We start from the raw sequence: 72,089 nt of genomic DNA on the forward strand, positions 1-72,089 counted from the left end.
AGTGCGTTAGAATGGCATACCATTATTTTTAAAAGGAAGTTTCCACGAAATTCTTGACATGGTCATCACGGATTTATAGAGTATACTATAATACTATACATTATATATTATACACAAGTGCATTGCATCTTTGCTCGTCCTATAACTATTTATTTTGTTTACATTTAATGAATCAAATTCAAAGCTTAAAAAATATTCAATCATTTATACCGTCAATCCTGCAGTATGACCCCGAAAATTGGAGAAGAAAAACTACTTAAATTGTATTCTTATATAATTATCTAAAATAATATAATCACATTTTTTTTTTCTATTAAATTAAGTAGTTTTTAGGGTTTTTATTAAAATGTTTTACTTTTGTTTGTTGATGAAAAGGTGCTTATAAAAGTTGGCTGAAAAACGAGTGCATATACGTAGAGCGTTATAAAAAAATATATTGATTTTAGAACAATCAAACCAATAAATTAATTAGGTACTTGAAAACTTTATTTTGAGTTTTAGTAATTATTCTATACACAAAATAAATCGAATTATGACGAGTTAAAATCTAACGTATGTATACGATACCCATGGTCCATGACAACAATTGTGCAGCCTAATCCTTTTAAGATACGGACGTGGCCTTTTCGGACGAGATATCTACCCCGAAGCTCAAGATATTTAGGAATTAAAACTGAGGGATTTCCGAGAGGGTTATGGCTGAAACGGAGGAAAAGGCTGTCCTCATCACTACACTGCGGTTTATCGTCGGCGATAAGATTCACGGCGAAGAACGGACGACATGTAATAAGGGTGGAAAAGGCGGTTTGATAAACATCTCCGGACCTTCTGCTTTTTTTTTACCACTCACACTGACACGGCTTCGGTTTGATTTCTATATACATGTATACGATTCTTTATACCTACAAACGCGTTGTATTCTTCGATTCCGGACGTGGCAATAAAATAACATTCAATGGGGGCGACGACAATGGAACAATCGGAGTGTGGGTTAGGTTTTGAGGAGTATGCTGCTAGGGGGAAGTGAAGGTAGTCGCACAGAGTCTCGAGAGATGGAAATCGATTTGATCAAACGAAAAACGTGCAAGCTACGACCACAAACGTTTTGTCGTCCGTAAAAGTTCCTCGTCGGTGCAAAACTCCTAGCACCCCCCCCCTCCCATCTTCGCACTCTCTCGTAACCGAAATACGAGAGCGGAACACATATTTTCTAGGCCGGTCGGAATACAGCGTTTTTGTGTTATCCCTCGGCTGTCCCCGCGGAAATACGTCATTATTTTGACTTTAAATTACAATACTCTCGTGCCGTAACTTTATTTATTCTTTTGTGGGACTTTCGCCGGGTGGGTGGGGGAGTGGAGGAGTAAGAGGAGGCATCGTACCTTGGTGACATCCCAGACTTGATTAGCCTGAGCGTTATAACTACTAAGGGGAGTCGGGGAGAGATGTAATCGAAAAGTTTTCCGAAAAAATCGCGAGTACTGCGCAGCGGCGTACCTACGAGACGCCAACGAGTTTTTTCTTTTTAGTAATCGAGTTTCTGCTTCATTAAACTCTATTAGTTTCCCGCCCTTTAGGTACGTTTCGTCTCTCTGAGTACACTGCAGTTTCAGCGGTCCAGAAGTTAAAAAAAAACACCACTGAGTGGTTACACTACCACCATAAATAGCCTGATATATATTTTCTCTCCACGTCGTCCGTGTGCATTTAATTGAAGTACATTTTAAATCAATAGTATAATATAATACACTATTCAAAAGCGATAAATAATAATAATAGTAATAATAAAAAACGATCGGATCGCTCGAATAATATATTATGTATAATAATACACCGTGCCATTGAGTGTATAAAAAATGTGAGCAAATAGAAACAACCCACTAACTCAGCCGGCAAAAGCTCGATTACGAACGTGTTGTATTTCATTAATATACATAATATATTATTATTATTATTATTATTATGTTCTTTGTTCTAGAACATTTGACATATTTTCTCGAGACTTTAAACGTGATATACATCTTATTGTTCATGGGATGGAAATGTAATGTAATAAAATTGTGCAATAATAATAATGGTATATTGATGAATGGCTGAAATTATGATCAATAAAATTGCATTTGCAGCCCTCCCTCCACCTCCCGGTAAGCATACAATATTATATTATGTTGTTTTAATGGAATGGTATTATTATTAGTAGTTTTATAAAAATGTACATCATAATAATCCATCAAACTAATGAAAATAATAATAACTACTCTAGTACCTATTGGTTGGGAACAAAACATTTCAAATGTTTTCATGAAACAAAAGCCCTGTTGGAAGTAAGCAAACTAAGTCAGATATAATAAAAAACCTACCTCGCAATAGTGCTGTTAATATTTAAACAATGTCAATTAATTAATAATTATTTTTAGTAGTATTAAAATAGTAGACAAATTAATTAATAAAATAAAACCGAGCAACGAAAGCTTTATAAACAAAAAAATAACTAGATGATAGAACTATCGATGATAGCATCATAAACAAATATCGAAATATGCATTAATATATTTAGAAACAAGTTAATATTTTAATTAGACAACAATACAAATAAATACTAACAACAATATTTTTAAATAAATAATATTTAAAATTAATAACAGTTTAAATAAGCGTGGGTGAACACGTGCCGAGTGCATTCCTAGATTTATATGTATATACCAAAAATATTTTTTTTTCTCTTCAGCTATACTTTTTCTTAAACTTCTACAATAATCTATAAAAGTAGTATATTTTATATGCAAGCAAAATAATAATTATTTTTATCAACGATAAACCGCGTAGAATACGGATTATAGTAAAATTTAAAGTTTTCAACACAAAAATAATATAAACACAAACAATAAACATTTATTTTCAGAATGGATGTATTAAATAATAATATTTTATTTGAGGATAACACATTGAGGTCATCCGACGAAATGAAAAGCAATAAAAAATTAATCAAAATGATAGCTATACAGAGAACAGCGAAATTGTATGTATCTAGATAATAATATATTTACATACTGATGGGTCAATATATTATTTTTATCTTAGATGACAAGTATAGGTACCCTTATGATTGGCCTAAAATGAGATTTTAAGATAAAAAAATGTTTAATCGGATAGTACTTCTATCTGCTTGTCGTCCAAAATACCACTCGACGCGGTTTATTATGATGTTTCGTGGCGTATAAAATATCAACGGGTACAATAACAATAATAATTTAATATTTTTATGAAAATCATATTATGCCACGTACGTCGGTACAAATATGAAATAACTCAATATACACGCGCACACTCGAAACGACCAAAAGGAATTCGTCGGGTCGAATGAAACGGTTCTATTTGTATATTATGATTCTACATGTTGTACAGAGAATGGAAAACGATTTTCGACAACAGCGTTCGAGAATTCCACCGCGAATTCTCCGAGTGCGTTTCGCCGATATTCCGAACGGCTGATTACACACGTAATACATGTATTATACGCAACTCCATGACTTGTATTGCGGACAAGCGGTATGTCGACCAGATGATCGTTTTCGGAAATACTTTCACATATATATCATACACGCCATATTACATGTACGCATTATTATAGCAGTGTGTGTTATGTCGTATGTCTTGTAGTAGTCGTAGTCGTCGTCGTCGCCGTCGTCGTCGGATCCATTTTATTGGAAAACCACAGCGGAGAAAAAAATTAATTTTCTTTCACTTTTTAAGCTGTATCCGTGTACTGCTAAAAAGTAATACATCCCGCAGCTCCGAGTCAAATACGAGTATGTCACATATAAATCTAAATATATTTTATGTATTTTTTCGGTGTGGTATTAACGTAGTATTTTTCCTTAAACCGTGCTGATATTCTACAACTGATTTTTATCATTTTTAAATATGTCTCAAGACAATATTTTTTAATTCTCGATGTTTTGTGTACACCTCAAGGAGTGTTCTGAGGAAATAAAAACTTCTGTTGTTTTTCGAATGAGAACCTTCGATAGGCAGCTACTGAAAATTATTTATTTTCCTGCATATTTAAAGATTTTACAATCAAAATTTGAACGAGTAGTTTTTGAGTTTTTAACTCGAGTTTGGAATATATGAGGGCTGCCATTGTGTTTTGAAAATTTTAATAATTCATATTAATCCATCAATATATTTAATCATTTTTAAAAATCGTGGACCCAATATCATAAATAATGGACCCAAAATTACATCTACATACTACATTATATTTTTTCAAAACCATTATTAAGGACTAGTATATTTTAAATTTCAGTCAAGTGGAGTACCTATAAGTACTGCTACAGTCTCACCACGTAACAAAAGTATGGACTGCATAATCCAATTAAAAATGTAGAAAAAAAAGATAAGTAGAGTGGAGTAGACTAGGTATAATTATAGTCAGAACTCAGAAGTAGAATATTAACGGAATAATCCACTCATCCAAACTGTACATTTTAAGAACTAATTAATTCTTTTAAAATTAATACTATAATATTGCAATCATGGTTCAACCATAAACTCCTCAGTGTACACACACACACACACACACACACACACACACACACACACACATATATATATATATATGTGTGTATCATTAATATTTTATATAAGACATCAGCAATGTACAGCAATGCAATAAAAGTGTCACGGCGTCTATAAAACAAACGTACACCTCGGGTCGGCCACATACACATACACACGTGAGCCAGGCGTTTTACAGTAAACGCAGTATACGACATTTTCGATTGCGTTTATTAAGGAAAATATAAAATTTTTCCATTTAGTATTTACGATGCAATACTATATAATAATATATATTATTATTATATCACGAGCGTATTACAGTAGTGTGTTACACAATGGACTCTGATACGGAGACGACAGGGTCGTATTTGTCGTTTATTGCCGTCGGGACAAAATGTTCAAACGCTTATAATATTATTATTATTGTGAATAATATACATCATATACTGACAACTGCAGAATTGAACACTAAGATATTAAATTATATGACTATGATATCGATTTCGAATAAAATACGAAAATATATATTGCGCGTCGAACAACTCTACTGATGTTCTACGTTTGACGTACATATTGGGAACGTTTTTGTTTGGTTCGGACTGTAAACATTAATTTTCAGATAAAATATCATGGCGATCTGCAAATTGCGACGGACGTTCAGTGCAAACATCCGGACGTCATGCGTGGCCTGGAACGGAGCAACGGAAATTATTATCGAAATTCGAGCAGTGTAGTCGCGTGTTCCACGTGAGCGCTTGAGAGTGTGTGTGTGTGTGTGTGTGTGTGTGTGTGTGTGTGTGTGTGTGTGTGTGTGTGTGTGTGTGTGTGTGTGAGAGTGTGTGTGTGTGTGTGGGAACACTGTCAGACTGATCGTCACTGATCGATGTGTACAATTTTTTTTTTCCATCAGTCGTCCACGCGAAATGGACGAAATGTGTTGGCCAAAATAAATCAGGAAACGCTTCGTCAACAGAAACACGCCGGACAGTGCTATATATATATATACATATCATAAATGTAATACCTACGTATATTTCAACTGTGTATACGAAATGAACGAATTTTCTCGCACGCGGAAAAAACCGTCACCGAAGAGCCATAAGCAAGCACTCGAGGGATTTCGGTTGGGTTTTTTTCCACCCGTGACGAAAAAAAAACCCACAAGCACGCAGCGTGTGCACATACAGTGTGGGTCGCCGTGTGTTCTCGTAGGGTCAGCGTGTAGGGAAAACTGCGAAACGTGGTATGCCGCTCTGTATATATGTATATATATATTATGTGTCTGCAAGCGTTGTTTTCGGACGGTTCGATGGAAAACGTTTTTATTTACGTTTTATTTTTATTTTCGAGTTCAATCGATATACCACCCCGGAAACAATATAATAATATACAATATCATACATATACAGTTGAAAAAATGCGTTTCGACTGCATTGAACTCGACTCTGAACATTATCCGCTTTCACGATGGTATCTGCATATAATATTCACCTACCTGACCGAGTGCGATATATTTATCGCACATATGCGGTGTATTTATTTTAACGACATCGCCGTTGCGTTTACACCGCAAGTCGCCGGCCGCGGCCATGCAGTACATAATATGGATAGTCGCAGTGATTCGGCAGACCTTTACGGGTTCTTAATTTTTTTTTCTTTAAAAAAGCTTATATTTTAAGAAGAAGAATCACATTTTATCAATAACAAATAACAAAAAATAAAAAATACGACTAACATTTCATTGAATATCTTTTATTAAAAAAAAGATTTTGTTTCTAGAATGTGACGGATCTCGGTCTAAATATAATAGCTTTTGGCTCTAAAAACATACTAAAATACACCCTATTTTAAATTAATAATAAACCGTTCCGATTATAATATTATTACAAGAGCTGTAAAGTAATAACAATCGTCAAACTTGAAAGAGGTTAAATAATTATTTGAGGGTGTCGAGCCTCCGTATGAACCCTCCTGATAATTCTGATAATCCTGTGCTGTGAAACCGATAATACGACGAGATAAGTAAGTGCGTTAATACATTATTATAATGATTTATACTTGGACGGCTGAAACTAATTGTACATGGGATTTCGCATACCTGCTCCGAACATAAATTTTCAAACGGCAATTAAAAACAGAATGTTATAAAATGTTTTTTTTTCACTTTCTCGATTTTACTCACGAACAGAAGGGGTGCTATATAATATGAATGCGTGCATAATTCACCGAGTTTGGTACTCGATAAATTTTGAACAAGGACGAACACTAATAATTATTGTTAGTCGTCAAACCATAATTAATGTTAATTGTTATTCCTCGTTACAATTATTATCATGGCAAACGAATTAAGCTATATTTTTTTTTAGAAATAATTTATTATCGTATTTTATTTAACAAAAAAACGAATAGATATATTATATTATCATACATCGTTTATAATAATAATCTTAATAGCTCGGTTGTCGTATAACAAATCGTGTGTGGTATATTGTATTTATAAAATGGTATTATGGTGTAGGCATATACATAATTTATCATTTTTTACATCAAGTTTATACTATATACTGATGTATATCTAACAATTTGACATAACTATATTCGATATTATATTATTTGTCTCAGGCATCATGTGTATAATTTATTGAGAGTACATATCTTTCTAGATTGTGTGGTACCTTAGTGAAATCGGAAATTATTTAAAGAACAAAATTATTTTCATAACGATGATTTTTATATTTTTAATTTTCCAGTTATCTAAAAAACTGAATTAATATAAACGACATAACACACTCGGCATAGACGTCGTTTTAAACAAAACGTTAACCGCCGTTAATGGACGAATACCCACGCAGTCATCTGCCGATAATGGTTTTTTTTTTTTGTATGCAAATTACGCAATGATTTATAATTAATATCGAATAAATAATGTTGCGCCGCTCAGTCTTCTCGTCGAGGTGGTCGTCAACGTTTCCTTCATTAAATATTTATAATCGTTTTGTTGGTAATTTTTCAATCAGAAACAATATTCAATCACCATGGTCACATGCACTCTATAGGAGAGTTGCAATTATTAACGAGATGCGTAGTCGAACGTGGAGTGAAAATTGTAGGATAAACGATTAATGTATTACATTATTATCCAATATACTATTATGACCATACCGTCGGAGCCAATACCTGCTTCGTGATATTCATAAAATGTTATTTTCTGGACACGAGACTCGCCTTTTCCATACTTCCGGCCACCGCCAGCCGTCACTTTAATACTCACTCGCTTCGTATTATTGTATTTTACCCGTTTACGCCGTCACACCGTTTAAATTGTAAGCTTTTATGAACGCGACGTGTAGTTATTAAAACATCTTGTTTGACTGTTTCGTCGAACTGTCGCCGGTGCATATAAAATAACATAATGCCGTGTATAATGTGTCGAGCTGCGCGATTCGAAAATAAAAATGTAAACATATTTTTTTTTTCTGAAAATAAAGTCTTTAATATAAAAAAAATAAAAAATGTAAAAAAAAACAATAATGGTAATAATGAAGCGTAGTACGACACGTATTGTCTTCGCGTCTTTATTTTCGTCCTTTGCACTACATAACACCGTTCGCGTATTTTATTTTTCTGAAAACTTGATGTTTATATAATATAGCACGTATATATATTACTCAAACCGAGTGTAGCACACACACGCTCACTCCTCGGTGTAATTTCCGAAGTAAAACTGTCGTTTAATGCACCGACCGACCGACCAGCCGACCGAGAGAGAGAAAAAAATGTATAGGTACAGCCTTACCGTCTGCAGCAATAATGACTGAGCTGCACACAGTTTTCATCATATACAGGACATTGTTTTACGCGTGACGTCCTAATAATAATAATAACAATATACCTGCTGCACTACAGCAGAAGTATGTCGATAACTATAAAAATATATGATTCATCATCATGTTATATTATTTTTCAAGTGTACGCGATATTCACACGCGTCATGTTGTCCATTGATCTTCCACAGACGTGCTCCGCGATACGAATCAAACGGTGTTTTGTTTTTTTTATGTCCGCGCCAATAATCGCGAGCATTTATACACTAGCCCGAAGAATTTTCTCGACTGTCGCAAGATTTCATAATAATACACATAAAAAATGTACTGAATTTCATGAAACTTGGTCGCCTTACTTATATTATAATTAACTCGTCCTAGTACCTATATATAATAGGTATATTATGATATACTTCGTGTTGATTAAACGACCGCACGCTGCTAATTCCACCCCTCCCCACCATAATATAATTTTAAAAAATATGTATGTGTGCGATCAAATGTTGACTTTGAAAGTATGAAGTATACTCAAAGACCATATTCTCAAAATGAAATGTCCTATGTGACGATGTGAGTTAATTTTTTTTTTTAAATAAGATAACCTCCTTCCTTTAGTTACTGTTAATTTTTAATCGACAGTTTGATTTTTTTTTACAATCTATTCGAAAGACTAAACTTATGGGGTTAGAATAAAAATGCAATATTAATGGCTACGGATATATATATAAGTAAAATACAAAATAGATATAATATTAAGACTTATTATACTCTGGCCGTTATAAAAATTATAAAATGCTTATAATATTGGTAAACTCTACAATTTTCAAACCACCGATCTCCAGTACATCTCTTATAACTCTAACTTATCTTGGGAAATGACCATGTCCTTAGCTTAAGAACTCATGAACTAATAATTCGAATGTACAGTAAGAAACAATGCATGGCTGATTCTCAGTCGGTTTATTATTATTTCGGTTTTTCTAGATCTTTTTGGTAGTGGCCATGGATTTATGTTTTGTTTAATTTCTGATAATTTATTTTTGGTTTAACCAGTGATTTTACCATTCCGCGTGTTAGTTTTTATGTGATTTTTTGTAGGTATCTAATATTGTCCTGCATTTTTGTTTGGAGGCTTCAGATACTGTTTTATTGGCCAGCTAATTCGTTTCCGTTTATTGTGCAATGTCCTGGTGTCCAAATGAATTAGACATTCTTGTTTTAGTTTTTAATATTTCTTCATTGTTTATGCTGTGGGTGGCAATATCGATGCTTTGGAATGTAATTAGAATGCTGTCGATAGTGTTTAAGGAGTCTGTGAAGGTGTTGTAATTTTTATGTGGATAATTGTCGATAAGTTTAGAAGCTGTTATTATGGCGATGACTTCAACAGTAAAGATTAAACATTTATTTTATAATTTATATGCAGTTATTTTGGTATCGATTTTAATTGCTATTTCTATCTATATAATTGTTGAGCTATGGCAGCTATCATAGTTTATACTAGTAGCTAAAAAAAAAAATGTTATTATTTAATTAAGAATATCTTTAATAGGTATGCACTATATTATTCTGACCAGATAATTGTTATTTCAATAAGACTATTTATTATAATAAGAGTAATTCACGCTGTCAATTTATTAATGACTTCATTAGTACGGAAATTATGGTTTGTTGATTCAATAATGACGTTATCATTTAAACATTTAAACTGTAGTTTGTTATTACTAACTATGAAAACAACGATAGTAATATTGCTACTGTTACTGGAGTTATATTTTCATTAGAAAATACTTCAAAGTAGTGTAATTATTATATAAATTTAACAAGATCTCATTAATAATACAAGATGGACACTTAGAATATTATTATCATATCAGCAGCCTACTCTACCAATTAGTCTGCAGGTTTGTTAAATATATTGTAAGCTGAATAGCAACAAGATTACTGTCGTATGAACAAAGTTTTTTTGCAAATATGATCAGTGTTTTATTTTTTCAGTGTACAATGTAAATATTAGAAGATATTATGGCTTTTAGTTAGTATAGTAGAAATTAAAAAAATAATCAAAATTAGGTATATTAGTTTAACTGTTTTATGATAACATGTAAGTGAGCACGTTAAGTTGTATGTATAGACTACTGTGGAGGTACTTTGATATGGTGTGTGTGTGTGTGTGTGTGTGTGTGTGTGTGTGTGTGTGTGTATGTGTGTGTGTGGAGAGGCGGATGGTCGTTATATATACGGTTGAGTTATTATTATCATTATAACAATATACGTATGTATTTACGTGGAAAAATAAACCTCTGCACCCACCGTGAGTTGTCGGTATATATATATTATATGTGTATATGATAATATATAACCGTATGTACTTTTAGACTCCATCGGGAACAACCCAAAAATTAGAACAACGAACACAAAAGGTATGTGTGGCGCGTATAGTATTATAATAATAATATATACAATACAGGTGTATAATAATACGGAAACTACGTGCGTGTGTGCGCCGTGCACACGAGACGTGCGGTCCGAAACGCCACTGCTTCTGCTGTGTAGGTATACGCCTCGGGGTGAGTTATTGTTCTGTTGATTTATTATCGAAAAACCTGTCGGGAGGCTTTTCGTATAATATGCGAAAACTGAAACCACCACGGTGTTCGAGACGAGAAAAGAGGAGATTTACGATAGTAAAAAAAAAAAATCAAAAGCATAATAAAATAATACAAACAAACGATGCTGGGTTTGAGGGAAGAGAAAAAAACGAGGTGTTGAAGCTAGGGGTCCAGTCCTTTCGAACCGCTTCCCGACGAAACGCAAAAAGAAAACGGAGCTGAGGAGGGAAAAAAATTACGAGAATAATACAGCTCTCTATAGTCTGTACTATAGATAGATCATCTCGCGTCGAGTGTGTCGGACACGACAAACACTACGAGCGATAATACGGCGACGGCTGCCGTGCTTGTGTGATCCACCCTTAGGTAGACGCCACCCCTGCCACATTCCACTCAGAACTTACTGTCGCGTTTTCGACACAGTCAACCCTCTGTTGTTCAACAGAATAATACACCTACTCGATACTTTATTTTACGGTGGTACACTCATCAAATTTTGTGGCACATAATAATCACTGAGCAGCTGCAGCATGAATAGAAATAATAATAATAATAATAATAATAGTAACAGCAATAACAATGACTATTAAATCCGTTCAACCTACGATTATGTACTTACAATCAAAAATAAATATTTAGTATCGTCGTAATATTTTGTCATTCGGATGATAATATGGTATTATGTAGTCATACATCACAAAACTCAAATCAACTGTTTGATGTTCATCATTTGTCGTTGTTCAGAGTAGGTAGCATAAATTCAAATAGTATACCTTTTTATGTTTTTATAAAGAAAAATTAACAATAATCGTCAACAGTTTTTATAATACAATATTGTGATCCTTCCATGTCCTCTAAAAAGACTCCTTTTTTGTGTTTAATGCAACTTCGTTCTTTCATAATTAGATTTTAAATGAAATAATATTTAATGTCATTTTTTTTTACAGTGGAAATTACCAATTAATTATCATAATTCTTTTATGTTCCTAAATTATAACTAATTTATTTTTTCCGTATTCTTAAGTAAATATTGATTCGTTAAGTTTTCATTGAGATAAATAAACTGCACGGGTAAAAAATGAGCCAACAATTTTTTTCGTTTATAATAAATGATCAGTCGCTTTCCAACCATTATGAACAGGTCAGTAAAATATTGACAAGTGTCTAGTTGACAGTCGTTTGGTTTACAACATTCCATTATGAAATCAGCGGTGGAATTGTTTTTAGTCATTCCGATAATTTTGTTTAGATCAAGTCGAATTGCTTATAATAATGCATATTAAAAATATTTATATTATTTTTGATTGTCTGTCGACGGCACATATTAGATGTCGTTTCAATAATAATATAATGATATATTTTATGGTTGAGATGCAAACCTATTTAACCTTTTTTAATCTTTTAGAAAATATGCTATAGATAACTAGTGACCGGAGTTGTTGGTATGATTTTTAGTTTGTACCTGCTGTTATTTCAGAATTTATTTTAAAATAATGTTCATGGCACAAGTAGCATGTAGGCAAATCGAACCCACTACAGACGTGTAGCGAAATCGCCTATCCAAACCGCCGTGTTGAACAAAAAGAAGAAAAAGTCATATCGAAGGTAACGGTTATAAGTTGGTTGTCACGAAGTGAAACATTTTATATTATTAAATAAAGAACGAGGAATTGTGAATGCCATATGGATATTTTATTTCTTAAATATCCTGTTTGACAGTACGATTTGTTACCAATTTAGTAGACTGAAAATCGTTTCAAAACCAATGAATTGATTTTGAATATTAACGTTGCGGGTTATCGACATGTAAAACCACATTTCCGGTATAATATATATGCAACTTCTGATGAGATATTTTTCGATATCGCTGTTCGTATAATAAATGTCGAAAAGGTAAGGTTAAGCGTATCTTGTTTTTAATGCTGCCGGCTGTTCGCCGTACTAATCACGGTTTATAGCCCAACGCGCAGAGGATTCTGGTCGGGCGCGACAAAAAAATCTGCTACGTTAAATATCTATACGCCACACAAAAAAAAAACACGAATAAAAACAATAACGATAACATTGAAAACTAATAAACTGTAAACATTCCGAACGAGATTACAAAGCGTCAAAAAGATGCGCTACGAGTATGGTTCGGCTAGGAATAGAGTGGGCGGGTGGGTGTGATAAAGTGTGATGGTTTAAGGCGGTGTAGTGACACTACTGCTGCTGCAGGGGGCCGAGGTATACGTACACGAGATGACGAGTGGTAAACATGACGTGACAAGGCAATTTGCAGCAAAGAAATTGATATACAAGCCTCTATTTATTTTTTATTTTTTCGGCTTCCCGCAAACCACGTCTGTGTTATATATTGTGGTCAAAGCGACTTGTTTTCATTATAACGCCTAGTTACACTATCTGTATTAATATATAGGCCTGTGTGCGCACGCGTAGAGTAATTTAATGGTTTATTTTGTATTCCTTTTCCCCTGGACTGTGAAAACTAACTTATATGTGATGTGATTATTTACTACAACAGTGCTACGTGAGTGATCTCTCTTCTTTATTTTTTATTTTTTTTTATCTTACTATATTATTGTTTTTCACCATAACCCACGAGTACACAAGAGTTAAAGTTCTTTAGCACAATGTATCCTTGCATTATAAATATTTATAATAGTAATAGTTAAATATTATTATTTATAGTTATTATTGTTATTGTTATTATTACCTACAGTGATGATAGGCATTCTTACCATCTCGAATAGTTCGTATTTACGGGTTTAGGCTTATGTTAAATAATATTTAAAAAATATAACGTAAAGTCCGATTATTTTAACTGAGCTTATATTATTTATTCTCTAAAATGAAAGTTACGTACGATTCTAAAATGTTATAAGCAAGGTCGACTCTATATAAATAAGTTTTATTGTGACTACGTCTGCTCTAATTTGAAAACGATTAGTAACGGTCATTGTAGTCGTAACCTGACCAAAGAAAATAATTGTAATTATTATTTTCGACGATTCGCTCGCAACCGTACACACCTAAATTATAATACACGCATATGATACGAAACTGTACTATACATACATGGACTCAAAATTGTGTTCAGTATGATCATTTGAACTCATGTTTACCTAACAAGTTGTATACTTGAACCGTTATTGAAAACTAAGTACCTGCCACCTATAAACACAACATGTTTGTGTTGTTCAAAATATTTAATTTGATATTCCTATAAATATTATTCGAACACCGTTATAATTACATGAATTCCAAAGTTAAACGGATTAACAATCCTTAATTGATTTTAATCAATTTCGAACGTTTTAATAAAATCTGAATGAAATTGTTTTCATTATTTTTTTTATTGATCTCTGAGCTCTCCTTCTTTCATTATTTAACAATGATCATAATGTCAATTTTTAAAAAAAAATAAAAAAATGTTTCCGAAGAAATTCTAATTTAGATGTGAGATATCTGATTTCAAAGATGATGCAGCAGAAATATCAAATTCTATTAGATAAGGATCCATATTAAATTTATATTCAATGCAGTTTTACTTGGAAATATTTAACTTCAAGGTAGAAATATAATTCAGTTGGACATTGTAGGAAAATATAAAATAAGCATCGTAATAACAATTTCATATTATCGATTTGAAAGAATCCAATCCGGCAGAAGAATAATCTGTATAAATAAAACAGTAAAAAGATTAAAAAGAAAAAGAAATTCTAAAGATCCTTTATATATTTTAATCTTTACTTTGTCAAATGTATGTTTGTTAAACCGAGCGACATATTATAATATAAAATCAAACGATGTAACATTATATATGTAATACTTATACCTACTCCGACTCACTATTAACATATACACTTGGTTTGAATAATTGAATAATATTTCAATATTTTACTTATCAATTTATTCAGCTGTACAAATTTATTTACCAAAAATATATTATACACATTCTAAATGGAAATTGTATTATTAAAAACAAATAAGTATCTTATAATAGTTCATTCAATTAAAATATACTATATTATTATATACTTTTTAAATGTTAAGCACATGCCATCTGAGCAATTGATAATGATATAATAAAATTTGTTTACATCCGAACAACGAAATACAATTAGTTTTCAAACGTGTTTTGAATTAATGAGGACATTATGATAGAAATTGGAAATTTGGTATTATGCACGTGTTTGAGAGTAACGTTAACGTTATTGTAGATAGAGTCGTTAACTAATGTCAAAATTACAATTTCCATAGATTTATAATAATTATTACGTTATCTGCAAAACACTTCCACTTTCTGTAGTCACTACTAAATATTATTATTAATCGTCTGGTCAGTGCACACTGCTTATGTATTTAGATATAATTATCATCAATCTCTCGCGTAGTCACCAAACGTTATCATTACGAAATAAATAAATAATTAAATATTATGACATAATGATTAACATAAAACAATATAAATATAATATAATGATACTGCGTTTAACTTTACAAGGTGATCCATTTAAAGTAAGACACTAATTATTTCAAAAATAATTTACGTTTTTGAAAATAGTTTTCCAGCACTATTTTAAATCGTTAGAAAACAAAATGTTCTAAAAATTAATAATAATTTCAATTGTATTCGACGACATGCGAAATTACTTATTCTATAGCAGAATACATTTGAAGTAGTAACATAAAATTTTGGAGAAATTTAGGAATTTTACATGAGCAGTATATGAGTTATAAGTATTTAACATTTAGATGAGTAGAGTGGTGTGGTAATAGGATGCCTTTCATGGTTTATATACTTCTCATAAATGGCTTGAACAGTCGTACTCAATAAGTAAATGGAAAATGTGAATTATAAAAAGTGGTGATATTCCATCCCACCAAATCCCCCCCTCCACTACGACCAATACAAAATATTGGTCCACTACTCTATTCGTTTAAACTTTAAATGAATATAACTAACAAACCACGTGTCAACAATTTGATTTTTACTGATCTAAATACTCCAAATAATATTCTGCTACGCAACATAAAATTAAAAATGTACCTTTATTTTCTTTCAAAAGAGTAAAAACCATAATTTCAAACAAAAATATAATTTTTCTTAAAAATCGTTGTTTTGCCTGATATTAAATGGATCACCTCGTGGGTCGTACCTATATACTATTATGCTTGTTTTAATTTATAAATCTTAACGATAACATATTTTAATATTGTACTGTTCCGATAGCCTTACGACTATTACGTAGTAGGTGATTACAATTTATCATAGTAACACTATAATACTATTATTTTTATTATAATTATTAATATCGTTGCTAAAGTGTTCGCGTCGTGCCACCCACAATATCTTGTGGATTATTTGATAGTGATGATTAATAATAATATTACAGTAGGTACTTACGGTATCGCAAAGTCGTATCAACGGAGATGAGTCTGCAGCTGGACGCGCGTCGGTGTACCAAAAGTCATTCCGTCACAGACTCCGAGAGCGGTGTGTGATTTTGGTGGCAGGCTGCATCGCGTTTTACCACCCCACACGGAAGGGTGGCGGCGGGGTGGAGGTGATGAGGCAGCGGCGCTAGGGGGGTGGAGGATGTGATCGCCGCCGCCACCGCCACCGTCGTCGTCGTCGTCGTCGTCGTTGGCGTCGTCGTCGGCGGTAGTGGCGATCGCACGCAGACGCAACCCTTTTGCTCTCCGCCGCTCATACTGCCTGCCGCGCGCCATCCCCCTTGTCCCCGCAATGCCACCCCCTTTGCACCAAGTACCCTTTCCCCGTCCTACTTGTACACAAAATATATTATTATTATTATTATTATTATTTTCCGCCAGCATACGTAACCTGCCCAATATGAGTACTCTAACTTAACATAATTAATGTGTATGTATGTGTGATCCATCAAGCATGCTCACCCCCATTTTTTAATTTATTACACAATTAATACAAATTCTGAATTTTGAACATTTGAAATAAACCTATATTTAAGGACCATCATATAAAAATCTGGACATTTTTCGTATTTCTTAAGTACCTAGTGTTGTGTGGCAATACAAAATTACAAACTTCTATTTTTCAAATGAAAACTCCGTTTTTTTTTTTGTAAATTGTTTAGTTACACATTGCTTTATACATTTTTTTTTTGTTTTATTAGTTTTAATTGTTTCAACAAATTTTAGATACTTTTGATGTACCTCATCCGAAATTCGAACTAGCAATGTTATTCAGTTATATATAATATTATTTATATTACGTGATTTCATGAAATTCGATAGGTATTATGTTTTTTGAATACCATTGAATAACCATATTATATCATTATTATTGTTGAAATCATGTTCAGACGATGATCGTTTTCTCGACGTTCGTTGAGGTTCCTATTCAATTTGTCAAACGTTGAACATATTATTATACATATGTACGGTTAATAATAATTATGATTTGTCCTATATGTGTATTATGTAAGGGTTCCATTTTTAGAAGAGTGACGGCAATAAATTACGTGTCACTCATACCGAATCAACGACACTCCACGACTTTCGACTATAGCATACGGGCTGTCATTTATAAGATGAAAAGGGTTAATTAAACACCTACTCTAAAAAAAAAGCAGGAGTACTTCATTTTGTGCCAAAATGACTTCGGCGATTTGCGCCGAGAAAACCGAAAAAAGTCCATTGTAAATCACCAGTGCAGTACATTATGTATTCGGTGATTTTTCTGGATTTTATGCCTTATCGTCTGAATAAGCGTCTCGCCAAACTGAACGACTAGGTGCTAAAAAGGATTTCGTTAAAAGTTTCTTACTCGTACGCATGCGCCCTGCTTGTATATTATATGGGCGAACAGCCAATGACTCGGTAATAATTCCCAGCCTCATTTTTATAATAATAATATATGTGTTTTCACTATACGCGGTCTCGGCAGTCACTAACTCATTTTACCAGAGGGTTTCGACTAGTTTTCTTTTGCACCGGCCATAGCCTTCTGTCTATAATATAAATATGCAATTACTGTGCACGTAGTTTTTTTGTTAACTCACAACTTTGTTTTTATTATTATTTTAATAAAGATATCTAGCCGTATTTATAGCACGACCTACCTATCTATCATTTTTTTTTTTTTTTATTGATCATTACAGCTTCGGCAGCATAGGCCATTAGCTTGTGAGTTTTATACAATTATATACTTATAGATATATGCTTCGAATAGGATATACAAAAAAAAAATATCTATCATTTGTGTGTATGTATACTCTATGATAATAATGCACCCTATTAAGCCTAAAAAAAAATTGAATTAATTTCATAAAAATGCGTTATTTTATGAATTTCAATGTTGATAATTCCAACTTTTATCCCAGATTATTTTTGGTAGGTTTCGAATACAGTTTCTTGTTGCGCAGGACATAACCTTGTGTCTATAGTATAAATATTCAATTATAGAGCTCTGGGGGTTTTTTTTGTAACTCGCTCATGACTTTGTTCATATTATTTTAATATAAACATATCTAGCAGTACCTATAGTACTTCCTATCTCGCCATTTCGTCGCGCATTTGAGTGTATACTCTATACTCCATAGTAAAAATATACAGTATATTGGAAAAAAAATTAAATTAATTCCATAAAAAAATGCATTTTTTATGAATTTCAATGAAATAATTCCAACGTTCATCTCCAACTATTTTTCATGTAAACATGCGATGGTATGTAATATGCATATGGAATATATATTTTTATTTATTTATCGAGGCCTGCATATTTTGATATACACCTGAATACATAATATTATCATCATATTATATTTAATAACAATATGTTTTCATAAGCATCTCAGTTATGAAGTTATTTTAAAAATATAACGTTTACATTTCCCCCTTTTTTTTACTTATCAATGACATTTTATTTATGACTATAATATGTTGTTATATTAAAATTTAACATACCTAATTCACAAAGCTACTTAACAAATTAAACGATAAAATCACATTATTCAGAATATTTTTTATTACATGTTTCAGTTACGCCTTCACAGATATGGCTCATCGCTCATATTATATTTTATTAAAACGTTGAACTCGTACATATCAAAAGTACAAGTTCATTGGCAATTATAATTTTAAGGGAAACGTAAATATGTAAATCTAATGCGAAAAAAATACTTATCTGTGCCGCAACTTTCTAAAGTACTCGACCGACACTTAGCTAGAGTTATCTTTTGCATTTTCTTCATTTTTTGTTAAAAATTAGACTGTCTGTATAAATGTGGCTAAAATAGAGATACTTTACTGGAAGTAAGCATTGCCTGAGAAATGTATCTAAGACAATTTTAATGACTTTATTTTTTAGTATTGGTTGAGTTTATACCCCAGCTTATATTATACAACATATATTTAAAATCTTAGCCACTCATTAGTCATTAAGACAGTTTAGTCACTCCTGTTGATCCTCTCGACTCTCAGACAACACGGCGTTAAGTGTTGTTGAATAGGTGGCGGTAATGTTGTTGACATCATGATTAACTGAACCTATCATAGTTTTTTTTTTGCCTATGCAGGTCGACTGACTTGTTTCTCAACAAATGGTTAGTTTGCTTCGTGTCACGGTGGGTTTCATAATTTTGTGCGTGTCGATAATAATACTATATGCTTAGGTATTTCGGCAATCCTAGCACGAAGGACAATATTTCAGCAGTAGTGTATCTATGGGCTATGATATTGATGGCTGCCATTTGCAGTTGTGTCGGGTATAAAAATCAGTTATGTTATATTGTCACACGAACAACCACAAGAGACCTCTACTATAGAATGTTTAATTAGAATTAGATGTGAGATTTTAAAATTCAATTAAATAAACCGTGCTTCGTGATGTTATAAAACCATTTACAACAAAATCGTTTTGTGTAGGTTTAATATCATAAGTTACATATTTTCATATCTCCATATTGTCATATTAACCACGAAGTGTTTGACTGATTGTTTTAATAAAGAGCTTTAAGTATTTTAAAATAAAATTTAAAATAAAGTGAGTTTAGTTATAATTCACTTTCTGAAAGGAGTAAAATATTGTCGTCATGTATTTACAAATATTAACTTCGTCTACAAAATACTAAAATAAATATTCCGTAAAAACACTAGTACTCTACAGGTATCACAAGTTGTAAAATAATAGAAAAAGTTTTCTTTCCCGGAGAGATTTGAACCCTGTGACTTGGCTGATCATGGGTTCTTAGGTGATTTTTCTAAATTTTCGAAGAAAATTGCTTTGAAATAGAAAAACTGACATTTCTATAAACTACTATAACACAGGTCTAATAATTTGTAATCTATAGTTTGACTGTATGAAACAACAATTTAATAAAACTTTCAACTCAAAAAAGAAGTCTTGCACACCTACTGAGTAATAATATCAAACCATTCTGAAATAACCAATATACTATATAATATTTTTATGACAATAGTAATTAAAAACTAATGATCTTACAACAAAAGTCAAAATATATAACCTGCTTATATTAGCAGTATTAAAAATAACTCGTTTTAGAAGTGATGAAAACACTTAAATGTGTACTCCATAAATTATTAACTGATTTTGTTTATCTTATTAGTCGTAATAAATCTAAATTCTTTGGATTTAAACTTATATTCTTTATTTGTAATATTTAAACAGTTCAGATTCTGGATTACATGAAAGTGATAAATACGTTTTTAGCTTTGTCTATATAAGATTAAATACCTCGCAGTATAAAGTGTGTTCACTTTCATTTTCAAAAACGAGAAAATTAAATGAATTACATATTTAATTTATATGTATATACCTTATACAGTAAGACAAGTAATTTTTTTTAAATATAACTAACCCGATCAAACACATATATTTGCTTTGAATACGTATTAATGTAATTTTAAACTTTATACTGACCAGGTTAATGTTGTAACTGATCGGTATTAATACATTATATTAGCTATCTGGTAGGTATTCATTATCTTATCTTGTTCAAAACGAACAAACTTTAAAGTTTTATTTGTTTATGGTTAACTTTTTAATTTAGAATGCATTATCATCTGAACAGCCATTATTTTTAGAACTTATTTCTTGGAAATGAAACTTTTTTTATCATAAATGTAAATGATAATGGAGCAATATTTAACTTGTATAATTGTACAAACAAAGTGATTAATTTGTAAAACTCCCTTTTTTCTAAAAGGTATCCCATTTGTATGAAGTTCTAACTGTTTAAGACAAGACAATGTAGAAGATTATTAAAACGCTGGCAGTTTAAACATTAAAACTCCTCCTGCTGTATAGTTTATTAGTAGGTTTTCAGTATACCTCGTCATTTAGTAGGAAACCTCCATCGTCACTGTAATGGACGAGTTAAATTTAAGTTAAATTATAATTCACTCAATACAAATAAATATTTGAGTAGAGATGAATCAACGTTTTTATAGTCAGCCTCTATTTCTGAAAACATTTTATAATATTTTTATATTTGAGTAATTTATTTTTCTATAAATAGTATTATTATAGAATTGAAACATTGATGCATTTGTTTTATAATCAATGTTTATAAGATAGGTTAAACTATTTTTTGCCAAAAGCATAGCAAATGCATTATGCTATTATTATTTTTAATGTTTAATTTAATTTTAGGGGTTAATAAATATGTACATTATGTAAAAACTAATTTTTTTTTGTATAGAACTTATTTCTGTGTTTTTGTAAAAAAAGAAAGAAAAAATTACAATAAATTAAATGATAATTATAAGTTGATAAGTGAATAAAAGGGTTCAATGTACTGTGGTTTCTGCAAGAAAAAAGACAACACTAAAATTAGAGTACAACTCTTTACAATCAAATACTTCATCTTGTATACAAAATCTAAAAAAACAACTAAGACTCACAAGAAAATTATTATAATCTTTTTTTAGTATGATCATTCACAGTGATAAATTATTAATGATCATAGTTTTTTATCTCAAGTCACAGTGAATAATAATCTAGTGTTCTAAATGTTGCAATTCAAATGTTTATTCATTTTACGAATCACTAATAACATTCAACGCTTATTAATTATGAACTGCAGAATATTGATGGTTAATACATTTATAGCATACTAGGTAAATTACAATTTAATTTTAGGTACAACAAACTTGTTCACATACATATTATACATACCGCATTAGATATGTAATTATTAAAAGCTACTGAAACAATTATTTAGAGACAGTTTAAATGACTTTAAATAAAATTATCAACTAAGCTTTCAGTTTTTACTAAAGAAAGTCATAGTTATAGTATCTTTAACTCTGTTTTTTGTTGTATTATTATATTTTATAATTGGTCTTTATTTTACTCCGATGACTTGGTAGCGATACATTAATTTATATTATTGTAATTATACAAGCTCATAAATATATTATGTAAATATATATAAAGCATTTTAAAAAGACTTAAGAACATTACTAAAAAGTATAAGCTTGATGTTTTGAACGAAATTACTTATGATGGATATCTTTAAATAAAAATAAATACATACACAGAGTGATAATATAATATCAAAAATATAAAATAGTAATACTAATAATGATAATTATAATAATATTATGAATACTATTGAAGACTAGGAATTCAGGAGCTAACTAAGTGACATTATGAGGCATTTTTTTAAAAGTAATTGTGGATGTATAAAGTAAGATTTAATAGATACAACAATATAGATTTAAAATAAATTAAATTCATTTTTTTTACTAAAAAAAATATATATATATTTATTATTATTTATACATAAACAAATTGTAATTATGAATATATTATATATACTTAATGTATTAGTATAAATAAACTATTATTGGTACTATAAATTATAGATTTTTTGTTAACACATTAATTGATTTATGTTGAAAGAGAAATTTGTTCCATTATACCTGAAATAACTATTAACTTGTTTTAATAGGATCATACCATTAGGGAGCATCAATTTATGTTAGTTATTCTTATGTGAATTATTTTACCAAGTATTGTTGTTTTTTGTATAAGTTTTTATCAAATATGCTTTTTGGTTCTTTTGCCCAGAATTCCGTAGACTGTAAATAATCAGTTTAAAAAAATAGTCATCGGTTTTTTACTGAATAGTTTCTTTATTTTCAATTTAATTATTCAAAAAAGAAAAGTAACTTCCGACTAACTAAGTCTAGATTTGTCAATTTTGTTTTAAATTATTTATAATATTGCCCATACTTGATAATATTAAAAAAACAAGATAGTTGTAACAATGATTATAGCAATAATATTGAATATGCTATAGCTTATTAAATATGGTATTATACAAAAATGTCCAATGGACACTTTTACCTAGATTCATTAAATATATAATTTTTATAAACATTATAGACTTAGACTATACCGGATATCAATAATATAATATTTTGTATTCTTTATAATTTATAATTATTTATTTAATATCTAGTATTAAAATCCTTTAAAAAATCCGGATTATATTACATTCGTTTTTAGGATTAGGACCTAGACATTCTGTTACATGATAATGATTTATTTTGATTTCTAATATGTACTCTTAGAAATTCCTTGCATTGTTTAAGGGTTCAATGTCTATTTATAAAATGTATAAACTCAATTACGGGATCTTCCTAAAATTGCTATAGGCGGGCTAAGTTTTACTTCGCCAGACTTACAAGCATAACGTTTTAAATGTTTCATTTTGTCGGTAGATGCTCTGCTTCAAAGAGAAGTCAGAAAATTTAATTTCCTCGTTTTAAGCCTTTTAATAAAGTGTATGGTATTTTATTGAAAGTTTCAGTACCCACCTATATACCATAGATTAATTTACATAAACTAACTTTTAATAAATTCATATTTAATTTTGCGGGCGTAAGAACCACAGTTATTTGCTTTTACAAAATATCACATACAAGAGATCACCGTAAGTGCTTTACATGTTATTGTAGTTAATGAATAAAATACATATTACAATACATGCAGGTGTACGTTTATATAATGCTCACTTTTTAGTTGTACTATCAATATTATATTAAAATGCAGACTTCTAGGGGCGAGCAATCAATATCGGTATATATCAAACATAACGTGGTTATATTATAATTCGAAGAAATATTTATGTCCTAGTGAGGCATTAAATTATTGTATACTTTGATATTAATACACTGTTGTTTTCATTGTCTGTGCCTGTGTTAAATTGTCCTTAAAATGTGTAGAATCGTGAAATACCATCCATGTTTGACTAAAAGCTACACAAAAATATGAATCTGGAGAAAAAAGCAAGTAGCGGGTCAAGTATATTTTGAAAGTCAAGTGTCATAAACGTCGAGTAGGCGAACGCACCAAAAGATTTATGTTATTTTAATTCCATAGATTTTTTTTTTTAAAGTAGCACTCACGTTCCAATTATTAAAATAATTTCTGTTTCGTATCAGTTTCTACAGATAGCAAATATTTTAGAAAAATCAAAATAATCACTCTAAAATTAATTAAAAAGTAAAGACATATTACATTTTATGAGGTCACATGCAAAAATTAAATACATTAAATACAAATTAAATTCTAAGCGGTAGTATTATTTTTAGCGATTCACATTATTATTATACTTTTTATTATTTACTTATTTAACCCACGGTCTAGTGTTTCCGAATACATAATATGTCAAGGGGGGGGGGGGACTGTTCCAATTTCTCTGTATTGTTGGGTAGTTGGTTGGGTCAGTCATGTTGTTGTGTGTCACGTCATTAGGTGCTGAAACCTGTAGTCTTGAGAATTCAAATAGGTATCAAACTTAAATTATTTTGGTTTTGTGGGTGGGTGTGTAATTAATTTGATTTTTCTCCGCTTAAATGTATGTGGCTTGAAGCCACTGCCTACTGCAACATAGTTCAGTGGCCTGTTTTTACAAGGAATACAGTCGATTCGAAACACGTGTATTTGGGGGTCAGAATTCGTCACTTACAATCCTAGTCGTCACCCATCCGAGAGCTGTCGACGGCCGATGCTTGACCTCAGCAAAAGTTAGTGGCTGCACATTGACACACCAGGCCCCTATTATAATGTAATGATATTATTCTTACTCAATGCAATTAAAAATAACTGTTCAAACATATATTCTTAAAAACAATTTACATTTTAGTAGGTATTTTACTGTATTAAAAGCAATCATAATTGTTTTCAGTACTCAATATCGACGCAAATTGAACAATGTTTAGGGTATAATAATATCATATTTTGTGCACAATTAAAAAAAATACATCACATAATGTTTGCGCACTGTGAAGTAATCGTTTTGGCTCGAGCTCGGAGCTACTCGCATATTATATTATAATATATTTTATTCAGTTCATAATACCTATGTACAATGTACATTATTTTTTTCCTTTATATATCAAATATGCGTTTAATAATTAAAAGTGCACGTCGTACTCCAGCAAACTTCGTGTTTAATGACGCTGAACAGATTGCATTGTAATTTATTTAGCCGGTGGTACATAATGATGAAACTTGGGTTTTCCCCAAGGAATAGTTATAGTTCTACGGTGGGTAAGCCACGATTGTGTTTGCTTAGGTGTTCTAGTGTATGTATATATAAGTATAATGCCCAAAACCATACGAGAGTTGCACTTAGATATCTGATATCATTGTAAATGGGTATCTACGAAATACGCCTTAACTTCGGCAAACAATAACACTGTTTTACGTGAAATATAATAATACTATACTTAGAAGGTAGGTGGTAGGTAGCGACATTTGTAACCGATCGTTATCGAGTGAAATTGCATAATATTAATGTATTTAATATTAATATGATGTGTATAGGGCGCGTAAATTAAGGTATATATACCTATTAATTTTAAGGTCATTTAAGGCGACTTCAAAGATGATTAATTATTAAAACATTTAAAACTATGAGAAAAAACAATTAATATATTATAGGCGTATAAAGGTTAGATTAGATATAGACACTCTGCAGCTTATTATTATATTCTAAACCAAAAAATAAAAATATTTTATCTATTATGTATTGAAGTTTCACTCAATAATATAAAAGTAACCACGGATTAAATGTACCTATATTGTTGTAGTCTTTTTTTTAATATCCTTTTCAGAAATAAAATCTAAATATCCAAAGTTTATCATACTATTGAAATTTTACAATTAAACTGATGATCAGTAACAAACCCTGTTGGTGTTTTAATAACACTGTGAAATCGTTGTGTCTATTTTACATAAATGCAATTGTATATTTCCTTCAGAAACTAACACAATTACAATTCAAATCAATTTCACTGGGTAGGTATAGGAAATAATAATAATAATATAATACAATTGGTGGGTGTATAACATAAACAATAAAATTAAGACAATTGTGTTAAGTACAAGAGTACAAGGTACAACACGTTGCACTGATGGCAACTAAAACAATAAATAATTGTATATTCTGTATATTGCACAAGTATATATACGAGAATATAATATTATAATAGCATTAAAGGAAATATTTGTCGACAATCTTTTGTTTTTTATTTTTAAATAATGTCACATAAAATAAAACGCGGTAACTTTAAGCAATATATATTATTAATTTATGAAGTCTCGGAGCCATTGTGGGATTGAACCATTATTATTCTAACCAAACTAGGTAGGGAGTTCATCTAAATTGCCGTATGCTGTTAAATGTAAAACAAAAGAATTTCCATTTTAGCTAGTAAAGCAATGTCAGATAGTTATATTCAGTTTCTTTTTCTGTACAGACATCTTTGTGGGGAATATAATTTATAATATTGCGGGAACAGCGAAAATGTGTGTTTTTTCAACAAACAAATAACCCAACTGCAGGCTTCTATTATTCTTTTGTACACTATATGAATAATTCTGGTATCTAGATAACCACTTTTGGTTTTAGGTTTCAAATAAAATTCAGTTTCAAAAAAAAAAAAAATTATAAACTCAGAAGTCTTAAGATATTACAGAGATAATGAGTAATATTAATACATTATTTACTAAATTGTACAAATGATTTTTATAGAATAACATGTCACGTATATTTTCTATGGTTCATTAATTTTGTTATAATATTTTAATGAAGAAATAGAAAACATAATATTATACTTATAATAGACGTAAATTGTAAAACACATTTATATTCAATTATGTTAATACATACTTATAATAATTTGTATTATATTACAATAATTTGTTCGGCAAACCCGCAATTATAATATTATTATCCTATTAATGTTGTGTTAAATCATGAAAATATTTTGTATTACAAAAATAGTTGCATTAGTAATACCCATACTAGTAGTCCCATAGTAGTTTCTAGATAAGAGTATTTATAAGTTTTTTTTTAAAAAACAATTGTCAGATTAAAACTAATAATAATATCAGTTGTTTCTATCTCGATGTTGTTTTTCACTCCTGACACTATTTATGAGTTGAGTACCATTATGGTGCAAGTTACTAGTACAGTAAGTTTTAAATGCCACAAAAAAATATGTTGGTTTAACTTGGCATTGTTTTTGTTTGTTTATATACTCAAGTGTTAATAATTTGTTAAATTATATCGTTCACTATCGTATCTAAAAAGAAAAAGTTATATATTTATTTTTTATTTCAAAACAATATTATCTACACAGCGAAAAACATAATAATTCTCGTTGAACAACGATTTTTTCAAAGGGGCAGAAAATAACACCCTTAAGGCAACGACAATAAAGTTATTAAAATAAATTATTTTATAGATTTTTCGTCGATGTTTCAAAATACGTTTTTAATGGAATAGAAAAACACTCAAAAACCAATAGCAAAAAAAAAAAATGCTGTTAAAAATATTAAAAATATTATTATATAAGGTTAATAATTATACGGGGTAAGTGTGAAATGAATATGCATCGTTACGTTGTTCGTTAAATCATTCTACACATCTTTTTTTTTGATTAAGATAACACAAATAGACAGAATCAATATTTGTGGTAATAATTTTCAAACAATAAATTTAAAAAAAAAAAGTATGTCACTTATTGAAAAACTCTCTTAGTGAATAACTATCCAGTAATATCTATTGCAATAACATGTTCAAAATTAAAAGTGACTATATTGTAAGCGCTACAAACAGTTCGGAGGGTACCTCACTTAAATTACAATTTACTATAGGTTTTGAAATTGCTTTTCAAATAATTTGTTGGTAATTTAATTACATTTTTTTCAGTAGTTTAAACGTGTTTCAAGTTCTTTTTAGATTCTGAGCAGAGCAGTAAACAATATATTGATTTCACAACGATTTGTTTTCTTTTTTTTGTGTCTATTGTGACCTTTTGGATTTGTAAAAGTGCTTAGATTTTCAATTTTGAAGGTAGCTTATGTAAGCAAAACATTAGAGGTCAAATAATTTTAAGAAGTTGGATTTGATATAACACATTTGTTAAAATTCGTTATTTAATTAATAAGGTTATCAGATATTAAACATTGAAAAAGGGTCACGTAAAAAGAAAATTGCTTAAGAGAATAATTCAACTATCTACAATTTTTAAACGTAATTCGCAGTGTGATTTAATGACCAAAAAACAACAGTAACGTCTCCAACACCGGTACTAAGTAGGTACTGTTTCGAAACTAGAATTGATCAAAACGAAACATATAGGTTTTCGATTCCGATCACTGAAATCCGATCATTCTGAAAGTTTGTGCTGGATAACATGAAATAGCCCGTGCAATGTATGGTATGCGTGTATGTGCGCGAGGTACAACCCGTGTGTTTATTCACGTACAAACTAATATTATTACACGTGAGTGCGGACAATTTGCAGTGTTATTCTCCATTATAATATTATTATTATTATTATAATGTTATGCCCGATGATCGTCGAGTGCCATTGAAAAATGTTATCAAACGTCGCGGGGCGGCACGTTTCGCCGAATGTAGGTACCTAGGTATATAACGCATCCGTTTACATGATAATAGATATTATATTATACAATATATGAATTGAAATAATATATCCTTACCGTACGGTCGAGCACAATAATAATAATAATAATGATAATAATATGTGTAGGACGTATACTTTTATTTGAGTTTCCAATAGATTCGCATTCTCGGCGCATATCCGTAGTACGATTAGTAAAAATATTTAGTAGATTTTGAATATCGTACGGTATTAAACTGAACCAGCTGTAACGATGACGCATAAATACAATAACGAGCTGGAAAGAGCGAACGGAATATTTTATGTGAAATTTTTTTTCGGGAAAAAATCAAATCACTCTTGTTCTGTTTCGTTAACGTTAGGTACTGCCTATTTTACAACAACAACAATAATAATAATATTATATGATACGTTATTTTTAAATTTTTTTGATTCAGGCTTACTGCAATTTCCACCCCTCACTCCCTCCGAAACGAAGTCTGTTAGCGATATTACGAGTACCTTATATTATATAATGAATTATAATTATTGGCTGCTGTATCTTCTCAAACAATTTGGCAACATAAATTATTGTTGTGACCAAGGCGGCTTGGAAGATTAACTTAAGTCTTCATACATAATTGTGTGTATAATAATATTATCAATAAATGTGATTTTAACACGATCATGTTTCAACACAACCAAATTGGTGTTGTTAAAAATATATGTTTATATTATTTTTCGTTCTAGAACGCTTTTTGGTCTACAAAATATATTAAGGTTCTATAAAATTGTGTTTTTTAGTCTTAGTGATATTTTAGATTTGTGTACACTGTTTTTAAAAATATCCGAGCATAATGTGTTCCTGAAAATGACGCAGTAATAATGAAGAAACACGAAATCAATAGATTAGTTTTTATGAGTCATCGTTCAAAGAAGCTTGTAAAGTAACTACGACGCTAGACGGACTGTTTAAAATAAAAAACCTTATCACGTTTTAAAAAGTTTAATTTATTATTTCATTTGAAAAGAAATCATGTGTTTTTGATACTAAATACATATAGGTACACAATAATTATAACCTTTTCCACATGATGTGTGAATGTGTGATGCATTATGTAATATTCTACTTGTCTCTCAACTCGAGGAGAGAAAAACATTTATAAACAACTGCACCATTTCGTATACACCAATAGCTACAGATAAAGTATACAGGGTGATTCGCCAGATGATAACTTTTCTATGATAAATTGATTATTGTTTAATTTTTCGGAACATTTCGGTTCTTATTAAAATCAAAATTCAAACAAGTAGTTTTTGAGTTATTTTATTGTGAGTAATAGGATACAAGGTTCATGAACGGAACCATATTCCATGGGTACTGAAAGTACGGGGGATATGGTGATTTGAACATTTTAGTAAACAATACTAAATACTTATCTATCAACATAAGTAATTTTTAAAAATATTATAAGCGTATTAAGCACAAGATTTAATATTGCATATAATTTATATTTTCCCCCTATTTTTATAAAAAAGATTATTATTCTTATTATATTTATTTTAATAACTGAAAAACTACTCGTTCCAATAATTGTGAATTATAGACTCGCATAATAATTTTCAGTAAAATTATCCGTTTAATATAATTTAAAGTATAGAAAAAAAGAAGTGGTTCTCGTTTGAAAAAGTTTGATCCGCTACAGAATAATCCTTAAGTGTAGTACTTACAAACAAATCTCAAAAGTTTGAAAATATGATTTTTAAAAATTCCAAGAATCTGAATTCGTTTAAATTTATTGTTAATGGAAATAAATCGAGGTGAGCATGCTTGGTAAATCACTCTGTATTAATACACGTTGGTTATGATACAGATTAGTCATCTTGGAGGATTTGACAATGAAATAATTGCGCTTAACATCACATTTGCGATGTAAAATTTCTCAGAAGCAACCGGTATTATTATTATTATAACAAAATGTGGATTGCCTGAATGCATTGGCCTTTGCTATAGTCCAGCACCGAAGGGCATACACCCAAGGGGTATAATAAAACACTGACGGTACCTACTACCTATCTGATGCTAATTCATCGCATTCGCATGGAGAAGTTTGTCGCTAACGTAATGGCAGCATAAATTATTTTATTATTAGTGTACGGCCCCGGGGCCAGGAGGTTCAAGAGTGTGGGTGAGAAAGGTTAAGTGCGGAGACGATCGGTAAGGCGCATAGATCTCGCGGCCGATATTGTCATTTTATTGCTCCCCGTGATTTATATCCTCGAGTTACTTTTTATTTATATTTTTCGGGGCCTTTTTCCGTTGTAAAAACTCAATATAATAATTCGCTGGCAAGGAGCCGAAAAGTTTGAACTTATCGTTAAAAACATCCGTTGTGCTCGTGAGTCACCCTCGCGGTGTGTTTATATAATATATTAAAATTGAAAATATATTATTGTACCTTCCTATTGCAGTATAATATTATAATAATATACGACGTATTGATACCTGTACGGCAGTTTGTGCAAGCATAACAAATGAGCTTATTTGCTTTTTAAGGGTCGTGAAGAAGAAAACAATTTAATGTAAATCATATTTTTAGACATCCCGCGGAACGAAAAATGAATTTTTTAACAGTATCGATCGCCGTAGAAAAGGTTACACCACTCGAGAAATTAGATCACAACCTCAATATACGCAAGACCATATAGTCTACGGGGCCGGTAAGAGGGGAGATGATGCACCCTTTCTTGACCCACCCATTATCCCACCTACCTGATTTTTTAATCCAAAATATACATCTTCTTATATTAGGCATAATAACACCAATATTACCTATAGGCTATCACCTATGAAATTGTTTGTATGACTAAAATATTATATAATATTATATTGTGATAAGATTTTTAAAATAAAATATTATGACGTGCACAAGGAGTGATTTTCTTGTGTCTGAGTGTTTTTATCGATACGAGACTGTGCAGCTTTCAAAACTTAGCATTATCTGACAACATTACCTGTTCATTCAATTAATTAATTATACTCTATTGACAATTATATCAATACATTTATAAATTTGTCTCAAATTGTCTTCTGATGTGTAAAAATAAAATAGTATATATTGTAACATAAATAATAATTATATGGTTACAGGTAATTCTGCAGGCATGTATTTTGCATAGTACCTTCTACGACTCATTTTAGGTGCATATATTTTCCGGCTAAGACATACTATATTTTGTTATATTGTGTGCCCAGATGAATCGTTACTTTCAAAGAATTTTCTTATTAGATGCCGTTTTTAATACCTATTATATAATCAGAAGGAAACTAGCATAAAAGTATTAAATTTAACCATTATTGTTATTATAACTATGTATACGAGTGTACTATGTATTGTTAAAGTATAAAATCAACATTTTTGAAACCTGTGGTATTCTATTTCATAAAAATTAATATGATTTTTGAAAATGTCCGCAAAACAACTAATTTCAGAGCTGGCATTTTCGTTTACTCAGTGATTTGGCACTTTGGCATACGGCTACGAACAAGCAGACATTTTTTAAATAAAACTAAAAACTTGTAGTTATTTTTTATAAAACAATGCCGCAACTAATTAGTTTTACAAATATTTAAATTTTTGTTTTTTTGAAGTTCATCTAGAAGAGTGCTGAGAGTAATTTAACAAAAAATGCCAACAAAAAGTCATTTGGTCAAGTACTTTTTTGTTTAAAAAAAAGAGATTTGGAAAACATCACGTTCAAAGCTTAAAATATGTAAAAGTAATAGATAGTGTTATCTTCAGACGCTTTGAAGCTAATTCAATATGAATAAAGCTTTCAACTCTATCATAAAACTCGTTTCTTTGTGTATTTACTATTTATCTATATTTAAAAATACTAAGCTGAGAAAATTATTATAATACCGGTTCTAGCGGTAATTAATAATTAGTAAATTCGTTATTTACCTTAATTAGTTTTAATATGTAAAAATACATGTTTGTTAATTCAATTGTTTGAATTCAATGTTCCAATTCAATGTTGTTTATATTTTAACTGCAAATTTTTTTAATTTTCAATCATATGATTTATTGAAAACAATAATATGAAATAGATACCTAGAACGTCCTAGATAGTATTATAAAAAAAAAGTATAAATAAATATATATTTTAAATGTTAGTTGTGTGTCATCATTAAAGTAATATAAAAGTGTACAAACTATTAAGCTATACTATTTTAAAAAAAGGTAAAGTTTTAGTATTTAACTAGAAATGTAATGAGATGAATATAAATATATAATTGATTGATTTTTATATTATAACAAGTGAAATTAATCAATGGCGATACTGCGATACCAATTCCTGTAATTATTATTATTTATAAATAACGATTTATAAATTATGAAGGTATGTTGTGTTGGCCTGCGCAGCCAATATAATAATGTTAAGACACTGATGTAAATATGAAATTACATGGATGTATAATTTTGTTTCTCATTGATTATGTGGGCCTTCAACCAAGTATCCGACTCAGAGCTGATAGAGCTACTATTAAATCGAAGTCGATGAAGATATACTCAGATACAATTTCTGTGAAAATGTTCAACGGTAATTGCATGGAATCATAATTTTTTAACCTTTTTCTATCATTGAGACTATCTCATTTCAGTCATCTACAAAACATTACGATGTCGTATTACATCTCGTCGCCACGCCGTTGTGTGTGTGTCCGAGATTAACATTTATTACGTATATCCAAGCTATGCTCCAAGCCTCACGCAATTTACAGATTAATAATTATTACTAGAAGTAATTAAAACATAAATTCGATCGCATAGTTATTTGCCTAGTGTAAAGTGAATGGTACGAGTACATATTATTTAATTCATTCAATAATTTTGGATTCCAACTTTTTTAACTAGAGTCGACTGGTTTTGGTATAAATACGTAAGGTAATCTAACTTTAGTTCAACCAATGATATTATTATTCTTTTACACACATTCATGATTCACTCGCATACTAAACAACTGAGCCCCATCATGAGAAACAAAAACAACAACTTATTTTTCGCTTATATTGTTTTTGAGCTGTGGATACTTTTATCGAAAATGATTTATAGAATTCATTTATCAATAGATTCCAACCAGTTTTGAACATTAAATATTAATTAACTCTAAAATACATTTTGTACTACTTATTGTTGTTTTTGAATTTCATTCGAAATTATTAAGACATTTTGAAATTGATTATTGGTTTTATAAACTAAGTTTATCAATAAACGCAAGTTTTTGAATCAATGCGGTCTATATAAAAAAAAAAATAACGTAGAAACAAATTAATGTGTTATTTTTATCGTTCAGATTATTTTTTCTCTCATAATATAGTTCTTTAAGCTTCATACAATTTAATCAGATTCTTAACGAGTTACATGGAAAATAATAATCTCATATTTTAAGAACATAGTGGCTCATTTGACCTACTACTACACAATGGCCGGTTATTCGCAGTGCAATGGTTCGTACGATTATATTTATATTGTTAGATTACCTCTGTGAGAGAACCATACGATACCAATAATGAGTAAATAATGCATCGAAAACTGGTGCAAATGTGGTCCTGGATGCTTGTCACGTGCAGCAGCTAAATACGTAACGTCATAATATATTACATTACTATTATACGTATCAGTAAAAAATCGATCTTAAAAATGAATCGCTGAAAAACATAATTATAAAACAAAGCCTACAAACGTTTCGATTCGGATACACATTTTTTACAATATTTACATTGATTATGTGTATTCGTGTAGGTACATATTAATGCACATGTAAACCAAAACAAAAGCCTGCATTAAGCCCCTTTCTGCAAACATGTTGTTATATTTAGTCGACGGTGTTGTACGAATACATACTTACGTCCTAACATAGGACGACATCGTATAATCTGTTGCATTATAATAATGTGAAAAATAAGTTATTAAAATTCCACTGACGTTTGAACAATTTTCATAATACAATTTTTATAATATGAGAACGCTATTAATAAATTCGTCGTTCAAAGATAATACATAATATTTGCCTTATAAATATAGGAACAAAGTTCCATATAACTGACCAATATAGTAAACCAACTACAAATTAACTTTTATACTTAATTATATTTTTAAAAAAATTTACTCATAATCATTAAAATAATAGTTATTAGTTTATTATATTATTAAAAGTAATTCCATCTGACAGTTATTATTACCTAATATTTATTTGTTACATTCTGTTCAGTTATCGTACCTAATAACTAATAAATAATAATTAATTGACCAATACGTGTACTTCACAATATATACAATATGGAAGTGTGGTACATTTGAGGTTAAGAGGAAATCAAATATAACTTCTTAGTTGTTATAATGAGAATATATTGGCAATTAATAACATTTTGAGTATACGCCATAAATTTCAAAACTGTATCATTTGAAAAAAATTAAGTATAATGAAATCAAAATACTTTTGTTACTAACAAATTATTTTTTAAAACTTTAAAAACCTTTTTAATTGAGTAAGTACCTAAGTTATTCAATGTTTTAGATTTGTACTGTACATACATAATAATTGAGCCCTGCATACTTATTTATAGTATTTTAGGGTAGTGGGATAAATGTAACTGATAAAAAATAAAAACTGTTACTGGGACGAAGGTACTTCTGTTTCTTTTTCATTCTGTCGTGTTTCTGATATGTATATTCAAATCTATAATACAATTACACATATTACACATATAATAGTACTGCAGTCTGTATACAATGACTCTGCATCAATACCACTAATAAAAAACTATATGTGTCGTCATATTTTTGTTTTAGAGAAAAACAAATAACACAAATGTATTTACCGAATCGAGGTTATGAGCATCCGTTGAGGATTATATTTTACAAAGTCGCCATAAATGATCGGTAGTCGTGTTTCATATGTCTTTAACGTTAAAATGAAATAGAAATTTACTTGGTCAGTAATTCACATACCTAGTTAACATTTTGTCGTCCACAGGGAGTGCATTATTTGTATCAGAATATAATTTACGTTGGGATGTAATTATTGTGTTGGCCGTGGGTAGAAAATCCACTAAAATGTCTCCGGTTACTTTTGAGATATATATATATTAAATATACGTGTACATGCCAAGAGACCCATTTAACCCGTGACACTCATTTTCTCAGTCATGTTTTGCAGTGATCCAGAATAAAAAGGTTCTCATGACTTTGAAGTAGGTACTACATTTTTCCCACGGTTATGTTAATTTTTTTTTTTTTCATAGCTTATAATTTATAAGAAATGTTTTCTTAGGGTTTTTATTTTTCTTAAATGGTAACTCGTGGTTTTAATTTCATATTCCAAAACAGACTATATTTTTTCAATGTTATATTTTAACTAACAAATCATATTTTACTATATTCTCATTGACACCTATTAGTGAGATGCCTTACACTTTAGTACACTACAAAATGTGCACTTATTTAAACCAACTTTCTTATATACCTGGATTTAGATATAAATTGTCTATAATTCAAGCCCACACACAACTAAATTATAGTGCATTATTAAAAACGTCATCAAGATCCGAAATATTTTAAATTAAAACAATTAACAGAACTATTTTTTAATATTGATCTATTCAGAAAATGTCAGTTATTTATTTTTTTTTTGGACCAAAAAATATTGCTAGGCTTTACTGAGTTAAAACTCATATGAAGGTCCAAGAGTTATTTTGTTTTCAGCACGTTTTTAATTAATACACACAAAAAAAAAATTCAAAAGTAAAAGTTCAAACAGCAAAATAAAACAAACAGTTAAATAAAAATGGAAATTTACGATGCAGGTATTTAAGTATGATATATGGTAGGTTTTGTTTCATCGTATTCATAAAGAAGTCAGTGGATAACGGATTTTTGAAACATCATCGGCAGTGACATAATGGCCACATCATTAGACATTAAATTATGTATCGAACATAGTATAATATCTAGGTTTTTAGAACATTTTAATGATAAATTACTAAATGGCATATCTAATATTGATCTCATGTTTTATAAGAAATAATAGATTATGGATTTTTGGGTAGGTAGGTAGTAAAGATTTTTATTTATAAACTATTTGTATTGAGTAGTGAATTTATTGAATTTTCAAATAATTTGTTGTTAGATATGCCGAATCATAATTACACGCAACACTTATAATAGTATCCTGCCATTTTTTGAGGCTACAGAAGAGCATTATCGTAGGCGCCATCCCGTCCAATTATTTGATATGTGATTAGATACATATATTCAAAGATTGTTAAATGCATAATTTGTATACATTCACAATCTAGTATCTCATGTAGTAATTACTTATTTTATAATATGAATCATATTTTTTAGCTTATTAATAGAATAAATTATTTGATTTGTCCATTTCGTGCCATGACACATTTCGATACCTAAGTATTAGTAGTTTTTAACAATATTAATCGATTTACACTGACAGTATAAATAATTATAATTTATAATACACCTATTGGCAGAATAAAAATGTTTATAAAGAAGATTATACGTCATATCGTTTCTTGACCAGCTGGATTTTGTTCTCCGGAAAACATTTACTTCTAAAAAAAAAAATACTAAGTGAAAAAAATATATTCATGACCGGAAGGTTGAACATCTGTAGAATTGTTTAGTCCCTACAGTTTCACTTTTTACAGTGTCGTTTTTCTCATGATATTATTTTTAGTTCAAACTCAAATTACTAGACTAAACGCAGAACAGATTTGTTAATTTTTATATTTGACAATCATCAAAAACCATTCATTACAAAAAAGATCCAATTTTGTTTGAAATTTAAAATATCGCTCTCCTGAACATGATTTTAATGAATTCAAATTTAACTGATATTATTAAGTAAAACCTTTCTAGTTTGATAATGATTTAATGACCACAATTACTGTTTTATTTTAAATTAAAAAAACTCTTTAATTCTATGATCTTTCCACAAAATTACAAAGTTTATTAAACAAATTAGTATATTACTTTCATCAATCATTAAAAATAATATAATATGAATGAAATACATACAATTGAAATATTATTGTCTTAATAATAAATATGTATGGTCTCTAGACTTTAAAAATAATCATATAAACTTGTAAAAGTTAACGAATGTGTATTCTGTACCTTTGTTTGGCGTTAATAGTTTCGTTTTACTTACAATTATACCTTCAATATTCACTATTTTCTTGATTACAACATTATTGTAACTTGTAAATCATATCCAAGTTAGTGATGTGCATTTTAATATTACACCTCATTGATAACTCATTAGTCATTAAGGGCAAACAGTTTTATGATTTATTTTAAATAGTTATTTTTAAATTTAACGCTGAAAGTTGGAATTTAATTAATTAATTAAGCATTCGTGATTGTGTCCTCAAAGATTTATTATTTATAAATTTAAAACTTTTTAAATAATTCCAATGGACACAATAATAAGTACCTTCACTAAAGATGGTTGAAATATTTAACTACAAATTTATAAACAAAATATTCTCAAATTGTTCATACATCAATAGTTAATATATATAATTAAATGTATTGAATATAATAATTTCTAAAATCACTATAGATATAATAATTAACAAAATTATGAAACCCGTGTATTTTTTTCAGCAGAGTAAAAAGAACTGTATTACTTAAATAATTGCAAATATGTTATATTGACTTTAATTTTCTTATTAAAATTTTATATTATTATTATTTTATTTTAATGTTATTCACAAATAAAAATAATAAAATATGAATAAAATATGCAAATAGAAACTGGACTTTAGTTTGTTCGAAAACTGATCTTGTCACACTATTTGTACCTATAGTATTATTATAAACATTACACAGCATGAGATAGTATCAATATAATTTTAAGAAACGGTAATTACTAGTCAACAAGTTGTTACTAATTTCTAAAATTCGTTGCTTATAATATATTATTATTAAGTTTAAATACTTCAACATTCTGAATGTTTCGATACTGTTCAATAAAATGTTTAAATTAGGTATATCATATATGTTTAGATATATTATGTATTGTTTTTATTTGTTACATATTTTGAGTTATTCAATTCATATCGAAACAAATAAAATGTAAAGCTATGATTACATACACTTCGCAATTTCAAAAAATAATAATGTTTAAGCTTTAAACATTATCATTCAGTTTCTGATCATTTAATCTTAAATATATCTTGTAAGTCTACTTACATATAATTTTTTATTCTAAAACCAAATAATACACTATTCACAAGACTACTCAGAAAAATTACTTTTTATCCAATTCCATGGTTGGGTAAAATGAATTTAAATATTATTCCGAGACAGATTATTACATAAAAGTATAAAACTAACTTCTTATAATAATTATACATATTCTAAGTTAATATTTTGTTATTTATTTAATTTAATTATTTCCTTACATTTAAATAACAACATGTATTATATACTTTACTACTCTTAAGAAGTAATGCATCATAAAGTTATAATAATCATAACAATAAAAATGGAAATGGAAATTTAGTCGACTCGTAAGAAGACTATATCCAAAAATATTTTTGGCTTTCTCATTTTATTGCCTTTGAACGAAAATGTTAGAAATAATATTATTATTATTTTTAAAAATCACCTATATTATGATTTATTCGAAATTAAGTCTTACCTTAATAGTGTTTTCCATTTTTACGCTCGTAATAGTATAATAAATCCATTTATTTGTTCTTGGGTTCGTTTTAAAAGTTGGTGATCTCTATTCTCTATCCGGTGAAATGTATGAAGTAAAGATTAAACATATTAATGAAAAAACATTTTAATGATTTTCATTTTTTTTATTAAATCTTATTCAATGTTTAATCAAACAAGAAAATAGAAATAAGTTATCTTAAATAAGAGTAGAGTAAGTATAAAATAAAAAATGTAGATACGACGAAAACATATTTAGGTTGGGTACCTATCTTAAGAGTAGTGGTGATCATCATTTGATTTTATTGGAGATATATATCAAAATACAAGAGTGCATTTTTTAAAAATTTGTCATATTTCTGATCTGAGTTGTATTTCAATTAACACTGAAAGAAATTAATTTATTCTTAAAAAAGAATTATTTTTAATGGTTCAAGGACTATTAATTAATAATAAAATAGAACTTGTTGACTAATATATATTATGAGAGATTTCATTATACGACGAAACATGGACCTTTAAAAGATAAATTTTATTAAGGGCGTGTTCTCATTGTGCATTATTAATATACTTATGTTATACTGAAAAAACAAATTATAATTGAGTTTAAAAATTAAAACTTTCCAATTATTTAATTAAAATATTATGATATAGAAAAATAATATTCAAATAAAGATTTATGCGTTGCAAAACAAGCTTTAAAAAAAAAATTACAATAGTAATTACATTTAGTTCAATGTTTAATTTTAAATGCAAACATTTTATTATTAAATGAGTTTAAACTAGTTTATGCTGCTGAAAACCATTACAACATTTTATAAAAATAAGTTGTATTCCTATATTAAATTTAAAAAAAATATATATTCATAACTGATGTATTAAGTAGATAATACATACATTTTAAAATTATAAGAGCAGAGTAGTCAAAATTGTTTATTTATTGATGCACCTTAAGAATTGAATTTAAAACTGTCCGGCTAAATATAAATTATTGATAGTTTATTTTCATTAAGACAATGTATTAAAAAATATAACCATCAAAACGCTTCTATCAAAATGTTTAATCTGTAAAACAGTAGCCCATACTAAGCATAGCCGATCTTCTTTCTACTTAATATCATCTTTCGCGATTTGATAATTCGATTCGATAAGTCCTGCACTAAATCGTCGGCATCTCGAACGTTGTGACACTCGTTCCTCCATTTCTGAGCCCACTCTTCTGGTGTTTCCTCTAGCGAATAAGCGAAAAAATAAAACCAATCAATATATATATATATAGTATTATATTATATATATACATATGAAGGTAAGAAAAAAAAATGTATATAACTTTAGCTGAACCTTTTTTATGCGCTTGACTTGGCGTCCAATTTATATAGCTTTCTTGGTACAAAGATCTTGCGTATGTATCGGAATAATTTAAATCCTCGTCTTGACACTGTAGTTGATGATTGTTGATTAAATTTTGTTTTGGAGTGAATAATAAAAATAATTATTTTTGCAAGACAAGTGTCAGAACTACCAATAACTGCACGATTTTGTAAATCCAGTTTTATTGGCAGTTGCTGATTATTCGATTCAATTTAATTTGGAATGCTTTATTATTTATTCTTCTTCTCATCGTTTTAAAATAAGAATATATAATAATTATGGCCAGAGGAAGAGAAACCGAATTTATTATTCTGGACAAAAAAATCATTCTGATGACTGTTTTTTGAATAAAATGTAACATTAGTGGTGACAAACTGGAAGTTAATAAAATTATTTTTTTTTCTTTGATATAATATTTTATTATATCTATATATTGACTTTTTACCAAATTTTACATTTTAAAAAGTTAGTTCTTTAAATTATGTACTATTTTATGTATCACATAAATAATATTAATATTAAGTAATGTTTTTTTTTTTTATAAACCCCAATGCGTTTAAAGCTAAAATTTAAATTAATTTTTATAACCAACTTCTAATTAGATAAATATAAATATTAATAATAATATATTAAATATATATAATGTAATGTTTAATTAGATAGCTATTATTAATCGACTTCATTTAAAATTTAATTATACTTGATTAAGTGTTTCAATATAAGGTACATCCTGATGGGCATTAAGCACTTATTATAAACACTAACCATTTTTTGGCTGGTCTTAAACTTTTTACTAATTAAATTTTGTTCTTGTCCAATTAAAATAAAAACTTGCATAATATATAAGTATATATATATTTAGTTTTATTAACATATTATTATGTATTACATATCATTATAGACACTTAATCATAATAAAAAATTAATTTTATGTATATTTTATAACTGTTAATGTCCTAACAAACTGCTTAGAAAGGTAAGATTACTTATATATTATTTATATTTACAGTACAATAAATTTTGATTAAGCTAAAGGATAAGAACAATAAACGGCATACCTGTGTTTAAGTTTATCTTAACAGATTTAAATGTTAATCTTATCGCACAGCCTCGAGAAATCTATGGAACAAATATTTTTGACCATTTACAATTAAAGTACGGAGCGATTACTATAATTTATTAGTCATCATAATATTACGATTTATTTCTACGAGTTGACTAATACATATTTTAAATTCAAGCAATGACAATAAATTATATTGCACTGTTAGCCCTTACTTGCATATTCTACGTTAGGATAAAAAATGTATATAAACACATATATATATATATATTACTAGCTGATCCCGTGCACTTTGTTGCCCGTTAAAAATGCCAACTCTATATTATGAGACTTGATGGTGATAATGCGAGCCGTATATTATGCCTACCTGCTGTGGATTGAGGATGATAACTTTATATAAATAATAAGTTTTATTTTGATTGCGGGCATGCCGATGAGCGGCTGTAAGTGCAACTTGGCCACCTTGGTAAGTACGATTCAATTGTATGCATGCTTTTACCTGTTCTGCCAGATGAACCACTGTAGGCAACCAAGAAACAAAAAAAAAATACCGATTTCTACTAAATACATTTATATTTCTCCTATAACCAATAGCAACCTAATGATTAATAATAAATAAATAATAAAATTCCTTTGTAAATCTTAAAATCCCTGTTTGAGCAACTCCAAGGGTAGGATCCATTGGGTCCAATTGTGAATCTAAACCATCCAGTGCGTCACCCAAACGCATACAAAAAAATTCATTCAAATCGGTCCAACCGTTTAGGAGTTCAGTGACATACACACCATAGAAGGTTATTTATAGATGAATATGAATACAAATTTAAACATTTCGAAAAATAACTTGATGATGATCAGTTGAGGATACTATAATGCAAATAATTAAATAAAATACTAGATGCGAGATTAATTAATATGTATTAACATAAAATTGATTGAAGGTAAAACATTTATAAATAGTATATTGTTATTCAATGCATTGGAGATTCGAAATAATATAGGTCACTGGGTAATGATTTAAAATAATGTATTTTATATTGTTTGTAAAGTTCGAATGCAGCTTCTAAATAATATTCAATTATGTTGTGTTTATTTATATTTTTGTTTTTAATAATACATATTATACACAAAACTATGAACGGTGGATTAATATTCAACAAACATGTGTCGTTGCATATTTTTTTTTAAATTGTAATCCATCTATATAATTATACTGAAGTTAAAAATTATGGTTATTGAATTTATTTATTTTTTTAAGCATACAGAATTAAGTCTGCATAACTTTGATATATTATGCATAAAAAAAACATAATTACAATTTTTTCTGGAATATAATAACACGTAGACCGGACTCTTATTGTATTATATTTTTTTTCTATAGCTGACTTTTGAATTACAACCCTTATATAGGTAGTAGGTACACGTAGTACAAAACCGAAATACTGCAGAAACCTTTGTATTTTGTCTAAATCGGACCGTTGAAACGTTCATGTTTGTCGAACCGTTCAAAGTCCAAGCTACTTCAGTTTGTTCATTGTTCGGGAGAGTAAAACGAAAACACATGAATAGAAATTCACCAAAAAGTGTATTTAAAATAGATGAGGAATTTAGAGATTTCCGACCTCTCGTTATTGTACCCAGTGAGCAGCTTTTTGAAATAAATTCAACATTTGAATAATTTATAACGTTTCTAAACTTAAATATACACTTATAGTTTATCATATATATATATATATATATATATATATATTTATATAGGAGATCATCCATTTAACGTAAGGCACTCATTATTTACAGAAAACTCTGACGTCTTGGAAAATATTATGCTCACATAATTTTAAGTAGTTACAAAACAACATTTTTGAAAACGTTAATAGTTATTTTTAAATAATGAGTGCTTTGCTTAAAATGGATCATCCGATACGATACACATAACACTACAGTAAAATCTCTAAATACCGGACACTCATGGGACCTAACAAATGTTTAGGTGTCTTCTATTGGGAACAATGAATAAAAACAAAAATCTAAGTTTTACAGACTTTTAAAAAATTATTATGACTATTTTATTCTTCAACATTAAACTCAACCGTACTGGAGCCACGGTAAATATGCGGTACAACGGTAGATACTAATATAAAACATGTCAAGTTGGGAATTCATATAATGTATATTTTCGTCATTATCAATCGTTCGTTTAGGTTTATTGATTGTACAATGTACATAGAGGTACCTAGCAGTATCCATTAAATCATAAAGATAAATGTCTTAATCAGAAATTTAAAAATAGGCCAAAATAATATATATGTATACGAATAATTTTTTGTTTCTCGGAATAGCTTCCGTTATTCAGAGGTATTAAAGCTCACCGGACTACCGAAAATTTGTCTGCTATTTATAGAGGATCGCAATTCAATAGCTCCAATGCGGCTGTGCTGAGACCAGAAATTGTGTCCGTTATTGAGAGTTGTCCGCTAATTATATGTGTCATTTAAAGGAGGTTTCACTGTATGTTATATTATTATATATTTTTAACATAAATGTGTAACGTGTGAGACGATATTTTAAACCTGAACACAGGATGTACCTCTATTTGATTTGTAAAAAAAATATTGTTTTTTTTTGTCTGTTTGGATAGGGAGATTGGTGTTTATTAAACAGTATTTTATTTATTTGAACCAATTGTTGACATTTATCAATTAATTTACTTTAATTTTTACAGAGAGTTGCGCCTATATAATAAGCATCGATCAACACGTGTTGTATACCTAATTTAACAGTTTTATAGAATATAGAACTATTAATATGATTATATTGTACTAAAACAATAGTACTCGTTTCATACGCCGTTAAATATTAGCTTTCAGTGAGGTAACTATAAAAGTTTTAATCGATATTTTTATAAAATCAAACGAAATCAAAACTCTTCCGTTTCGGCTAGATGTAATTAAATAAAGCTCAGAGTACTTTAAAATATTGACACTAACACAAATATACGGTTTAATGATTTCTTTAATACTACAAATATGGGCCATGAATATATAGGTATAAAATGTGTAGTAAATAATATAATGTAGGAAAATTTTGGTACCTACATGAAAATGAATTGCTTTTAATCATAATCTTAAAAAAATATATTATATAATAAAATATATTATATTTTTTATAAGATTTGTATACTATAAGTATAGTATTTAAACACTATAATTATATTAAAAATATTTTTAGTTATTACATTTAATTGTAAAATAGCAGTTAGATACATACTTTTGCTGTTGTACTAGTTGAGTACTCCAAAGGAGGTTCAATTCCCTTATTTTCACTCAGCATTCTGTGTTTTAAAATTTTAGGCGTGTATAGCTGTTTGAACTGATCTTCATTTGGCTTTGGTATCATAGTGAACCCAGGTTCGACTCTTTAATAAAAATCATTTTATTTAAAATTTTAATTGTAAACATCAAACAAAAATATGAAAAATGTCAATAAACCATTAACATAACATAGCAGACACACATGTGATAGATACGATATTTTGGTTCCATACGTGGTTATACTTATCTCATAGATAAGTTCTATTATTGTGACTACCCCTTAGAAGTTAGAACCCCCCCCCCCCATATGAAGTCAAACAATATCATTTATGAATTGGCTTTAGTTAATAAAACTCCTTTACATTTTTTGACTTTAAGCTAATGCATTTATGATACTCATAATGCTTGCAGTGTATAGATATAGTCTAATAATATCGGTTGAGGGGTTATGCAGTCTGGGTTGGAATTCAAAAATTGAAACATTTGTGTTACACATAGTGTTTATAAACATTTAGAATTGTAATACTAACTGATGAACATTGGATTTTGGTATATGTTCCGGCCAGTAGAATGATTTATTGTACGTCGACTTGTACATCGCGATTCCTAAAAATAATAAAGACTAATGATTGTTTAATTACAATTTTAACATAATTCTCTATGATCGCACGTAATCATATTTGTTATTTACGCCGATTTATAACTATGGTATGTTGCATGTACAATTGTTTATAATTAATCATACAGCTATTACATACGTGATGTTCACAATATGTTTGACTGTTTACATATTATGAACTTCCTTATTGGCTACTATAATAAATAAACTAAAATTTGCGGTTTTTAAAAAAAGGATCGAGAAACATAAGATTGATTTTTAATCCTTATTACAGAACAATTCAAAGGTTATATTACAACAAATAAAATTAAAAATGTATAAACAATGTGGGTACATAATATATTATAGACAAACAAAATTTGAAAGAGTATAAGCAATCGGGGTTGCAAAAAAAAATCTTAAAAACAGTTCAGAAAAATACTTAACTATTTAAAACCACTTACTATAATAATTATGATCTATATCTTCTTGGAAAGCAACAAAAAAATATCCTAAATCAAAAAGATGAATACCTACCTCGTCCACTTCAACTATACCATTTTTAGTAATTTCAAACCATGGCAAAGTAAATATATTCACATCAGATCTTGAAAACAGATTTAAACATAATTGATAGAGAGCATTCTTCTCATGTCTAACTGCTATATAAAATAATATTCCAATGGATCCTAAACAACATACACGATGCTCTCTGAAATTCAGTATATTATTAATAATTTACATAACTCTTTAAAATCTTTACTCCGCATTCCACAAAATATGTACAGTTGACTTTTTTCAACTCCAATACCACTTATCATCCACTTAGTGTGATAATACAGTGCAGATAATTACTTTTAGTACCTACTGACATAAACTTTGCCCTAGAAAATCTTCAAACCACCTAAAAAGTGCAAAAGAATACTAAAGTTTACGGAGAATAAAATCATCGACAATAAATCTAAAGATACAAGTATTATGCATTACTTTTATCCTGTATATTAAATGACCAACGAGTCCAGAATCCCAATAAAGAACTCAATCGAATACATCACAGAACTCTTGCTTGATTATATATTAATATGGGATACTTACAATAATTATAAAGAGAATCTTTAAATCTCAGACTCGATAAAATAAGGTAACATCTCTGTTCCAAAATCTCCTTATAGAAAGTAAAATCCAAATTTATCATTCATTGAACCGTGGACTACGGAATTCAGCTTTCAATGTATAGCAAGACATCTAACTTAGAATTACCTATTATAATCCATGAATATTTGGCTTGTAGCTGACGTTCCCTGGTATTCAATCGATACTTCACTACCTCAAAGTCCAAATATTACTTTTAACCACATTCTATTATAATGAACAATTTCATAAACACGACCACACTCAGCCAAATCCTGTTATTACAAATTACTCTAGATAAAGTAAAACTAGAATCTAAAAGTGCTAAAACGCCACGAGAGTTTTTTTATGTAATTCATTATTAGTTTTAGTTTTAAAATGATTATTTTGCTTCAACAGTCCAGCCACAGTAATTGCAGACATCGTAATACACATAACACAAGTAGGTACTTAAACGTCTGAAAAACAATTTTAAAAATCCTTTAATCATCTCAATAAACTAAAAATAAACTGTAAACGTCATATTAATTTATTATATAATATATTCAAGTAAAAAATCAAAATCAAACCTTGAAATTGTATAATGTGAGTAGTTTTAATATACACTCACTTAAACTAGGTATGGGACCAATAGTTTTATATTTTTGTTCACCAGAATTTCTTATTTTATTTTTTCAAAAATCACAATTAAAAAAATATATTGAAATTATCGTATTTTGGAGATCTTTGGTTGGTAAAATATCAATGTATACCTAAATTTATAGTTGATTTAATGTAGACGTACAACAAATAACAATAAATTATGGAAAATTATTTATTGTTTGTAAAGAAATCTTAGTCATTGGTACTAAAGGAATAATAGTATTTAAAAAAATACATTATTGTAAGTTGAATGAATTTTTCTTTATGTATTACAATAAAGGAATAACAAGCGTGAAACTATTTACTACAACATATTATTTAGTATTGCGTAGTTCATAATTATTAAATGTAATTTATCGTTGTATGTCTTCTCCAGATATTATTCGTAAAATATCATATTATTATGTTTTTGAAAATTTTTATTGTAAATATAAATAAGATGTTTGACATATTATTAAAATGTTTACAATAAAGTATCTACCTCCTTTAAGCACAATGCTTGTGTTGGTGGTAGAGAGTTACATTACATAATAGACAAAATTATATACAAATAAATCTAATTCAAATTACAAAACAAATAGAATACAGTAACATAATACATTTCATAATTGATATTCAATGTTTCATATCTTATTCCACACATAATTATATAAAATTTAAAATTTATTTATTTATTTTCTACAACTATATCAGTGAAAATAACCATGAGTTCAGTTGTTTTTTAATGCACGTAATTCTAAGATTCCCAATTGAGTAGTAGATAATTTTTTTTATGTGTAAAGGCATTGCATTATAATAATTAGGACCTAAATAATCAATAAAATGTTGACCAAAAGATTTTTTACAATAAAATACTTTGACATCAAAGGCCATCAATTCGCGTTTTTTTCTCATATTTTCCATAAGAAAAAAATTTTTATAATTTTTTATTATGTGCATAATAGATACCTTTTTATATACACTCTCGACCGGTAACACATTCAACAGCTTGAAATTTTCACTAGTTGAACCTATTAAATTATTTCTACCTAAACAAATTCTGATAACTTTTCTTTGTAATAAAATTAGTGGTCTAACCGCGTTTTCATTCAAACCTCCCCATACCAACAAACCATACTGAAATATTGCCTGGAATAATGATAAATAAATTATACGCATCACGTTCACAGGCAGGAAATTCCTTAATTTAAAAAAGCAAAACGATAATGTACGCATGCGCATAACAATAGTCTTTACATGCAAATTCCATCTCATATTATTATCAAAAATTAAGCCCAAATATCTTATACTAGAAACCATGTATATTTTATGACACATGTTGTCATTACAGTTATCTCCATTACCACAAAAACAGAGTTTTAAATCATCATGATTGTTCTCTTCTTTGTTTATTGAAAAATTTATAAAATTAGTTTTATTATAATTAATTGATAGTTTCCTATGATTTAGATAGTTAATCACTTTTTTTAATTCTTTAGTTGCTTTTAAACGAACATCTTTCCACGACACACCGGAAAACAAGATACATGTGTCATCCGCATAGGTTGTGATTTGTCCATCAATTTTTAAATCACATATTGAATTAATGTATAATATGAATAATAAGGGGCCCAGGACACTACCTTGTGGTACTCCACATTTAATACTCAATGCTTCACCTGAGGAGTTCATTATTTGCACAATTTGTTTCCTGTTATCCAAATAACTTATAAACCATTTTAAACTACAATTATTTAGACCAAAACTTTGTAGAATGTTACAAAGTTCGTTATGATTGACCGTATCAAAGGCTTTAGCTAGATCTAAAAATATTGCCATTGCTTTATTGTTATTGTCAAGCGCATTATATATGAATTTGCTAGCACTGTACAGTGCATTTTCTGTACCCAACCTGGGTCTAAAACCAAACTGGTTTTTCGACAGTAAGTTATTATTTTCCAAAAACTCTACTAATCTATATTTTATAATTTTCTCTAATATTTTTGCGAAATTGCTTAACATTGATATTGGTCTATAATTATTCATGATCTTTGAGTCACCATTTTTATATAATGGTTTGACAATTGCAAGTTTAAGTTTGTCAGGAAATATACATTCAGTAATACTTAGGTTATATATATATATGTTAAAGGTTCAATAATATTTGTAGCAATAGCCTTTAATGTTTTCACAGATACTCCATCAAAACCTGCAGCAGTTTCATCCTTCAAATTATTTATTATTTTTATAATTTCTTGATTGTTAATTTTCTCTTTAAAAATCATGTCAAATGAGGCTTTTGTGCTTGGTTCATCATAAATAAAATCCGATTTTTTTATTTTACATGCAAGGTTACTACCAATATTTATAAAAAATTCGTTAAACAGGTTTGAAACTCTCACCGGATCTTCCGAAGGAATTATAAGTTCATTGTTATGGATTAAAGTTTTAATTGCATCACCTTTATTAATTTTAGACACTGTGAACTCTTTTATTAATTTCCATGTTAATTTTGGACTATATGATATATCAGTAAATTTTTTTTTATAAAAATTATTTTTTGAAGTTCTTAAAATTCTAGTGAAAATATTTCTGTATTTTATATAATATGAACGCAAATTATCATTATCCGGGTGTTTTTTTACTTTTAAAGATAATGCATTTTTTCTACGTAAAGAGCGTAGCAGACCAGGAGTCATCCATTCCTTTATATGATTATTTTTCGCATTCGATTTTTTAAATGTTGTCACCGAATTTATCGCACGAGCAATCTTATCCATAAAAATATTATAACAATCATTAACATTAGTGATAGCTAACTCTGACCAGTTTTCTAATTTTAAAAATTCATTTAACTTATTATAATCTATAGTTTTGTATACATTATTACCAAGTGATAACGAAATGTTATTAAATTCAAGAGCAATTACTGTGGAATAATGATCAGAAATATTTGTTTGTATAACACCTGCCTCAACTCTATTATCTACATAATTATTACATTTTAGAAATATATGGTCTAAACATGAATGCGAACATCCCAGAGGAGTCCTAGTAAATACATTGATAAAAGAACTAAAGCCGTGTGCCGATAAAATAATAATTATGTTGTATAATAATATACATTTATTAAGAAAAATAATATTTCATACACATATTGTTATGTCAAACGCTCTACTTACGTTAATATGCATGTAAAACTAAAAACAAACCTCGTACATTATACTTTATATTATACATTATAATAATAATAATACACAATATTATTATACACGTGTAACGTGTATATAGGTATAAATAAATGCATACATGTTTATAATGCATATATTTTACTTATTATTATAATATGTACAATGTAAAAGGCTCATGTGGTATCAGACATTTTTGAAGTCTGAGCCAGAAAACGAAGCTATTATAGTTTTACAATGATATCTGTGAGTGTTTTTTCTTCTCTGAAAATTCAAAATACAATATTGTTGAATTGTAATATACCTAATTCTTGGTATCAATTCTTTCACATGACGTATGTATGATTGAGCGACCGGAAATTAAATTTAGATAGAGCTACCGATTTGTCAAAATAACGAATTGGTTTTTTTTTCTCGTTTTATGAAAACTCATCAGTGTATAGTTTACGCATAATTATTGAAATTACATTTTCTATTTAATATTTAATTATACTTTTATAAGTTGAAAGTTTCGTCTCTAAAGTTCAGATGTTTAAATATTGAATATTATTAGTTCCAAGCGTTATAACATGAAAGTGAGTCTTTATTTTGCTATAATTACAACGACTGTTGAATGTTAATCATGTTAACATCATCATTTTTTTTTTTTAATTTTATAATAATATATATTAATTCAATTTATAATGGTACATTAAAAAAAAAAAATGTAATTTAATCTAGCAGTTCTAATTTAAAACTTATAATGACTGTCGATTCAGAAATTATTTCTGTAATTAGAACACATCAATATAAAAAAAAATAATTTTCATTGATTAAAAACAATATTTTTTCCTATGGAGTTGAGGTGAAATAAAACCATGAAAATTAAATTACAAATTAATTCTAAAGGCTCAAGTGATTAAAAAAAGTTATTATATACTTATAGTGAGTTAGTATATTTCAAAAATGTTTGTTTATTATTTTGTTTACTGATCGGTTTTTAGTAAATGTACATAGGTAAATGTACTCCAGAATGATAATTATAAAATGTTTATTTAAAATTAATCATTTAATAACTAATCAAAGATTGTATCAGCGAGTACAATGGAAGTTCTTATTTATCGAACTTTGATGAGTTATAAGTATCTATCAAATATTTTGGATCAATATTTTGGGTAACTGTAAACTTGCGCCAATTTTTTCAGATAATTTGTTATACCAAGCAGAATTAAATTATATGATTACATATTATGTACATACTTAACTCATTTATTATTTTCAAATGAAATCATCTTGTGTTTATAATATTTTTTAATTTTTTTTTTTTGGAAATTATTGGGCTGACTTTACAATCGACCTTTTTTATCACCTGAAATTCCCAGCCCGAGATTACAACAAAAAAGATAATTGAGGGCCGTGTTAACATTTGCCAAATATTTTAATTACACATCTTAAGTTGGAATAAAAGTTTTAATGTATAAAGTAAAGTGTGGATCATCGTATGATAATGTTTAAATTATGAAACTAATTATTCAACACATAAATATACAATTTAATTCATACAAATATTAATAACAATAAAATACATTAAATTATCATGTATTATCATGCCCTAAATGACTCTCCCCTCCGTACTCTACACATAACTAAAAAAGTCTGTGAAATCTCTCGTTGACTGTTTGACTGTCCTTCATTATATACTAAGCGTATATAGTCCTAGCGATTGTCCTTGATCAACTATGTAAAGCCTCTAAACATTCCACCCAATATCCTTTCTATGCTTAATACTCAATCTGAAATGGTCACAAAAAAAAAACTTATCATTGGAAACTGGCTTCTTAATTTAAGGTGGTTAATACTATCTTCTTATAATATCAACTAATTATATACTATATATTTTATAGATCTTTAACTAATATCACTATATATTGATTCTTTTTTTCCTTTTTTTTCTTTTTCTATATTTGTCATAAGCCTTTCTAATGAATGTAAAATAATGTGTAATTGAATAACTATCGACCTATCATAGTTACCAACAAAAAACAAATTAAATTTTAAAAAAATGTATTAATTTTTTTAAGATGACCATTTTCTATATTGATCGATTCATCTGTAGTTATATGCTGTTTCTGATCAATTCCCTATCAATTTATACAATTTAATATTTAAAAACTCGTTCGAGATGCCTCTCCTGTATGTATTATTATTACAGTACAGCAGCATTGATAACGATACAAATCCTTTTTTATTTTATACTTGTGAGGATCTCAATTGCGTTTTAATGGCTGCAATCAAACTATATCAAATATATTTTACTATTCCGAATAGGTAACTACCTGAAATAAGTCGTAAAGCCGGGATTTTACGAGACAGTAACGATGGTAAAACGTTTACACGTTTATATTAAACATGGGATTCTTTTATCACTTTACGGTAATTTTCTCAGTACCTTTGAGTGTATTTTAAAATATTTTTTGTACACACTTAATTTGAATTCAATACAATATTTAAGAAATTGTGAATTTTCTCGGAAATGTTCAAATGTACATAGTAATATTGTTCTCTCTAATGTTAAAAGATTAATTTTTGATAGTTTAAATACCTACCCACTACATATAAGATATGGACGTGTTGCTTGGATGACAGAACCGATGTCATTATAACACACAGAGGTTTATAATATGATAAAAATAGCATAACAGTTAATTGATAAAATACTTTAATAGGTAAATATTTAATTTTTAATTAGGTTAGATAGTAACAAATATTCCAAAAAGTCTAACACACACGTATTTTAATATGGTTTTGATATGCCGCATTCTTCCTTAAATTAATATAATTAGAAGATTTGAATATGCCTTCAATTTTTTAATTAAAAATGTATGTTGCTGAGGGGTTTAGACTTCTAAATTATTCATTTTATAGTATTTGAAAAGTACTCGGAACTAAAAAAAAATTATCGCTACTTCATGTGGTGGTAGACTATAGGTCTCTACCCTGGTCCCTGGATAGTTCTGCGAAGGATCCAAATGTATTTTTCTCATGATGTGGGTCACGCTACATTATATTAAAACGTAATTTTTAATTTTCTAATAGAACAAAAACTAAAAATTTGCTAAAACCACTTAAGTAATCCACGTACATTAAAATCAAATTCATTACTATTACGACAATTAAAATTACTAACTATATAAACAACCTTTACTTAACTTTTAGATCAATATTAATTAAAATTATACGTATGACCTACCAACTTAAAATAAATTACAAAAAATAAACAGTTAAAATGTCGTATTAATTTTAATTTTACAAACTAGGAATTAAGGTGGATAATAATAAAAGTTGTGCCAAAAAAATGTGTTGAATCAAAATCTTTGTATCGTGATAAATAATAAAAAAAATTATACGAAGTAAAATAATCAGAATTGTGACTTAAGATATAGAAGAGATAAAAACTTAAGATCTAATTAATTACTGTAATAAATACCTATTTTTATTTTTTATTAAATAAAAATCTATTTTTTAACTATTATAACAATATCATTATATTAGAAAATGTACCTAATTGTTCATAAAATAACAAATGGGTAAAATAATTTAGTTATGACAAATTTAATTAATTTTAGTCTAGTGGACGATATGATTTAATTTAAATACCTAGGTAATTATTTAAATGCATGTATAATATCCTATAGTAGAGTGTTATAGATTAATAGTTTTTAAGCTTTAACTAGCTATATTATTTTTGTATAAAAATATAATTGTATCCTTATAGATTTATTATTATTTTTAGTATAATGATACACAGTTAGTGTCAGTTACATTAAATAAATTTGAATTTATGTCTGAAAATATTTTACTTAACCATGGTAAATTATGTCACCAACAATTTTTTGATAAACTGTGACTCTTTGGTGGTGATATTTGTACACTTATATTTTGTAGTATTAGTAGATAAGAATTCGCAATGCAAGAATGTTAATAAAAAATATGAACACCGTAACGAATACTTACCATTAGAGAATTAAGTTAATTACACATCATCAGGAATAATATGAAGTACGTCATTTAAAAAGTTAAACTTTTTTTAAACTTATTTTAAATGCGAATAACTTATAATCTTTCAACTAGATACGGTTAGCCAATGATATTGGTATCTATATTATTAATATTATGGATGTAAATATAGGTACAATATGTGAATGTACATAATTCGATTGAAGCAAATTTAGTCAATATACAGTTTTTATTTGGAGGTAAAAATGTGAATGCATTGTAATAATAAAAAATATATATTGTATGACTATAGGAACTACGGAATACAAAATTATGTGACCGTACACCGTAAATAATAATGGTAAAGAACGAGTTGGAATGGAATGGGCAAATGTTACAAAGTAAGATAAGAAATTAGCATAAAAGATAACATTTACGACGAATTAAGAGGAACGGATGGCCTAGGGAGAATTAGAGGCAATTGGAATGGATTTAAAACCGGTATAAATTATTTGGGTAATCTGCAATAAAATATTACAAACGCAACGAAGATAATACGTAGAACCACTTCGAGGCGGGAACAGTCGTATGCAAGTAAAGTGTTTTATACTTAATTAAAACGACAAAGATTTTTGCTAAACAAAATATAATATCGGTGTAAGATTTATAACATTATACTTTATAGCAAACTCGGAATTAATTTATTCCGTTTAGACTAAAATGTAAACGTATGTATGGTATATTTCAGGATTTACGAGATTGATCTAAATTATCATGAATTAATTCAACTGTAAAAATGTTAATGTTTTTATCTACATTTATTTCGTATTTTAAAGAATTAAGTGACTATGGGCATGTATTTACACCATGGGTCTATATAGGGATAAAATTTACCCTATGTAGGATTTTGTCTTACCTCGAACATAAAATCCGTTTTTTATATAAAATAATTAAAACCTTATGAGATTTGTTGAAGAAACATCTGAGTGCATTTATAGTTTATTATAAATACAATACATGTTAAATTGTATGAGACAATAGTCAAAATAAATGACATTAGTATTTTATTTTATTGTTGATTGGTTTGCAGAAAAATAATAAAAAATCAATTGGAATATTTAAAAAAAAATGTAAGCATGTAGTCATTTTAGTAATCAATAGTAGGCAAATATAGTAAAAACACGCACACATCAAAAACAATCTTGATTTCCTGAAAATGGATAGTTGTTATTCTGATGAATATTCGAAAAAAGGAATTTATTGAAAATCGGGGTCAACATTTTCAAGTTGTACGAGGTGCTTGAATATTAATAAGAAATATTATTTGTTAAAGTGTTAGGTTAGGAAAAAGAAAAGTTCGATCTTGTTTTTGGGGTAAAGGTCCTTAAATGTATTTATGCCAATAACTCGGGACTGTCAATTCTACGCGACAAAGTTTGTAAAGGAACCTGAGGTTTGTTGTTTTTCCGCGGTCAAATAAGCTGGATAAATTAAAACTACGAAGGATGAGAGTATAACCGTGGGGTGTAAGAAATTCCGAGAATAAGTCAATCAAAGTGCAGGAATCTGTGATGAACTTTTTCAAGCATTAAGTAGTAAGTTACCTTGGAAGCGTCTCAAAGGAACAGGTCCCATATTCATAAATTGGACGAACCAAATGAACAATTTTGCGATCAAAGCGAGGAGCAAGCTAATATTTTGTAAGCAATGAAATCAACAAAAAAACATATAATATGTATACAAATATATCTTTATTATACACATCCTTGTTAGATTAACTCGTTATACACATCAGAAGTAGTTAGGTACTAAAAAATAAGTATTTAACGTTATTCCTAATTATTTGCAAACACATGGGTACAAATAAAATACGATTAGGTATAGAATTCGTTACAATAGTATTCACGTATGTACATTGAATACCGTTTGTTAGCAACGTTTATAGTGGATACTTTGATTACGACGTGAATAGAAAAAATAGTACATGTTTATAATTAATTCAATTAGGCAATACCCTATTGTCCTGATTATTATTCGAACGAAATTAATCTACGGGTAGAATGTAGTCAGTGAACTAATGTTTGCTTACCTAGTAAATATATATTTTGCAGACATACAAAATAATTAATTTATTATTATTATTATCTCTAAAAATATATGTGTCCGAAAAATCCATTATAACTTTCAGGTATTTAAACGAAAACATTACAATATTATAATCTAGAGAAATGTTTTATTTGTGTACACTATAACACAATCTAGTTTGTTAAAATTAAATTAAACTGTAAAAGTTCTAAATTTAAACTTATATACCTATATAGGTATAGGACTCTCTGCTTCAAAACATAATATTCTAAAAGAGTACCTACTAAAAATGAATATAAATTGGATGTTCTTAAGAGGGAAAAATATGCACTGGGAAGTAGGAATGTACACACATTCACTATAATAGGTAATTAATATTTATTTAAATAATTAAAGTATTATTCCAATTATATCTTAGAGTTAAAAAAACTCAATAAAAATTATTTAAATAGTTTGATTGAACAAAGTTAACTAAGTTATACTTTTAAAATTATAAAAACATTTACATTAAAACAAACTGCAATACATTTGTATATACTTTTTTTTTTAAACATAAAGTTTTTAAACAATTTAATGTTAGTGTTCTATATAAGTAGTTTCCAATATTGGAAATATAATACATTTAAGGTAAATAAGGTATACTATCGTACAGAATAGTGGAAAGCTTATTATTTTTCTTGAAATAAGTATAAAGTTTTGAACGATTATCAATTATGCATAAAAATAGTGCAGTTAAAAAGTATACACAAGTATAAACTTTAAACTTGTGATTTTACTTGTAACGTAAAATGTATTAATCCTTATAATTATCCTCATTTATAATGGATTTCATTGCCAAAAAAAAAGCCTGAAAATGCAACGACACGCCTACAGCCGTACAGTGGAATTATTATCAATATAATAAACGCTCTGACTAAAACCATATTATCATATTAAAATATGTTATAATATATCTTCGTATAATATTAATCAAAATATTGGTGACACCGATCAATACGGAATGTGAAACATAATATTATTATTATATCTTAATAGGTATTAGCTTGGATGCGTTAATCGTATTTTTATATCAAAAGTGTTAAATTCTCCCAGTACAGCAGTGTACACAATAATAAGACTCCGTGGAATGTTTCGAGGAAATTGCAGGTGGAAGTTATTTCGTCTTGGCTCGTATGAACGCAAGCTGAGTGAAAACTTTTTGGCTTTCGACGATACTCCTCGGGACACACGACCCGCAGCAATAATGAAGAAATAACATTCCCCATAACTTTTGTGTTTGTGAGACGAGTAGACGAATTTAAATTACAGAAAAACTTGCCCAATTATTATTTTTATTTTTTTCCTCGTGCCACGTGTATAGCTAGATATATTACTTATATTCAATCATGGCCGCTGCCATCAGACAAATAGTGGGGCATCGTTATAAAACGGGTGTGGACAATTTCACCGAAAAAATAAGTAATTAAATCGTGTATTAGTTGGGTAGGTAATCGCATTATACTTACTCAAGTCGTAGATCTTTCTTCGAAAATCGGCATCGGTGCGTCGAGTGAGTTCGAAAAATTCACTGGCAGACGATCCGTGATCGTATTTCACGAAGCTGTTCATTTTCTGGTCAGCGTGGTTTGATTGAGTGAATGGGATGGATCGTAACACGATGAATGAGATACGTGTAAAATTGAAAAAAATATATAATTTTATCTATAGTATATTATGTAATATGTACAGTTAGTTTATTTAAAATTTAAAAATGATATAGACCGCACCTCTAACATACTACTAATATTTGTTAATAATACTTCACTCTATATTTCTGATCGAACAAACGCGATTTTGCAGACTTGTTGCCATGGTTGGCTGAATGTTACCAAATATTTGTCGAAATGACGGGTAAAACCGTAAAATGATACTATACCGGGAATGGTAGGTACCTATTTTATATTTTTAACTATTGTGGTGGTGCAACAGGCAGCCTAGGCTTGTGTTTGGTCGTGTACACAACAATACAAATTATTACAAGCACTTAAGGGTTTTCATTAAATTATTACAAACATGGCTCGAATTCATATTGTATTTTAAACAAATATTATTTTTTATCAGTTACAATTTACTACATTTTTCTATTACATGGAATTTTAAAAAAAATAAGCTGAAGTTTTATATTTTTTTTTTTGCATATTTTACTCTTTTTATAGGTACACCAAGTATATTATTTTCTAATATATTGTAAGAAATTTAATGGTATACGTACAAAAGAATCATCAAATTAAACAATACAATATGATGTAATTATATTGATATGAGCCCTGATATTTAACCACACGCCTTAATATGATCTTAATCTGTATGACTGTATACATAATTTGTATTATTGTATGTTTTGAATTTTTTAACTGACAAAAATGTCTCCGATGAGTGATTTCTTAGATTTTCTTCACAACATACATTTCAAACTATAATGTAACAAAATACAAAAATATCCTAATTGTAGGTACTGAGAATAAATAGGTATATGTTTTTGTATAGATAGGTTCTCTCTAGCAAAACAAATTAATATGCTTAAAGTGTTTTTATTACTTATTCAAATATAAGAGAAATACCAAAAATAAATACTAAAAACAAAAGAATATCTATGTATAAAATAAATATTAATACAGCCAAACTGAAATAAACTAATATATAAATAAACAATTTACTAATAATAGATACATGGTACCTATCCTTGTACCTATCCTGTAAAAAACAATATCATGAAAATTACAAAAGATATTTGACTTTAGTGCTAATATATTTTTTGTAACTATTAAAATAATAAAAACTGAAAATGTTGATACCAAATTTTAAACCTTAATTTCAAACCTAACATTCCACAGCTAATATTTAAAGGATCTCTTTTTCTGTATTTCAATTATTTTTTCTAAAAACATTATAATCTAACTTGCCGTGTACGATAATTATATGCAAAATAGACTTCAGTACACTTCAAATGATATAAATTTAGCAGAATTTCTTTTGCATGAAGGTGTTGAATAATGTTTTTAAATTTTAATTCCTACAGAGTATGCTGGTATTTGTTCTATATAGTTTATTAAATTAATTTTTAACAGGGAATTTATAGTTATTTCTAACATTTTTAAGTGTACTTCATAGACACCATCCCATCCATTTATTCCTTAAGAATAAACCGATTGTGTACGGGCACATAAAACCATCCGCATTCTGTTTGGTAGAAGAAACAATTGGGTATTTTAAATTTACTGTACATACATCTGACTTTTTAAATTGATATAAATGGTTTGAAAACATATAAACCTGAACTCTGATTATAAATATTTTAATACTGTATATTACTATATTATATCCTATCTGAACTAGGATAAATAATCCTCTCCGCAAATCTGGAGATTATATATTTTATTTTATAGGCCATAAATTTAATAACCAACTAACAATTATATATATTTTTTAATATTAGAAAATATATTGGCCTTTGTAAGATAAACTTTGGTGATTATATATATATATACATATGTATAGGGTGATTCCCAAAGCATGTGTAACCCCTTTTTTCTCCAATAATGAAGTTTTTCAAAATCAATTTTTTAATTTTTAAATGTACTTCAAGACCATATTTTCAAATTCTTGTGATTTTTTGTACTACGTAAGGAGTTTCCTGTGAAAATATAAACTTCTATTTTTCAAATGAGAACACCCCTATTTATCTATAAATTATATAGTAGATAATTTTTCTAAAATGTTTAACGTACCAAAATCAAAATTCGTAGGTACTAGTAGTTTTTGAATTATTTAACTTTGTATTCTAGGAATAAAATGTCCATAGTAATGAATTCATAAGATGTGAGGGAAATAGTGTTTTTTGAAAATTTAAACCAACAATACTAATCTATCAAGATTAATAGTTTTGTAAAAATGGTCCAAGTTTAATAAATACTAGATCCAATTTTATATTTACTTTATATTTATGTAAAACCATTTGTAAGGACTATTATCATTAATACTGTTTTCAATAACTAAGATACTACTCATTTGAATTTTGAATGTGGTACATCAAAATTTTCAAAAACACTATCCACTAATTAATTTACAGTAAAAGATAGTTCTAATTTTTTAAAAATAGAAGTTTATATCACCACAGGACACTCCTTAAATAGCACAAGAAAATTCAAGAATTTGAAAATATATTCTTTGAGTATATTTAATAATCCCAAAAATCAGAATTTTAATAAATGTATTATTAAATTAAAAATAGGGGTTACCATGCTTGGTGAATCATCCTCTATATAATATTATATATATATTTTTTTTTTAACATCTACCTTATTACATAACTTGACATAACACAATAATAATTTATATGCAACAGTTATTTTTTAATTTCACGGAGTTTCATTGTTTGCATTAAAAAAGTTTCAAATTTTTAGACATACAAATACAATAACAATAATTTAATACAAAAGAGCATACTGAAGTAGAAATAATCTCTAAATTTTAATTTGCAAAATTAAATCGAATCATTAGGCGTAAGATGTCATGTTTGAAATATTGTCACAAAGCACAGGTACCTATTAAAATTTATTTAAAAAAATAAAACGTTTCTTCAACAATCTGGACTGATCGTATTTTACCGTCAAATTCATTGTGAACTGGATAAAAAAAAAGTCTTATTTCTTGAACTCCAATGATAAATCAATATTTATTGAGCGAACCGAAAATAATAAATTCTGATATTAACATTATTTGACTGGAAGTAAACAATTATAATATAAAAAATACTAATGTATCTGTTATGTATGTTACATACGTGTCATTTTATCTCGTTTACAATATATTTGTATGGTTGATAACTTAAACTAGAACGTTTATGCGTTCTATAAAAAATTTAAGCATAATATATTAATCACATATAATCGGTCAATTCAATGATTCCAGTGATTCCCTATGACTAATCCTTAACAATGTGTAAATATTAAAAGTTTTTTTTTTTTTAATGAGGGTCTAATGAATGCAAATTTACACAAAAAAAAAATCAGTGTCCTAGTAATAAAAACGTGTACTCCACATAAACAAATTAGGCTAGTTATGATATTATCTGCTCGTTAGTAATATTCATTATTTATAATATTAATTTTTAGTTACATTATTTTTTTTCTTTTAAATAGCACTTTAATATATTCTATGTTTAAAAGATAATGTAATACATACATTAGAGCACAACATACAACATACAACGTACACAACAAATTTTCAAATTTTCAAATTGTCATTTTTTTATATTTCATTGTACAGTTTGCATTACAGTAATTTCTGCACTGTACAATATGCTATAAATGTAAAATTGTAAATATATTACGTTAACAAAATATAACAATAATTAAAATGTCCGATAAAAATAAATATAATTTAGGTAATTCGAGTCATAATAGTTTATTTTATTTAAAACAAACGTTCCATACAATTGACAAAGAACTAAAAACAAACTATAAATAATACACAACGAGATGTTTAGTACGATAAATTACATTAAGTATTTTTAATAAAAAAATAAACGATAAATTCTATAAGGAATTTCATTTAATTCCTCGAATTACAATCTTTTGCTAAAAGTAGGTATAGAGCTTTTATGCGTATTAATTTTAAGTAGTAATTGTTATTATTCGGAGCATGACATGGAATTCATGGTACTTGCTTCTACCAACACCATGTTTTTACTTTAAATAAGTACCATCTTGAGTTAAAAAAAATACGTATGTCCACCTTTTTCCGTGTAGGTTATAATATTAAATTAAACTATAAAATATATTGAAATACCTAAATGATTTCAAATTCAAGCTGAAATGCCTTCACTGGTTGGTTTTTCCCAAACGACAATCAAGTCACTGGACCTAATTTAATTTAAGAAACACCCATTACCTATGCTCATTGTACTTTTTGATGTACAGATTGTATCAGTTCTACATAAAAAATTTAAAAAATATTATAATATTATGTTTTACTGTAACTGTTTGTTGGATGGTATGAGTACTGTAACGTGTAAGGCATAATAATCACCAATAATATTCTGTAAAATATTTTTTTGCAGAAAATATTATCACAACTCTTTCGAACATCGCTCTACTAGGATATTAAAGTCCAAACAATTCTAATTGGAATCAAAAATGTATTATTAGCATCAGATTTTCTCAGTTCAAACCATTTAGTAGTACTACTCAATGGTCCGAACTCAATCGAGTGCGTCCAGAAAACGTTGTTAACAAACAAATAATTATTAATGTTTATCAATATTAAGATAACTTGCTTACTTTTCCGTCAGTAAGTATTTCATATTTATAAATTCTTAGCACAAAAAAAAACTTGTATTTGTCTATTTACAAATTTACAATGTACACGATCATTAACTTCAAAATATGTATTGTTTAATCATATTTTACCTTTATATTTTTCCAAGTTTTGGTAAGCAATGGATAACTGTGTGTAAGTTGACATCCCGTCAAGATACATTATACTAAATTGAAATGTATGACAATTTATAACTGAAACTAAAAATGCAGCGTTGCAGTTAAAGTATAAATTAATTTGACTGCACTGAGAAAAATTGTATTTTTCATAAAAATAAGATGTAGACACAGTTTTTATTTAAAGAAATGTAATCAGTTGCATAGTAATAAAGATTTAATTAAAAAAATAACTCTTAAATCATTTTTTTTCATACAACTTATTAGTTGACAACGGTAACTGAATTAATGAGGAAATCGTAAATTGTATAATGATCAAATAACAATCTTATAAATTCATTATAATGAAAAAAATTAAATGTATCGAGTTTATTTTCTCTTTAAGATTGAAAATTCAACAACAAAATACGAGAGAAACATATTATTATTCCATTAATATTATTATTTCGAGTAGATTCTATAGGATTTCTTCAGAATAATGTAAATAAATGACTTTAAAAATAAATGCTATCTTTAAATGTTTTATGCGAACAAATATAATATATGCGTTTTTATAATAATTTTATTCGCTAATGGTTCGAGTAGAGTGAATGCACAAATCTAATTCAAAAACCTAACTAATAACTACAGAATGATGTAATTTCATATCTATAATATGTACATCATGAATTACCTGCAAGTATGCTAATAACTCATTGCTCGGCCCCACCGCGTCCTTTAAACTGGTATGCGGGTTATCAAATTCTTATTTTTGAAATTTGTAATTATGTGTTAGGGTACTTACAATATATGTTTTCATACACCTGAATTTTACGATACCTTTAATGAACTCCCTTTTTGCTGGGAACTTTAAAGCAATTATCTTATAATTTATTTATATTTTTAAAAATAAAACTTCTAAATCAAAATATTAACGGGTAGTTTTGAAATTATTAAATTGAATAAACTAAAAATAAAATCATTAATAGTTATAGGTATATGTTATGAAGGCGAAGTTGATTTATAAAATATATTATGAAATATTATAGAATATGTTATAATAGTAACTATGTCCATCTCATTATACAAAAAACCCTTTTTTTTCCAAATATTAAAATGAAATGTCAATATCTCGTGCTCTCGTATTCTTACATATTATCATCATGGGCCGTTTTTCTTAGACAAAAAAGTTCAATAAGTAACAACTCAGAAACTGCTAGAAATAATTTTTGATTTGGACACATGTGTATGGCTGACTCTGCAGCAGTTGTCCTGAGATTTCCACGGAGGCAAATAAGCAGTCAATCGCGGAGGGGAAAAGTGATAGAAGTTTGCAGCCAAAGTTGCAAGATTTCCCCGCAGTCCTACTCACTGACGGCGGTCAATATTTGGAAAACATCTAAATTTACGTATAAACATAATATAGTATACATATAATATATATAGGTACACAAACATCGTGTCCACCGTGTGTTTTCCCATTTATCTCGAACAAAGAAAAACGGTAAACCACTGTGCCAACCCCCCCCCCTCCCCCTGTTTACAATGTAAAATAATATGATGTTTATGTACATATCATGTATGAACAAAAAGTGTACCTATCCATCCTCTGTATATATTGTATATTATGATGACGTACCTATATAAAATAAAGGTTCCTATACAGTTACAACTTTTATTATTTCTTTTCTTTTCTCTTTTCTCTTTTTTTTACACAGTGCGTAGGTAATATTTGCAATGGTGTATAAACATTTGTGAGTGTGTTTAAACATACAGTGTTTGCGTTGTAATAATATGTTCGAGTTTATTTTTTCCGCCTTTAATAAGTTAATGGTGCCTCGTTGCTTGGAATTATGAACGCATGGTTTTTGTTTTCCTATTTTTTTTTCATCGTTAAAGATCACAATTTGCTTTCATAATAATATTATAAATGCATCGATAAGTACATTATGCACTCTAGGAAAAAATTAAAATCACAGAAAATGTAATATTTATTTTCTCGGAAATGTAACACATATATTGTTCTATACATACAAATTGTTTTAATTCTCTGTCATTTGTTGGAACTAATATGTTAAGTCACTCAGTATTTAAAAAAAATCACAAATGACGTGACCAATACATTTTTAAAATAGAAACTCATAATACTATGAAAATATTGAGATTTAAAAAATATAAGTACAATGAATATACATTATTTTGAAATATTCCTCGCAATTTCGTATAAGAAATATCACATTCGTCATCTTTAGATTTATTTGAGTTATTGTTATTAATAATAATGTATTATGAATAAAAACCCCATAAAGTCATAAATAATAATTACATTTTAGGTACCTACGATAAAGTTTAAATAATTCATTAGTATCCAAAGAATTTTTAAGATTTATAATTTGTTTATATCATACTTAGAAATACAAGGAGATACTATTTATGATAATAATATGATTGTATTTTACTTTTTGATTTTGTTTGTAAATTGTATAGATAACTTATATTTTACAATTTTATTTAAAATAACAAATAGTATTTATTAAAATAATATAATCTATTTAAATATTTATTTACATTTAAAACCAGTAATAACGCTCTCTAAATACACTTATCCAAGGGATGTTTTTCAAATTGTGTCAAACTATATAGTACAGTATTTCATAGAGAGACAATAATTATTCAGCCATCTAACAACTTATATTTTATGAAAAACGCATATTGGAAGACAACCAAATAATACAATACAATTTTCAATATTAAAATAAAACTGTTGATGTGTTAAACGAAAAAATATAGCAATTAATCGATTTCAATAGAAAAATAATCGAATCGTTTTGTAATGACACTTAAATGTTTGATGCGTTAACAAAATAAATAATAATATTTTTCGTTCGTCAAAGATGATTGCTTTCCGTAGAAAATGTATTAAGATGACTAAAATATTATACGTCATTAAAATTACGCTATTATAAAACGAATGACGACGAGTTTTTAAGTCAAGAAAGACGATATAATAATATATACTGCATTCATAATAATATTTAATCTACTTTATTCTTTAATAAATGGATTATAAACATGAGCTTTTTTTTGTCGTCTGACTAAATAATTGCTGTATCTGAGAGTTCATACTTTGATCTGCAGCGAACAAAGAACGGTTTACGCGCAATTAAAGAATCTGCAGGAACAATATTGGATATAAAATTGAGTTGCATAATAAAACTACAACATTATCGATACGATGTTATAATATACAATTTATGTATTGCAGTTGGGTATTACTTATGCAGGATTTGTGAATCATAGGACTGAAAAACAATAAAATCTGCTTTTATAATATATCCAATGTAACAATGTACACCGAAGACGCAGAAATATTTTTAAAACAAACACATTTTCAATTAATATTAAAAAAAAAATGGTTTAATATTTCGATTAAGATGTACTAATGAAATATTAATACAAAATACAGGAAGGCCTACTCTGTATTTTATTTCTCATAGAAACAAGTGGCCAGTTAAACTTAGGTATTAGACTGCATACTACATGCTTGCGTCTCCCCCCCCCCCCAAAAAAAAAATGCATATTTTATAGATAGTAAATTCATCTTACTGATTTCGAGGATGCAATTATACAGCTATAGTATCATTATTATCGATGCAATCGTTGTCACTGAAATCAATATTCGATATTAATCGATTGTTATAATTGATTTATATAACATAAATGTTTTATTATTTATGATATTTTGAATTTTACATTTGATTTCTTAACGTAATGATAGCACACTAATGCACTCTCTGATCCACCAATTTAATGTTCAGCAGAACTAAAAATATGTTGTTATTCCTGTAACCTAACCTATTAGGTATCAAACATTAAGTTAAGAACATTACCTATGTCAGTACGTTGGCTAATTTATGATATTTTTATTTCTATATAAGTTATTATAGTCTAAAAATGTTTGTAAATTGATACAAATTTAAATTATCTTAAACAACTAACTTGGCGATACAGGCAATTATCTTAACTTAAAGTTTAATAATAGGAAAATTCACTATAATATAAAAAATAACAACACAGGGTTGATTCTGCTAAACGTAAATTTGCTATATTGCATATGGGTCGAAAAAGAAAACAAATATTGCACTGATATTTCCTTAATATCTTGGTATTTATTATTTGTAAAATTAACAAAAAAAAATAACCAAGTACCTAATAAAATATCGACTTATTTACAAAATAAGTATTTTTTTTTAAATTGTAATTGTGGCTAGTATACATACTATATATTTTGCTACACATTATTATATGCATCTAGGTGCATACTATGCACCTTGGTTTTCGATCGACAATCGTTTAACGGTTATCGTATTGCTTTTACTTGTTACCAAATCAAACACTTTACACTTAACTTTATTGAATTTTCATGAGTAGTTTAAGATACCTATATATTTTATTTGCAACAGTTAAACTTAAGTGTAATTGTTAGTCGAGAAATGATATCTATTTTTTTTCAGATGAAAATTTAAATTATTAGACTTGACAAAATATTACTTCTATTTATCAACTAAAAAAATATGGTTAAATTTGGAAAAAATGTTTTAAACGTGTCCAGTAAAAAAATCCATAAAGCAAGCAAAAACCAAGAAAATATGCTAAAACTTGTAAAATATAAAATGTTGCTTCTTATACATACATTAAAACATAATTGTATAATACTACTCTGCTATATTTTATGAATGTTTTAATTACCGTAAGCCTACAATATCGGTAATAAATCATAATATTAATAATAATAATGATAAACATTCCGTTTGCATTTAATACAAATGTGTAGCTAGGTTCATAATTTATTTTGTCGTCTCGATTTATGTACAGTTTAAAATATTTAGTATTATAATAATAGCATAGGTACATTTATACGTCGTGCGCGCATTTAATGAAATAACACGATACATATTATAGAATTATCGATATATCATGAATGATAATGTAAATACCTGATATTAATTATTAACTGCAAACATTCGTTTGTTCGTTACTCGTCGTATATCACTTTAATAATATATATTATGTAATGTGTACAATGTGCACGCGAACACAGTCATGTCCATCTGCATGAATTATAGTGGTTTATAGTGCCGTTGAAATAATAATATTCTATCTACAAACGTTAAGTATTTTTTGTATCCGATATAACGCGATTGAGCACAGAACATATTTTATATCGATGGCGCCGGCGTAATTTTTATGCAGACTTTTTACCAAAATTAACTTGTGTACATGGTAACACCAATTTGGTGCACCGCATTTGCACAATTATTATTGTACGTGTAATAAGTTATTATTAATAAAGTCATTTATTACTAATAACAATACCGACGACCACAACGCTCATATGGTCACGGTTGTTATCAGTTTAGTTATTCAAATTTAATAGTTTCTTATAATGTATGGTTATTTTTTTGACTTTGACCTACACGCCAGTGACACTGACACATACGACCAATGCAAACGATAGTTTTTGTCGTTCTTATAATGCAAAATATTGCAGCTGTGGATTAGTTGCATACTGCTATTGCCATTGCCAGTGATGTCCTGCGCGTTGGTACGCCAATGTGCCTCGTGATTCATTATTTGATAATTCTATTGGTGCACAGTCCCATTGATCGGTAATAACTGCAAAATGTGTACCAGAAACTTGGGAGGACGTAGATCAGACAAGTTCCGTCCAAAAATGTAGGGCTATTTTTGACTCGGCCGATATAATCTTTGATATACACAGTCATGGGGAGGGGGGTATAACTTGTTTGTGTATCTCCCAACGTAAAACGTGTTACCCTAAGCCACCGAAGACCGACAGGTTGTCTCCGTTAACGCATGCATCGCTTATATTATGAAATCCAAGAGCATCAACACAATAGATCAGAGAATAAGGTTGATAGTATGTTAGTTTAAAGAAGAGATATAATAATTGGGGTGTGGCTTACAATACACTCATGCTGCATCTAGTGGAGCAAACACCTATACATCTACATTTTAACTGCACTTCTATTATAGCCTATTGGTGTTAATTATTAGTCACGGCATTCGTGCTTACTCGCCATATACCTTATTATTCCTTTTTAGGAAATAAATGTGATTGAGTGTTGTGGGTAACGTGATAGGTTATAACCAGGACTGGGATTTGGATGGACTTTGCATTGTTTTCCAGAACTAGCTACACGATTCTCGTTATATAACATGATGAAAACACGACTTGCTCGTGTTGCCAAGAGAAAGAGACCCATCTACTCGGGTGCCCAGAATACATGAACAACTGTTCTGAAACAGACTTAAACAAGCAAATCAAAATGCCAATGGAGTAGTCCAATACTGGACGTAGTTCTTATGGCATTTAAATTAGCTACTGACTCTACTGCTATGACATTACCGGAACATATTGTAATTCATAATATTTTTATTAACTCATAGGTACTATTAAATATTAATTATTGATTTTTATTATTTAATCATTTGTCATTCTACTGTTATATTACTCGTACTCTAAAATATATTATTTTATATTGTATAGTTTATCTGCTGCATTTTAAAACAATTGCCAGACATACTAAAAATATCAAGACATAAGCTGATACTATGAGATGTTAATAATAATTAGGGTACAGAGACCCAAAACCATGGACATCTGGATGTTGTCTTCGTGGAAACAATTTAAAATTAATAACCGGAGTAAGTGAACAAACAAAACATAATTCAGTTTATTAGCTTTTATATTAGAATATAGTAACATGACCTATAAAATAGTTATTATTTAAACAGTTAATAATGTTTGTTAGGCGGCGTCTTGTGTATGCAATTTTAATACAATCAACGATTAAAAAGGCAATGTTATATTATTATAATACTATTAGGTGGGTACTTGTTAGTAATAATTATGTAATCTTATCTTGTGCAATTTGAACCATGATAGTTCTCCAAATTATGACAATACATAATCATCAATAAATTATGTGACCTGGAGAGTCCAGGTCTAACTTATAATAAAATATATGTAGTTAATTAATTGTAGGTAGATTGTAGAATTCAAACGTTTTCTAAAATATTAAAAGAAAATACCATTTATTATTATATTATATCATATTTATTAGTGATTCGCTGGCATTTAATGACACTGTTAATAAATTACTCCATCCATTAATTATATTAAAAGTTATTTTGCATACATTCATCACACACAACCATCTCATGACAAAATAAGATTCACCCAAATACGAAACGTGAGGAGAGGCCTGCACAGTCAAACATACCTACCTATAATCACCGAATGCTAAAAATACGAAGACACGAGAAAAAACATCATATTCCACTTCAGATCGGAGGAGCACTAGGACCAGACCTACAATCAACCATTAACACCATAAAATGAATAAAACAAATACAATTTTATAACTTAATTTAAGCCACGCAATATCGCAATGTTATCACAGCACTATATATTAGTTTTAAGTTAATGTCAAACTAATGGCCCGAGCAACCGAAGTTTCATGTAAAGATCAATAAAAAAAAAAAGTTATTTAATTAAAATTATGTTGCTTTAACAGATATCAAGTATAGCCATATCCGTTCAATAATACTGAATTCATAATAATTATAGTTATTAAATATAATATATATTATCAATAAATAGTTACGCAATATTAAACATTTGCTAGTTTAATATTTTAGTCATAATGATAGGTATTTAAGATAAATGAATATCACAATAATTTTGAAAAAACAATTAATATTTAATATTATAGGTACACATCAGAAAATTGATATATTTTTGAAAGAACAATTTTTTTTTACATAAACAGCACTTCAATACATTAAGGTTGTTTAAATATTAAGCGCGTAATAGAAAAACTAATTTCATATTCAAAGTCAAAAACTTTAAATGATTTAAAAATTAAATGCATTTTATATTGGATATTTGTTCTTGAAAGTAATCAGGAATGATTTTAAATGTTGTACATTTTTATATAAATTCGTAACCCTAATAAGAAAAGGTTGTATAATACTCAGAGTTTATCGAAAAAGTATTTTTTTGTATTGATTTTAGTAAATAATAATAAATATTATTAATAAGTAATAATACTAATTACTGTAATATATTGTAATATATTTTAAATTTATCCTAAGTTAAAATCTTTATTTCACCGCTAATTGCATATTGAAGTATTGTAGGTATAGGTAATAATAAAGAATTTTGACAAGACTACAACTTCCAATTATGCACTGTTTAATAATTTGTGTTTATATTCTATAGACGTTTAGTTGTAATTTGTAATTTATATATTTTGCCTTATTAAACACAGACATAACATTACATCATTTTGGACAATGACATATTATTAGCGTTTTACTTTTCAGCCATTTGAATTCATACTAAAAATGTCTAAAAAATGTTATTATTAAAAAAGTTTAAAAATAAATATGAGTTGAGAAAATAGTTTTAAAATGTATTACTATATTTTGAACGTTTTGAATTTAAATGTTGATTGTAAATATACTAAAACTTTACAATAACAAAACTAAAAATATAAAAATGAATAAAATATTTTACCA

At 28.2% G+C, this 72,089-nt stretch overlaps 2 protein-coding genes across 3 annotated transcripts in view; both read right to left on the minus strand.

Moving 5' to 3' along the window:
* LOC111029442 (C3 and PZP-like alpha-2-macroglobulin domain-containing protein 8) overlaps positions 1 to 16,512 on the minus strand; it is a 143,239-nt gene extending 126,727 nt beyond the window's left edge. For both annotated transcript variants that reach the window (XM_022308443.1, XM_022308442.1), the window contains exon 1: positions 16,410 to 16,512. The gene's annotated coding sequence lies outside the window, so the exon portion shown is untranslated. The remainder of the gene's footprint in view (positions 1 to 16,409) is intronic.
* A 24,161-nt stretch (positions 16,513 to 40,673) lies between these two features.
* LOC111029459 lies at positions 40,674 to 58,784 on the minus strand. Its single transcript, XM_022308465.1, has 5 exons — positions 58,536 to 58,784; positions 45,963 to 46,038; positions 45,389 to 45,536; positions 41,029 to 41,125; positions 40,674 to 40,918 (listed from the first exon to the last, which is right to left on the minus strand). Exons 1-5 carry the CDS (start codon positions 58,636 to 58,638, stop codon positions 40,773 to 40,775), a joined length of 570 nt encoding a protein of 189 aa, XP_022164157.1. The 5' UTR covers positions 58,639 to 58,784; the 3' UTR covers positions 40,674 to 40,772.
* Positions 58,785 to 72,089: the final 13,305 nt, after the last annotated feature.

This window comes from Myzus persicae, unplaced genomic scaffold (genome assembly GCF_001856785.1).
Source record: "Myzus persicae strain clone G006 unplaced genomic scaffold, MPER_G0061.0, whole genome shotgun sequence".
Taxonomy (NCBI): domain Eukaryota; kingdom Metazoa; phylum Arthropoda; class Insecta; order Hemiptera; family Aphididae; genus Myzus; species Myzus persicae.

Bases quoted from the DNA above. Each gene is read 5' to 3' on its own strand.
- LOC111029459 (XM_022308465.1), bottom strand. From the start codon at position 58,638: ATGAACAGCTTCGTGAAATACGATCACGGATCGTCTGCCAGTGAATTT. The intron at 45,537-45,962 runs GTTAGTATTACA...TTTTTATTAAAG, and splicing joins CCAAAATCCAATGTTCATCA to AGTCGAACCTGGGTTCACTA. The intron at 41,126-45,388 runs GTATGTATCTAA...CATCAACTACAG, and splicing joins CAACTAGTACAACAGCAAAA to TGTCAAGACGAGGATTTAAA.